This window comes from Pristiophorus japonicus, chromosome 12 (genome assembly GCF_044704955.1).
Source record: "Pristiophorus japonicus isolate sPriJap1 chromosome 12, sPriJap1.hap1, whole genome shotgun sequence".
Classification (NCBI taxonomy): Eukaryota; Metazoa; Chordata; class Chondrichthyes; family Pristiophoridae; genus Pristiophorus; species Pristiophorus japonicus.
Window position 1 is genome coordinate 37,612,973 of NC_091988.1, and position 72,089 is coordinate 37,685,061.

General features: G+C 44.1%; 1 protein-coding gene across 1 annotated transcript; it reads left to right on the plus strand.

Moving 5' to 3' along the window:
• Positions 1 to 25,356: 25,356 nt before the first annotated feature.
• Positions 25,357 to 50,239, plus strand: LOC139276717 (uncharacterized). The gene is made up of 4 exons (XM_070894703.1): positions 25,357 to 25,748; positions 45,532 to 45,679; positions 46,590 to 46,751; positions 49,450 to 50,239. The coding sequence occupies exons 1-4, from the start codon at positions 25,664 to 25,666 to the stop codon at positions 49,673 to 49,675; spliced, it is 621 nt and encodes a 206-aa protein (XP_070750804.1). The 5' UTR covers positions 25,357 to 25,663; the 3' UTR covers positions 49,676 to 50,239.
• Positions 50,240 to 72,089: the final 21,850 nt, after the last annotated feature.

A 72,089-nucleotide genomic window follows, 5' to 3' on the forward strand; every position in this document is an offset into this window, starting at 1 on the left:
AGGCAAATGGCATGTTGGCCTTCATAGCGAGAGGATATGAGTATAGGAGCAAGTATTGTAGTTGTACAGGGCCTTGGTGAGGCCACACCTTGAATATTGTGTACAGTTTTTGTCATGTATCTCACACTACTGTACATAACTGTATCTTACCATGCTATACATGACTGTAACTCGAGATGACCTATAACCACAAGCTTACCTTACCACCATGGTGCACTTGCAGGAGACACTGGATACCTGTCCAAGACAGGTCTCAGGCAAGTGTGGCATTCGAGAGCTGTGTAATAAAGGTGCAGGTCCTGAGTGACCTTGACTTCAGCATATGCCTCGTGTGAGTCTGTACTGCAGGGACAGGACTTTACAGTTTTGATCTCCTAATCTGAGGAAGGACATTCTTGCTATTTGCTATTGAGGGACTGCAGCAAAGTTCACCAGACTGATTCCCGGGATGACAGCACTGATATATGAAGAAAGGCTGGATCGACTAGGCTTATATTCAGTGGAATTTAGAAGAATGAGAGGGGATCTCAAAGAAACATATAAAATTCTGACGGGATTGGACAGGTTAGATGCAGGAAGAATGTTCCAGATGTTGGGGAAGTCCAGAACCAGGGGTCACTGTCTAAGGATAAGAGGTAAGCCATTTAGGACCAAGATGAGGAGAAACTTCTTCACTCAGAGAGTTGTGAGCATGTGGAATTCTCCACCACAGAAAGTTGTTGAGGCCAGTTCATTAGATATATTCAAAAGGGAGTTAGATGTGGCCCTTACGGCTAAAGGGATCAAGTGGTATGGAGAGAAAGCAGGAATGGGGTACTGAAGTGCATGAACAGCCATGCTCATATTGAATGGTGGTGCAGGCTCGAAGGGCCGAATGCCCTACTCCTGCACCTATTTTCTTTGTTTCTATGTCTTGATGCCACTCGCTCCTCAATGTCCATGAGTAGTAGGGTCTGGGGCGGACCGTTGCTTGTCCGCACCTGCTCGTGCCGATTATGAGACTTCTTTGCCTGCAAAGATGAAAATGGGAATGATTACAAGAGGGTCCATCTGCTCTTGTAACATACACCGATCGCCACCAAAGCACTTATACCATACTGTCTGAATGCAATACAGTCTTCTATTTATTGGCCTTGGTAAGTGCCCATGGTTCAACAGGAGGATATTGGAGTGCGGAGACATCTCTGAGATCTCAGAAAGCAACTTAATAATGTGTAAAGATCATTCATGACAAATAGGGTTTCAAACTATACCTACCTATATGTCATGCATTTTAGGAGGCAACTCACAGACTGCTGACATGCACCAAAAGCATGAGAGCAAATGATGTCTGATTTATATGTGAAATAATGAAGGAGTGCATGAATAAAAGTTGTACTCACTCTAACGACCCTCGAAAGATCATTGAACTTTTTTCGGCACTATGTGCCACTCCTGACCACTGTGTCTGAGGCAGAGACCTCCTCAGCGATTTCCCTCTAAATGCAATTGAAAATGGATGGCAGAGGCCGAGATCCACCCTTGCGATGTAACTCCTGCCAGCTTCTCTCCACAGGCCCCACTCGAGGTTTGTTAGCCTGTTGGCTGAATTGCCTGGCACACTGTCTCAACTTCTCATCCTCCATCATCAAAACCCAATTTTAATTGCGGCCAGACAGCAGAACAGAAACGCAGGAAAAAAATAATAATAAATGTGCAGAACGGCCGATTTTTTTTGCGCGGGAACTTTTGGCTCCGGCGCACAAATTGTGTGGTGCAACGCCAGAGTTGGCGCTAAGACTCTTCGTGAACTTTCATTTGATGAAAATTGTGCGCTCTGGCGCTAATGCTAACCTGGTGCTAAATTTTTCATTTCACCGCAAATTGCACCCAAAAATGGCCGAAAACTCAAAAAGCTGAACATTAAAAAAATTAAATTTTTGTTTTAAATATTTAATTAAATGCTATTTTAATTAATTTAAACTATGCAATGTTTTTTTAATTTGGCTAATAATGGGACTTAATGGCAGATAAATCCCCTGGACCTGATGGCTTGCATCCTAGGGTCTTAAGAGAAGTAGCGGCAGGGATTGTGGATGCATTGGTTGTAATTTACCAAAATTCCTTGGATTATGAGAGGTCCCAGCAGATTGGAAAACTGCAAATGTAACGCCCCTATTTAAAAAAGGAGGCAAACGAAAAGCAGGAAACTATAGACCAGTTAGCCTAACATCTGTGGTTGGGAAAATATTGGAGTCCATTATTAAAGAAACAGTAGCAGGACATTTCGAAAAGTAAAATTCGGTCAGGCAGAGTCAGCATGGATTTATGAAGGGGAAGTCATGTTTGACAAATTTTCTGGAATTCTTTGAGGATGCAACGAACAGGATGGATAAAGGGGAACCAGTGGATGTGGTGTATTTGGACTTCCAGAAGGCATTTGACAAGGTGCCACATAAAAGGTTACTGCACAAGATAAAAGTTCCCGGGGTTCGGGGTAATATATTAGCATGGATAGAGGATTGGTTAACGAACAGAGAGTCGGGATAAATGGTTCACTCTTGGGTTGGCAATCAGTAATTAGTGGGGTACCACAGAGATCAATGCTGGAACCCCAACTATTTACAATCTATATTAACGACTTGGAGGAAGGGACTGAGAGTAACGTAGCCAGGTTTGCTGACGATACAAAGATGGGAGGAAATGCAATGCGTGAGGAGGACACAAAAAATCTGCAAAAGGACATTTTCAGGCTTAGTGAGTGGGCAAAAATTTGGCAGATGGAGTATAATGTTGGAAAAATTGAGGTCATACACTTTAGCAGAAAAAAATCAAAGAGCAAGTTATTATTTAAATGGAGAAAGATTGCAAAGTGCTGCGGTACAGCAGGACCTAGGGCTCCTTGTGCATGAAACACACAAGATTAGTATGCAGGTGCAGCAAGTGATCAGGAAGCCAATGGAATCTTGGCCTTTATTGCAAAGGGGATGGAGTATAAAAGCAGGGAAGTCTTGCTACAGTTGTATAGTGTATTGGTGAGGCCACACCTGGAATACTGCGTGCAGTTTTGGTTTTCATATTTTCGTAAGGATATACTTGCTTTGAAGGCAGTTCAGAGAAGGTTCACTGGGTTGATTCCGGGGATGAGGGGGTTGACTTATGAGGAAAGGTTGAGTAGGTTGGGCCTCTACTCATTGGAATTCAGAAGAATGAGAGCTGATCTTATCGAAACGTATAAGATTATGAGGGGGCTTGACAAGGTGGATGCAGAGAGGATGTTTCCACTGATAGGGGAGACTAGAACGAGAGAGCATAATCTTAGAATAAGGGGCTGCCCATTTAAAACTGAGATGAGGAGAAATTTCTTCTGAGGGTTGTGGATCTGTGGAATTCGCTGCCTCAGAGAGCTGTGGAAGCTGGGACATTGAATAAATTTAAGACAGATATAGACAGTTTCTTAAACGATAAGGGATTAAGGGATTATGGAGAGCAGGCGGGGAAGTGGAGCTGAGTCCATGATCGGATCAGCCATGATCGTATTGAATGGCGGAGCAGGCTCGAGGGGCCGTATGGCCTACTCCTGCTCCTATTTCTTATGTTCTTAGATGTATTTTTGGGGGTATTCCCATTCATACTCATGAATGTACGGAATCCCCATAAGCATGAAGGGGGATTCCCTTATTTAATTGGTTGGGTCAGCCCACGTGATCCCAGGGGTGCTTGCAATCCGCCTGCATCCCTACGGTAAGTGGGTCTCTACCCATGGGTACCCGGAGAGGCCCAGGACCACGAGTCTCCGGACCGCCAGGTACATGGCATTTTAGTTGCGGATCAAAGGCATTTCCCTGTCGGAAGCCTCCGACCGCATATTCAGGACCACTAAGGTGCGTTGGCGGTACAAATTTCATTAAATTGCATTATTCCATAATGAGTTACATAGAAAATAGGTGCAGGAGTAGGCCATTCGACCCTCAGAGCCTGCACCACCATTCAATAAGATCATGGCTGATCGTTCCTTCAGTATCCTTTTCCTGCTTTCTCTCCATACCCTTTGATCCCTTTAGCCGTAAGGACCATATCTAACTCCCTCTTGAATATATCCAATGAACTGGCATCAACAACACTCTGCGGCAGGGAATTCCATAGGTTAACAACTCTCTGAGTGAAGAAGTTTCTCCTCATCTCAGTCCTAAATAGCATGCCCCTTATCCTAAGACTGTGTCCCATGGTTCTGGACTTCCCCAACATCGGGAACATTCTTCCCGCATCTAACCTGTCCAGTCCCGTCAGAATTTTATATGTTTCTATGAGATCCCCTCTCATCCTTCTAAACTCCAGTGTATAACGGCCCAGTTGCTCTAGTCTCTCCTCATATGGAATCAGTCTGGTGAACCTTCGCTGCACTCCCTCAATAGCAAGAACGTCCTTCCTCAGGTTAGGAGACCAAAACTGAACACAATATTCCAGGTGGGGCCTCATCAAGGTCCTGTACAACTGCAGTAAGACTTCCCTGCTCCTATACTCAAATCCCCTACCTATGAAGGCCAACATGCCATTTACCTTCTTCACCGCCTGCTGTACCGGCATGCCAACTTTCAAGGACTGATGAACCATGACACCCAGGTCCCGCTGCACCTCCCCTTTTCCTAATCTGCCACCATTCAGATAATATTCTGCTTTCGTGTTTTTGCCCCCAAAGTGGATAACCTCACATTTATCCACATTATACTGCATCTGCCATGTATTTGCCCATTCGCCTAACCTGCCTAAGTCACCCTACAGCCTCTTAGCGTCCTCCTCACAGTTCACACCGCCACCCAGTTTAGTGTCATCTGCAAACTTGGAGATATTACACTCAATTCCATCATCTAATTCATTAATATATATTGTAAAGAGCTGGGGTCCCAGCACCGAGCCCTGCGGCACTCCACTAGTCACTGCCTGCCATTCTGAAAAGGACCCGTTTATCCCGACTCTCTGCTTCCTGTCTGCCAACCAGTTCTCTATCCACGTCAGTATATTACTCCCAATACCATGTTCTTTGATTTTGCACACCAATCTCTTGTGTGGGACCTTGTCAAAAGCCTTTTGAAAGTCCAAATACACGACATCCACTGGTTCTCCCTTGTCCACTCTACTAGTTACGTCCTCAAAAAATTCCAGAAGATTTGTCAAGCATGATTTCCCTTTCATAAATCCATGCTGACTTGGACCGATCCTGTCACTGCTTCACAAATGCGCTGTTATTTCATCCTTAATGATTGATTCCAACATTTTCCCCACTACTGGTGTCAGGCTAACTGGTGTATAATTACCCGTTTTCTCTCTCCCTCCCTTTTTAAAAAGTGGTGTTACATTAGAAACCCTCCAGTCCATGGGAACTGATCCAGAGTCGATAGACAGCTGTAAAATTATCACCAATGCATCCACTATTTCTAGGGTTAATTATTGTAACTTGATCTTGTGTGTCAGCTTTGGCTCAGCGCTCTCGCCTCTGAGTCATAAGGTTGTGGATTCAAGTCCCACTCCAGAGGCTTGAGTATATAATCCAGGCTGACACTCCAGTGTAGTACTGAGGTAGTGGTGCAGTACTGAGGGCGTACTGCATTGTCAGAGATGAGACGTTAAACCGAGGCCCGGTCTGCCCTCTCAAGTGAATGTAAAAGATCTCATGGCACTATTTCGAAGAGCAGAGGAGTGTCCTGGCCAATATTTATCCTTCAACTAAATCTATTTTAAGCAAAAAAAGCAGATTATCTAGTCATTATCACTATGCTGTTTGTGGGAGCTTGCTGTGCACAAATTTCCAACGTTACAACAGTGACCGCACTTCAAAAATACTTCACTGGCTGTAAAGTGCTTTACATGGGATCTTTTATGTTCACCTGAGGATGTGAAAGGCACTATATAAATGCAAGGATTTTTTTTGTTTTATTTAACCTTGTTGAGAAAGTTCTTGCAAAAATGACAAATTGCGGCAGTCTTGATTCAATTCTCAAAGGGAATGAGTGCACAAAGCAAATTTGCTCTATATTTGACACCTTACTCAGCAATGTGCAGGATGTGAATAGAAATATAATGCTGGTAAAGGTTGTGTAGCCTTAACATTGCAAACTGTTTAATATAGTGCGCAATGTCACTGTTATTGCTTGAAAAGTTAATCATTGCTGCCGCCAGCAATTCCATACCTCCAATAGACATCTACCAAAGGAGCTGTTGGGTCAAAATTTGCAGTGGGTATGACTGACTGCGTACTCTGAGTACAATGTCATACTGCCTTTGAAATGGACAGCAAGTTCGGGATTTCCACATGCGCTAAGTCCGAACTTGTGGTCTGACAGATGATCCGCACAGATGGGGAAATCCTCATTGCTGGTGCAGAGTTGGGCTAATTGCCCACCAACTGCCCACCAATTACACATAAAAATTTTACGGCTGATGCAAACAGGCACAGGGCGGGCGGGGCGGTGATGCAACTGGGAAAGGGGCAAGTTAATGTGAAGTCGGGGAGCACTATATACAGTCGGGGAAGCACTCTATATAGTCCATTTAATTAAGAAAGAGGACATTTTCCTCTGCTATTTGTAGGAAAATGCACATTCATCCACAATGCATTTACAATTTTGCGACAAATAGTCTTACTCTCTAGTTATACGGTAGCAGTAAGTTGTAAAAGACCGTAGGAATTTCTTTAATTAATCTTGTGAAAACTCTTAATTTACTCTTTTTCTAATAAATTAGCTTCCCTCTATTTAAAAAAAAAAATTGTCCATTTTATAAACCATTAGGGACACTGGAGATTATACTGTGAAAAATAAGCACCACAAGGGAATATCTACTGAAGTGCTCCAGAAATATTTGTAAAACAAATTAACCACAATAGAAATTAACTAGTATTTGGCCAGGTTTGACAAGTCTCAAATGTTCAAAGTGTATGATAATGGGCCAGGTTTTGCTGCAGCAGGACATCTAACGCCACTTACCATTAGTTAGACTTGCCCCCTGCTCAAAACAAATTTACCCCCAAGCTCCTGAAAGTGCGAGCTGATAACGGTGCAGCGTGGGAAACAGGGCCTCTGGGACTTGAGCGAACAAAACAACCAAAAGGGCATCTCCTTAACTAATGAGAGCTAAAGATTGGGAAATAAACAAGGAAGGATTGAGATGGAAGGTGAATTAAAGGGGGTGAATTCTATGTCTAATCAAGTGCAGAAAGAAAAATAAAGAGAAGGAAAGAATGACTGGATTAAGAGACAAAGTAAGAATTTTTTTAAAATTCTATTTTTTAAATTTCCCTGAAAAATTCAAAACCTGAACGAATGAGACTGCACACTTGTAAGATTAATTGTTGGTGCCAGAGAGGTTTACTGACAATCATTAATACATCACATTGTTAAAAGGGTACTTAGACTACTAATTACTAGCCCTAAATATCTGCGATGGGTTTAGTTTGTATCAGGCGAGTGCCCCTTTAAATCCAACTTCCAGTCATGTCAGTCAGTTTGTGAAGCCTGTCCAGCTGTCCAGGGGGTTTAACCACTTGCGGGTCTTGCGACCCATCCAGTTAGTCACGGGGTCCTAATGACATCATAAGACCTCCGATTTGCATTTATTAAGGAGGCACCATCTGTTTCTGGTGGATGTAGTTAAAGTGGCCATTGGCGGGAACGGGAGGTAAGCCCATTTTAGTGATTTTCACCACACATCCGCCTCATTCCTGCGAGCAGTTTGGGTTAAAAATGGAGCCCTGTACAATGAGGATTATATTGTAAATATCACAGTTATTAGTACAGCTACCCCGGTAGTCATTGTGCAAAAATGGTATCTTTTACATATAAATGACATTGAATTAATTTATCAATATCAATGTCAACAGTTTTTATTTTATTTTGGATTCATAATAACTTAGAGATGACAGCATTCTAATCACGGTGATTAATAAAGCAGAGCTCAATGAATTGTGGTAACACAAAAAACAAGGAATGTTAAATGGCCACTTGGCTCATCAAGCCTGTTTATTTCATAGACTATATACAATCTACTCAATCGAGGACTATATCTAACCTGATTCGTTGCCTGAGGAAAGGTTCCGCAAAGTAATTCTCTGTCCTCTAAGGTAAAAATCCTTGCTAATTTTCTTTGAACTTAATGAATCAATACGCTTCAGTGGATTAGATGCCCAAAATGACAAGCAGTACACCTAATGTGACCTTGCTAATGATCTATATACCAAAATAGTACATTTATCTGCATTAAAATCCACATTACCACTATTTAGTGTATCCATTTAACATGTACCCATCTCTTAGAATTTTATCAAACTTTCTCGTACTTATCCCATGGCCACTGCCACTGACAAATTTTATAAAATTACAAAAGGTGTCCTGCACATTATTCCTGAATGCTGTGAACAGAACAGAACAGATAGCTGCAGAAATAGAAGCAAGATACAGCAGATGCTGGAAATTTGACACAAACGAACAAAAATGCTAGAAGCATTCAGAAGGTCAGGCAACATCTCCAGAGAGAACAGGCAAGGTGATGATTCTGGTATGGGCCCTTCATCTGCAGAAAACTCCAGTCATATAATCCGTTAGCTTTTTATCAGTTTGCATTGTCTCCCTTTGTTAGTATTAGAATTGCTAAATCTTGATCACTTTTCTTAATTTAAAAAAATGAATAGGCCAGATTTTGCTGTAGCAGGGCATCCAATGGCATCTGGTATTAGTTAGACTTGCTCTTGCACACCTTCAGCTCAAAAAATGTTTGCTCACAAAATTACTGAACGTGCAAGCAGATAAAGACACAGTGAGGGAAACGGGCCATTTGGGACCTGAGTGAACAGGACAAGCAACAGGGTATCTCCTTAACCAATCAAATTTAAGAATTGGGAAATAAACACATTGAGAAAGAAGGTGAATTAAATTTCAAATCTGATACAGAAAGAAAAATAAAGGGCCCAAGAAGTTGATTGGTAGTAATTAACAATGATCACGTCATTAAAAAGGTACTTAGGCTACTAATTTCTAGCCCTAAATATCTGCGGTGGGTTTAGTCTGTATCTACTATGCAAATACAGCAACTTCCTGATATTCAATTCCTGTCAATGGTGAGGCAGATAAACAAAATGCCCTTTTTGTAAAGCAAATGACACATCTCGGACAGCAATTTTTGTATATTCTTATTTAACCGCTCCTTGCCTGAAGTTGTACTATTTACACATAAGTGTGGGTGATATGGAGGTCTCGGGGAGATACTTGTGGTCTTGGGGGGGGCAGAATCTAGGCGTTGATACGGGCGATACTGCAGCTGGGGGGATGGGAGACACTGGGGACTCTGGGGTGATATGGGGGTCTGGGGGGAGATACTGCGGGGGTTATATGGGGGTCTGGGGAGATACTTGGGGCCTGGGGGGGGCGGATTCTGGGCATTGATATGGGCGATACTGCAGCTGGGGGGGGGATGGGAGATACAAATAAAAAGAAAAAAAAATGTTGATGCCAGTTCATTGGATATATTCAAAAGAGAGTTAGATATGGCCCTTACGGCTAAGGGGATCAAGGGTATGGAGAGAAAGCAGAAAAGGGGTACTGAGGGAATGATCGGCCATGATCTTATTGAATGGCGGTGCAGGCTCGAAGGGCCGAATGGCCTACTCCTGCACCTCTTTTCTATGTTTCTAAATGACAGCGAACGTCATTAGCCTCACCGTTAGTATGACAGCATATCCTCGCTCAATCTCTCAGCAACTTCTGTTTCAGAGATTCCTCTTAGTGTTGCCCAGACCTGAGAAGGCAGTGTTCATTTACAGTGACAAATACCAGCATGATGTTGCTTTGACAGCCTTTGCAAGAGCTCCTCAACTTTTCTCTTTTGTATGTTAAACTCCTCATGGAACAAGTTTCAGGAAAGAAGCAAGAAATATGAAAATTTATATGAATTGCTTGAAGTGTCATAACTGTTTAGAAATAATTATAATATTTTGGCTAGCAGTTGTATTTAATCAGGTTTGACCCTAAAATATCATGCATTATTCAGTTCGTTTCATTAGCACTATTGTATTGTCAGGTAGTAACATATTTTCTTGCTGCTGAATTCATCATCAGGATTGATGGTAAAGTAATTCCACGTACTGTTTGTCTTGTTCCTTTTCAAACCTAGCAGAGTGGGAGTAGCTGCAATAGTGAAGGTTACAGAGACATCAGTAGCCATCCTGTTTGTGGTTGGCAGCTATTGTCAGACACACAAGCATACAAGGTTAATTTGATGTGTCATGTGACAACTCAGCAGCAGCAACAACAGTAAATTGAATAGAAAGAAGCTGAAAAATCTTTGTAAATATGGAACAACGTCACTGTAAGATAGAACATTTCCATAGGTAAGGCTTTATTGAGCTTGTTACCAAACGGCTTTTATTAGCACACTGAACAAAGTATTTCCAATTTGTCATTGCAAAGAATCTCAATACGATCCCAAGAGTCTTACGACTTAAAATTTAGTTCTTCCTATCTATTACAAGTTTTATGGTAGGGGCATATTTGCTCGTAAACGTATCCTTTATCAGAAGTGACAGAGACTTGCGTTCTTTGAACCCTTAGAAATGGATCAGAAATAACTTGAGAATGTACAACTTATTTTGGTGGCAGAGGGTTTGCTGATCCATAACTACTTTTCCTACTTCTGGTTATCATTTATTTATTGACCTACCATGTTACTTATCTAGTGACAGCCCTTTGGTAGCTAGGTTATAATTATTTTGCAAATGTAAACATCAGATGTGCATTTATTCACCTCGTGCAACAAATGTGATGATGATTTTTGTTTACAACACAAATTTTAGAAATAATTATTGAACAGAACCATTGAATGTGGACTTAGTTAATTCATAACGAGCAATGTTATAACTATTTCTGCCGACAATTTGAATTTTCAGGTTACAATTTGATTTACTTAAATTGAAAAAAAAAATGTCATAAGCTTAAGCCATCACAGATTAACATGATGCGCTTTCAAGATTGACATGGGGAGTGTTGTGTATCTGTAAAGCATGCACTCCCATGTTCTGCCACCAGGGAGCTCATCCCCTGAAGTCCCAAGGGATCCCAGCATCCCTTGGGAGCACTGTATATAAGCCGGCCCCTAAGGCCTGTTCCTCATTCTGGAGTGTCTTATTAAAGACTGAGGTCACTGTTACTTTAACCTCCCTGTGTGCAGCCTCATCTGTGTTAGGAACACAATAACTGGCGACGAGAATACGAATCCAACGCAAAGATGCAGCAAACTGTGGGCATCCTGGAGAAGTTCTCGGAGGATGAGGACTGGGAAGCCTATGTTGAACGGCTAGACCAGTACTTTGTAGCCAAGGAGCTGGACGGAGAAGGAAGCACTGCAAAAACGAGAGCGGTCCTCCTCACAGTCTGCGGGGCACCGACCTACAGCCTCATGAAGAATCTTCTGGCTCCGGTGAAACTCACAGATAAGTCGTATGAGGAGCTGTGTACACTGGTTCCGGAGCATCTTAACCCGAGGGAGAGCATGCTGATGGGGAGGTATCGGTTCTGTACATGCCAGCGATCTGCAGGTCAGGAAGTGGCGAGCTATGTTGCCGAGCTAAGGCGACTTGCAGGACAATGTGAGTTTGATGGCTACCTGGAGCAAATGCTCAGGGACTTTTTTGTACTGGGCATTGGCCACGAGACCATCCTACGAAAACTTTTGACTGTAGAGACACCGACCCTCAGTAAGGCCATTGCGATACCACAGGCGTTTATGTCCACCAATGATAACACCAAACAAATCTCTCAGCACACAAGTGCTAGCAATGTTCACAAATTAACTGGAACTGTGTTTGCGAGCAGAAATGTACAGGGCAGAACCTACAAGTCTACAACTGCCAGCAGGCCTCAGGTGACTCAGAGTCCCCAACAAAGGATCAATGCAAGGCAATTCACACGTTGGCGTTATGGAGGCTTCCATTCAGCCTATTCATGCTGCTTCAAAGGTACGTTTGCAAGAGCTGTGGAACAATGGGGCACCTCCAACGAGCTTGCAAACGAGCTGCAAGCTCTGCAAAACCTGCTAACCACCACATGGTAGAGGAAGATCGGTCCATGGTGGATCAAAGCAATTTCGAGCTTCAGAGAGAGGAGGCAGATGCTGAAGTACACGGGGTGCACGCATTTTCGACGAAATGTCCACCTATAATGCTAAACGTAAAATTGAATGCCTTACCCGTAGCCATGGAACTGGACACTGGCGCTAGCCAATCCATCATGAGTAAAAAGATGTTTGAGAGACTGTGGTGCAACAAGGCATTCAGACCAGCGCTGAGCCCCATCCACACGAAACTGAGAACATACACCAAAAAGCTTATCACTGTCCTGGGCAGCGCCATGGTCAAGGTCACCTGCGAGGGGACAGTGCACGAACTACCACTCTGGATTGTCCCAGGCGATGGCCCCACACTGCTTGGAAGGAGCTGGCTGGGCAAAATCCGCTGGAACTGGGATGACAGCCAAGTGCTATCACATATCGATGAGCCCTCATGTACCCAGGTTCTTAAAAAATTTCCTTCCCTTTTTGAGCCAGGCATTGGAAACTTTTCCGGGGTGAAGGTGCGGATCTACTTGGTCCCAGAGGCATGATCCATTCACCACAAGGCACGAGCGGTACCTCACATGACAAGGGAGAGAGTGGAAATCGAGCTGAACAGGCTGCAACGCGAGGGCATCATCTCCCCAGTGGAATTCAGTGAGTGGGCCAGCCCAATTGTTCCAGTACTCAAAAGTGATGACACAGTCAAGATTTGTGGCGATTATAAAGTGACTATTAATCATTTCTCGCTACAGGACCAATACCCGCTACCTAAGGCAGATGACCTATTTGCGATGCTGGCAGGAGGCAAAACATTCACCAAGCTTGACCTGACTTCGGCCTACATGAAGCAGGAGCTGGAGGAGTCTTCGAAGGGTCTCACCTGCATCAACACGCAAAAGGGACTGTTCATCTACAACAGATGCCTGTTTGGAATTTGGTCGGCTGCAGCGATCTTCCAGAGAAACATGGCGAGCCTACTCAAGTCGGTACCACACACGGTGGTCTTTCAGGACGACATATTGGTCACTGGTCGGGACACTGCTGAGCACCTACAAAACCTGGAGGAGGTCCTCCAGCGACTGGATTGCGTAGGGCTGCAGCTGAAGAGGTCGAAATGTGTCTTCATGGCAACAGAAGTGGAGTTTTTGGGGAGAAAGATCGCGGCGGATGGCATTCGGCCCACAGACACCAAGACAGAGGCTATCAGGAACGTGCCCAGGCCACAGAATGTCACGGAGCTGCGGTCGTTCCTGGGATTCCTCAACTATTTTGGTAACTTCCTACCGGCGTTAAGCACCCTCTTAGAGCCTCTACATGTGTTATTGTGTAAAGGTGAGAACTGGGTATGGGGAAAAAAACCAAGTAATTGCTTTTGAAAAAGCCAGAAACATTTTATGCTCCAACAAGCTGCTTGTATTGTATAACACGTGTAAAAGACTTGTGCTAGCATGTGACGCATCGTCGTACGGAGTCGGGTGTGTATTACACAAGCTAACGTTACGGAGAAGTTGCAACCTGTCGCCTATGCTTCCAGGAGCTTGTCTAAGGCTGAGAGGGCCTACAGAATGATTGAGAAAGAGGCATTAGCGTGTGTGTGTTCAGAGTAAAGAAAATGCATCAGTATCTGTTTGGCCTCAAATTTGAGCTGGAAACCGATCACAAGCCCCTCACGTCCCTGTTTGCTGAAAACAAGGGGATAAATACTAATGCCTCAGCCCGCATACAAAGATGGGCACTCCCGCTATCAGCATATAACTATACCATCCGCCACGGGCCAGGCACCGAGAACTGTGCGGATGCTCTGTTGGCTACCACTGCCCACCACGGGGGTGGAAATGGCGCAGCCTGCAAACTTGTTGATGGTGGCGCCACCCGCGGACTTGTTGATGGTCATGGAAGCGTTTGAAAATGATAAATCACCTGTCATGGTCCGCCAGATTAGGACTTGGACCAGCCAAGATCCTCTGCTGTCCCTAGTAAAAAAAACTGTGTACTGCAGAGGAGCTGGGCCAGCATCTCCGTTGAAATGCAAGAGCCAATCAAGCCGTTCCAGCGGCGAAAGGACGAGCTGTCCATTTAGGCAGACTGCCTGTTGTGGGGTAACCGCGTAGTGCTGCCAAAAAAGGGCAGGGAAACGTTCATCTCGGATCTCCACAGCACACACCTGGGTATAGTAATGATGAAAGCGATAGCCAGATCCCACGCGTGGTGGCCCGGTATCGACTCTGACTTAGAGTCCTGTGTACGGCAATGCAGCGTATGTGCTCAGTTGAGCAACGCGCCAAGAGAGGCACCACTAAGTTTGTGGTCCTGGCCCTCCAGACCATGGTCGAGGATCCATGTCGACTATGCGGGCCCGTTTCTCGGTAAAATGTTCCTGGTGGTGGTGGATGCTTTTTCAAAATGGATTGAATGTGAAATAATGTCGGGAAGCACCGCCACTGCCACCATTGAAAGCCTGAGGGCCATGTTTGCCACCCACGGCCTGCCTGACATACTGGTCAGTGACAACGGACCATGTTTCACCAGTGCCGAATTTAAAGAATTCACGACCCGCAATGGAATCAAACATGTCACCTCAGCCCCGTTTAAACCAGCCTCCAATGGGCAAGCAGAGTGGGCAGTAAAAACCATCAAACAGAGCCTTAAACGAGTCACAGAAGGCTCATTCCAAACCCGCCTGTGCCGATTACTGCTCAGCTACTGCATGAGACCTCACTCGCTCACAGGGGTGCCCCCCGCTGCTCATGAAAAGGACATTTAAAACCAGACTCTCGCTGGTTCACCCCAATCTGCATGATCAGGTAGAGAGCAGGCAGCAGCAACAAAATGTAAACGATGGTCGCGCCACTGTGTCACGGGAAATTGATCTGAATGACCCTGTGTATGTGCTAAACTATGGACATGGTCCCAAGTGGATCACGGGCACGGTGATAGCTAAAGAAGGGAATAGGGTGTTTGTAGTCAAACTAGACAATGGACAAATTTGCAGAAAGCACCTGGACCAAACGAGGCTACGGTTCACAGACTGCCCTGAACAACCCAAAGCAGATACCAGCTTTTTCGAGCTCACAACACACACCCAAAGGATCAATGACACCACGCTGGACCAGGAAATCTAACTCATCACGCCCAACAGCCCAGCACGGCCAGGCTCACCTAGCAGCCCTGCAGGGCCAACAACACACCAGCCCAGCGAGAGCACAGCCAACACACCAGAACAGATATTTGTACCGAGGCGGACCACCAGGGAAAGAAAGGCTCCCGACCACCTCACCTTGTAAATAGTTTTCACTTTGACTTTGCGGGGGGGAGGCAGTGGGGGGGCGGGGAGGGTGATGTTGTGTATCTGTAAAGCATGCACTCCCATGTTCCGCCACCAGGGAGCTCATCCCCTGAAGTCTCAAGGGATCCCAGCATCCCTTGGGAGCACTGTATATAAGCCGGCCCCTAAGGCCTGTTCCTCACTCTGGAGTGTCTTATTAAAGACTGAGGTCACTGTTACTTTAACCTCCCTGTGTGCAGCCTCATCTGTGTTAGGAACACAATTGGGAGAAAGAGAAAATGGTCAAAAATCCACACATTCACCCTAATGTGTAATAACACAACAGCCTTAAAACATGCAACTGGAAGATTGCAAAAAATATATACTTTTTTAGATGGGGAGTTCATTTTGACTGAAGCTGTTACAGTTATTGATTAGTCTTGTTAGTATTAGGATACATCTTAAGGGCAGTTAACTAAGAATTGAAACAATTTAATCTAACCTGGTAAAATAATTGCTGAGACTACACTTAGAATACTGTATGCAATTTTGAACACCTTACTACCAAAAGGAATTTGACGGATTGGATAGCATTCAAAGGAAAGTGACACAGATGATTCTAGAACATGAAACTTCAAGTTATAAGGCGAAGATCATTTCAGAGAAAAAAAATTGAGAAGAATGGATAATGTAAATGAAAATGGGTTATATAACTAGGACTGAGAGTTCAGAACATGTATAAAATTAGTAAGTAACAAGGTATATAGTTGGGAATGAGATTCCCACAGGAGATTATGTAGGTCGGGTGTCATCATGCTGAATATATGTCTCCAAACTGCCTTATGTCACCTCTTTAATCTCTCTTGCACCCTGTGCACCATTGTTTATTCTTGTAAATATGCTCATGTTCACTCCCTTCAAAAACAAAACAGGAATACTGGAAACTACCTTAAAGCAGAAATGAGCACAAATTGTTCAATGTGTCACATGTATTTATCTACTAATTATCCTTAAATGGACACATTAAAGTTTTGGAGCCAGAAATTATACTGTGGGAAATTAATATGTTTGCTTGAAATTCTTCTCTTCATTTTAGTGAAGGTGTTAGTCCATCATGATAAATCGGCATTAATCATTCTATGCTTGTATTCCATAGTATAATTTCAGGGCTTTAGTTTTTATTTGGTAACATAATAACTGGAGGTTATTCGTGATTATTGTGATACCTATGGGCAGCCCAGAGCTTTCCTACGCATGCTTGAACAGCCCTCAATCATTAGGTAATGGTAAGTTCAGAACTTGTACACAAGAAACAAGAATCCAAGCAATGATGATGATTGGGAAAGAGAGATCCAGTAGCATAAATAGAAGTGTACAATGCTTTGCTGATATACCGTGCAGACTGCCACTCAGATGGAACATCATTTGATAGGGTTGGGATCAGTTGAACTAAATGAACAAGGGTAACAGAGTTTTTTTAAGAGCTCAAGGTAATAGACCATTTGGGCCAGTGCTTTTCAAGAGTCAAGTTTTAGAAGGTGTTTAATTTGATGCATGATTTTGATTCAATTAATTGGATTTCTAAAGTTTGGTGGGATTTTTGGTACCTGACTTCAGATCAATTTTCAGCAAATATTTGAATCAATATCTCCTGCCTTACCCTGTGTATATTACTCTGTTTCTTCTCAAGAAGAAGGACACTAGGATCAAGGCTGTTACTGTCTACAAATTTGACTACCTGGTACCAGTCCTTGGAAGCTGTCTGCAAATCATATATTTTGGAGCTGTTCTTGAATTTGTCCCGTTGCCAGGGTAATGAGGTATTTTCATATTGGGACATTATGTGGAGATCCATATTCACAATAGTCTGATCTTTTTCACCTGCCAGAGCACTTCATCCAAACAGAGCAACTGCAAGCCTGCATGTAGCTGCTTAGCTGAGTCTGGTACCCTGCACCACTGAATGCAATGATCTGGGTGATGGTGAGAATAGCAGCACAAGAAGGGACAGAGATATGTGGTTCCTGCAGGATATGGGAATTTCAAATAGCAGATGTTAACTCTGACAAACACATCTGTGGAATTCCAACTGAGATTACTTGAGCTCGGAACTTTAGGCCAAGTTGGAGAGGATCTGAAGCGTCAGGGAGAGAGAGATTTACAGATCAGGAAAATGGATAGGAATAACAAATTGATTGTTCTAGGAGATTTTAATTACGCACTTATTGATTCGGAGAGGAAAGAGTTAAACCAAAAAAAGGAATGGAATTCCTAAAATGTGTACAGGGCTCCTTCCTCAAGCAGTAGGGTTGTGTGATTACAAAGTGAGTGGCATTGCCAGATCTAGTTATAGTGAGTGGCATTGCCAGATCTAGTTACGAGTAATGACAAAGATAATGTAAATGAGTTAAATGTGAGTGAGCAATGAGGGGGTGGTCATATGATAAGATTTAAGATCTAAATAGAAAGGGAAAAAGTTAGTACAAAAACACGGGCACCAGTTTGCAATAGGGCAGATTCTAGAAAGATAAGGGGTTTGGATTTTCAGGGAGGTGTGAGTGCTGGAGGTCTGAGGTAAGCGACAAACTCAAATGCCATCAGCGGTGCAAGACCTGGGCAATTTTAACGACCGGGCCTCATACAATTGGCAGGAGGGCTGGCCAGTCACATCAGCAGCAGACCAGCTGCTCCCCTGCTTTGTGTAATTTCCAGTGAAAAGGGTGAATGCACCTTTGGGAGGTTGGATTTAAGGACTTTCAAAACGTTGCCAAGTTCTAATTTTGAATGTGCTAAACCTTTCCAATGGCTGGAACCCCCCGATTTTTAGACGCCTCCCCACAGGTTCTATTGAGGAGGAACACCTGTCATTGTAGGGGTACTGGAAATAAGTGGCAGAGGAAAAACCCACAGCATTGGAGATGGCAGGGTTGACCGCTCCTCTGAGCAGGGTGACTTGAACCCCTTCATGAACCAGAAGAAATTGCACCTTCAGACAACATCAAAACTTCAACTAGTGTGCTTATGCAAACTTGCATGTGTGAATATCCAGCCTCTCGATGCTATCCTAACTCTTCTTTCCTCTCATTCCTTCAGTTGAAATAACCTATTCAGCAATCTGCTGAAAAATACACCTCCAAGGACGATATCCCTTGTGGGGAAGCACTGTCACATGTTACATCCCTTCCAGGCACCAGCACAGAGATTGGAACCTTAGGTGGGATAGATAGCAAGTTAGAGGGCTCTGCTCCTGATGAAATGCACAGCACAAATGTGTCTTGCATCAGGTACTGGTGGCAGGGACAGCTCAGGAGAGGACTCTCCATCAATCTACATCATCTCCCAGCTCTGCAGAGCAAGACAGAAATGCAGTCATCCCAGTCATGAAAAGAAAAATGCATGAGTTACACCAGAGAGCTGCAATCCTCTCTGGTCAGTAGGTCATAATTATGTGTGAGACTCTGAAGCATAATGCAGGGAGACCCTGGACCTATCAAGGCACTGTTTTAGGACCCCTACAGGGAACTTGATGGTCCTCCTGGTGGCATGGCTGTAGTTATATTTGTCATGGGTTTTTAAATGGGCATTAGCAGGGGGTAACCCTTGTCTCCAAGCAGCCACCCTCCGACGTTCCTGCCAGTGCAGTTTTGGTTTCCATATTTACGAAAGGATATACTTGCCTTGGAGGCAGTTCAGAGAAGGTTCACTAGGTTGATTCTAGAGATGAGGGGGTTAACTTATGGGGAAAGGTTGAATGGGTTGGGCCTTTACTCATTGGAATTCAGAAGAATGAGAGGTGATCTTATCGAAACATATAAGATTATAAGGGGGCTTGACAAGGTGGATGTCGAGAGGATGTTTCCACTGATGGGGGAGACTAGAACTAGGGGGCATGATCTTAGAATAAGGGGCTGCCCATTTAAAACTGAGATGAGGAGGAATTTCTTAGAGGGTTGTGGATCTGTGGAATTCGCTGCCTCAGAGAGCTGTGGAAGCTGGGACACTGAATACATTTTTTTTTAAAATAGACAGTTTCTTAAACGTTAAGGGGTTATGGAGAGTGGGCAGGGAAGTGGACCTGAGTCCATGATCGGATCAGCCATGATCGTATTGAGTGGCGGAGCAGGCTCGAGGGGCCGCATGGCCTGCTCCTGCTCCTATTTCTTATGTTCTTATGGTGCATTCAACTGCCGCTGGTAGATGAAACATGGCAGCTGCCTGGGTACCTGGCACAGACCTGCATGATTCTTCTGCTGTGGTCATGTACTAGCTGGACATTGATCAAATGAAAACTATTGGGATTAACGAAAGCTCCTGGCTGGTCCTGTGTTACCCTGATGACAGCGTGTGCGCAGTCAATAGTGCCATGGTACTTGAGGGAAATCAGCCATTGCTGCAAACCCCAGTTGTTATATATGTGAACTTGTATTTACTCTGTACAGCCACCAGAGGGCTCATCCCCTGAAGTCCCAAGGGATCCCATAATCCCTTGGAAGCAAAGGTATTTAAGGAGGCCTCACAGGTTGAACAGACGCTGGAGACCTGCAATAAAAGACTATGGTCACACTTTAATTTGAGCTCACAGTGTTCAGTCTGACTCTTTCTCCATACATAACAACTGGCGACGAGATACAGATAGCGAACCCAAAGATGCAGAGAACAGTGGGCATCCTGGAGAAATTCTCAGCGGGAGATGATTGGGAAACTTTTGTGGAGCGACTCGATCAATACTTTGTAGCCAACGAGCTAGATGGGGAAGAGAATGCTGCCAAATGAAGGGCGATCCTCCACACCATCTGTGGGACACCAAAGTATGGCCTCATGAAGAATCTGCTCACTCCAGCGAAACCCACGGAGAAATTATACGACAATTTGTGCACACTATTCCGAGAGCATTTGAACCCGAAGGAAAGATTTCTGATGGCGAGGTAATGATTCTACACCAGGAAGGCCAGGAAGTGGCGAGTTATGTCGCCGAGTTAAAACGCCTTGCAGGACATTGCGAATTTGGAGCACATGCTCAGAGACTTTTTCATACTTGACATTGGCTACAAAACCATATTTCGCAAGTTTTTGACTGTAGAGACCCCAACCTTGAGTAAGGCCATAGCGATAGCCCAGGTGTTCATTGCCACCAATGACAATACGAAGCAAATCTCTCAGCACACAAGTGCTGCTACAAGTACAGTGAACAAAATTATATTGTTTTCGAATCGTAACGTACAGAGCAGGTCACACATACCTGCAGCTGCACGTCCGCAGATGTCTGAGTCCACCATCAAGGGTGATGAATGCAAGGCCATTAACACTTTGTAGGCGCTGCGGGGGTGATCATCATTTCCATTCATGCCGATTCAAAGGGTATGTTTGCAAGGGCTGTGGAACAATGGGACACCTCCAACGAGTGTGCAGGTGAGCTGCAAATCCTGTTAAACCTGCAAACCACCACGTTGCAGAGGAGGACAGATCCACCGAGGATCACGACGAACCAGAGCCTCAGACCAAGGAAGCAGAGGTACATGGGGTGCACACATTCACCACAAATTGTCCCCCGATAATGCTGAACGTTGAATTAAATGGACTCCCGGTGTCAATGGAGCTGGACACGGGCACGAGCCAGTCCATCATGGGCAAAAAGACTTTCGAAAGATTGTGGTGCAACAAAGCCTCAAGACCAGTCTTAACTTCAGTTCGCATGAAACTAAGAACTTACACAAAATAACTGATTCCTGTAAAGGTCTCCTACAATGGAGCATTGCACAAGTTACCACTCTGGGTGGTACCGGGTGATGGTCCCACATTGCTCGGCAGGAGCTGGCTGGGAAAGATACACTGGAACTGGGACGACGTCCGAGCGCTATCACCCGCTGACGACACTTCGTGTGCCTAGGTCTTAAACAAATTTCCTTCGCTGTTCGAACCAGGCATCGGGAATTTCCAAGGAGAAAAAGTGCAAATCCACCTAATTCTGGGGGCGCGACCCATCCATCACAAGGCGAGAGCTGTATCATACATGATGAGAGAAAGGGTAGAGATCGAGCTAGACCGGCTGCAAAGAGAGGGCATCATTTCACCGATTGAGTTCAACGAGTGGGCCAGTCTGATCGTTCCTGTCCTCAAGGGAGAAGGCATCGTCAATCTGTGGCGATTACAAAGTAACTATCAATCGCTTCTCCCTGCAGGATCAATACCTACTACCAAAAGCCGACGACCTATTTGCAACGCTGGCAGGAGGAAAGACGTTCACGAAGCTGGATCTGACTTCAGCCTACATGACGCAGGAACTGGAGGAATCATCGAAGGCCCTCTCCTGCATCAACATGGACAAAGGTCTTTTTATTTATAACAGATGCCTGTTTGGAATCCGATCAGTGGCGACGGTATTCCAGAGAAACGTGGAAAGCTTACTGAAATCGGTCCTGCACACCGTGGTCTTCCAGGACGACATCTTGGTCACAGGTCGGAACACAGTCGAGTATCTATAGAACCTGGAGGAGATTCTTAATCGATTCAACCGCGTGGGGCTCAGGTTAAAACGCTCGAAGTGCGTTTTCCTGGCACCTAAAGTGGAGTTCTTGGGAAGGAGGATTGAGGCGGACGGCCTCAGGCCCACCAACGTGAATATGGAGGCAATCGAGAATGCACCGAGGCCACAGAACGTGACGGAGCTGCGGTCGTTTCTGGGACTCCTGAACTACTTTGGTAATTTCTTACCGGGTCTTAGCACACTGTTAGAACCACTGCATGTCTTACTACAAAAAGGGGATGAATGGGTTTGGGACAAAAGCCAAGAAAATGCCTTTGTAAAAGCGAGAAAATTGTTATGCTCAAACAAATTGCTTGTGTTGAATGATTCATTTAAGCATTTGGTACTAGCATGTGATGCGTCGTCATATGGCATCAAGCGTGTATTGCAACAAGCTAATGATTTCGGGAAAGTGCAATTGGTTGCTTATGCATCAAGGAGTCTGTCTAAGACTGAGAGAGCCTACAGCATGATTGAGAAAGAAGCGTTAGCGTGTGTCTATGGGGTAAAGAAAATGCATCAATACCTGTTTGGGCTAAAATTCGAATTGGAAACTGACCATAAGCCACTTATGTCCCTGTTTTCCGAGAGTAAAGGGATAAATACCAATGGTATTTATTTACCATAAATAAATCGGCCCGCATCCAGAGATGGGCGCTCACGTTGTCCACATACAACTACGCCATTCACCACAGGCCAGGCACAGAAAACTGCGTCGATGCTCTCAGTAGGCTACCATTGCCCACCACGGGGGTGAAAATGGTGCAGCCCGCAGATCTAGCCATGGTTATGGAAGCATTTGAGAGTAAGCAATCACCCATCACTGCCCGGCAGATCAAAACTTGGTCAAGCCAGGACCCCTTATTATCTCTAGTCAAAAGCTGTGTGCTTCACGGGAGCTGGTCCAGTGTCCCAGTAGAAATGCAGGAAGAGATTAAGCCATTCCAGCAGCGCAAAGATGAAATGTCTATACAGGCAGACTGCCTTCTATGGGGCAATCGAGTAGTGGTCCCCAAGAAGGGCAGAGACACCTTCATCAATGACCTCCACAGTACCCACCCAGGCATCGTAATGATGAAAGCGATAGCTAGATCCCACGTGTGGTGGCCCGGTATCGATGCGGACTTAGAGTCCTGCATTCACAGATGTAATACATGCTCGCAGTTAAGCAATGTACCCAGGGAGGCACCGCTAAGTTTATGGTCTTGGCCCTCCAAACCGTGGTCTAGGGTACACGTCGACTATGCAGGCCTATTCTTGGGTAAAATGTTCCTTGTGGTTGTAGATGCGTACTCCAGGTGGATTGAATGTGAGATAATGTCGGCTAGCACGTCCGCTGCCACTACTGAAAGCCTGTGGGCCATGTTTGCCACTCACGGCTTACCCGATGTCCTGGTGAGCGACAACGGACCATGTTTTACCAGTGCTGAGTTCAAAGAATTCATGACCCGTAACGGGATCAACCATGTCACATCTGCCCCATTTAAACCAGCATCCAATGGTCAGGCAGAGAGAACACTGCAAACCATCAAGCAAGGCTTGAAAAGGGTAACTGAAGGCTCGCTGCAGACTCGCCTACCCTGAGTCCTGCTTAGCTACCACACGAGACTCCACTCGCTCACTGGGATCGTACCTGCTGAACTGCTCATGAAAAGAGCACTTAAGACAAGGCTCTCATTAGTTCACCCTGATCTACATGACGAGGTAGAGAGCAGGCGGCTTCAACAAAGTGCATACCATGATAGTGCAAATGTGTCATGTGAGATTGAAATCAATGATCCTGTATTTGTATTCAATTATGGACAAGGTCCCAAGTGGCTTCCCAGCACTGTCGTGGCCAAAGAGGGGAGCAAGGTGTTTAGGGTGAATTTTTTAAATGGACGCATTCATCAGAAACACTTGGACCAAATCAAACTCAGATTTACGGACTATCCTGAGCAACCCACCTTGGATCCTACCTTTTTTGATCCCCCAACATACACACCCAGTGGCAACTGGCACCATGGTTGACCACGAAGCAGAACCCATCATCCACAGCTGTTATATATGTGAACTTGTATTTACTCTGTACTGCCACCAGAGGGCTCATCTCCTGGAGTCCCAAGGGATCCCATAATTCCCTTGGGAGCACAGGTATTTAAGGAGGCCTCACAGGTTGGAGAGGCACCTCTGGAGACCTGCAATAACAGACCAAGGTCACACTTTACTTTGAGCTCACAGTGTTCAGTCTGACTCTATCTCCATACATAACCCCAATGATCACTTGTTTTGGCTGTTTTTGGTGATTGGGAATGAGCTGTAGTGGTTCACTCTGGCAACTGGTTTTGCAATGTGATGGAACACATACTTATGTCCAATGCAGATCTTCACACAGCCTTTGGTACAACTCAGTTGGTGATACAACAATGTTAATGTATCCACCTAACTCACATTACAACAGTGACTACACTTCAAAAGTATTGCATTGGCTGTAAAGCGCTTTGAGACGTCCGGTGGACGTGAAAGGCGCTATATAAAGCCAAGTCTTTTTTTAACCATCATACTGCTGTATTTATATTCAAATTTTTTTAAAGTTGAACCGTTATCATTTTAAGTTAGTCATGTGGTTTCTGTTATATAACAAGACATAAACTTACAAAGTATAACCATTATAATTGAGGCAAGTACACAATGGGTACAGAAACACCATTGCCTCAGATTTAAGAGCATTTGGATGCAACTTGCAGAAATGGTCATAAAATGGGGCAGTTTTCAGTCGAAATATAGATTCTAGGCTGTAAACTGATCAGGTACACAATCCTGCACTGAACAGAGAATCTATATAATGGAACAGGGGGCATAAAGAATTGAATTTGCAGGTCTTAGGCTCAAGATAAATTGTTCAATAACTGTTTGCATTGACAGCAAGGATTTAGGTCATGAGTTCTGCTGCAAGGAACCGTAAACTTCACAGATCTTATCTTTTTTTTTTAAGCGTTGTCAAAATGCAGTAATGAAGATTCGTATCTAAAAGTATACCGACAAGACACACCCAACGCCCACGCACCTCGCCGCCCCGTTCCATTATATCGATTCTCTGGTCAATGCAGGATGTGCACTTGACCATTTTTGAGGCTCACAGATGCATTAAAGGTCGGAGTAAATTAACCCCCCACTCCCTACACTTTTGGGGACATTGATATTTGCAAAAAGCAATTGCTTAAGCAGTTCATCATAATCAAATCTAGGGCACCTTTTTTGAAAGGCGAGGCAGCCGGCGATATCATTTGAGATCTGACAAAAAGCATATTTGATCGGTGTTGCAAATTCTCTCCTGAAAGGGATTTTTAAACGCCCAGCGAGAGACCGGAATGTCTGTGAAAGTAAAGCATTGCTTCATTCTGAAACCAGAGCTGTCATAGGCTGAGAACAGGGGGGGGACTAACAAGGAAGTGATACTTGCGATAATGTGTGTGGTGTAACGGCAGTCGCGCAACTTTCCGGATAGCTCGTGAAACTGGTGTAACGGTTCGATCGCCTGGGACCAGTGATTGGGGAAAGGCCACAAATGGATCGGCTGGGACTAAACGTCTCCCTGTGATATTATGCATTACAAACACGGCGGGGATCATTAATTCTCTACAATACAAGGCTCAGAATCCAGTGCAGGGAGAAGCGGCGGAAAGGAAAGGACTTTGAAAGCTCATCAAAAAAAAACGAGTCTTAGATCTCAGGACTCGACCGAAAAGAAGGGCAGAAAAGTGATTATTCCTGAAACTAAAACAAGGACTAATTGAGGCAATTGATTTGCAATCTTGGATATGCAAACAACTACTGAATCGCTCTTTAATAATTCAAGGATAAGTGTATTCTCTGAGGATGCAAACATCGTCCAGAATCATAAAGGTGAGAGGGGGAATTTGCCTTTTTTGAATTGTCTGAATACAGAAACACGACAGCACTTGCTGCATTTCAAGCCATGTCTTCCGTCAGGACGCCATTGCAAATACATAGCCAGAGTCGGTGCATTTGCACAGTACCAACTGGGACAGAAACCTGGTCACTTAAACATTCTGCTACACATTTCCAGCAGAACGATAATCTACCCGCTGTCAGGTGGAATACTGCGGATTCAAACAAGCAGCGCTGTTACAGGGACAGTGTGTGAAATGTTATTTACACGCGCTTAGCATTGCCATTTAAGAGGGTTTTAAAGAGACGTTTGAATGTTATTGCAAGCACATTAATCGTCGTTCTTCTAATTCGTGCGTTGTTAAAACTCTAAGTTTAACTTTTTCACAAGGTAAAATTATGGAGAGGAATTACTAAAAAGGTGGGTTAAAGAATAGATTTGACTGCGAATTGCTGCAGATTAAATTGTTTAAATAGAAAAACAGAGTGCCTAGAAGATTGGTCTCTGAGTACAGTATATGGATGATTCAGTCGGATTGTTTAATCACAGCAGTTGGTTTCAGGAATCCGTTTCTTGCCCAGCGCTGCCTCCCGGGCACATTGGCGGGGGGCCGGCCGAGCGCCCCCTCCCGGTCAGATGGTGCAACTTCCCAAGGCTGGAGTTGCTCAGCCCAGTTCTCGCTACAAGGGACTTGAGAAATGCAGCGATTGCTGCTTATTTTCTTAATTCCAAGTCGTAATTGTGACTGTTACCCATTTTCTCCTGGGAATATTTGCTTTGAAATTTTTTTCCGGGAGATGCACGAGTTTTGTGAGGGAAAAACAGTATTCGTTGTGTAACTAATGTGTTGCTGCTTTAGTTCAATGATTTTGAACGTTTTTTTTGAAGAGAAGTAAACTGCCAGGTTCAAAATGAAACACATTTAGTTCTATCCGCTTGATCTTATTAAAATACTGCAATCATCACCAATAGTTGTTCTTGGTTTCCTTCAACAACTTCATTTTGAGATTAACCAGGTCAGTGGCTGTCGTGTTTGGTTTCTGCGCAAATATTTTCTCAGATTAATCAATTTAAAATTGATAGAGCGTAATGATTAAAATTGCACATTCCTTTGTTCTTTAAATCCAGTGTAGGCATTAGTGCTACCTACAGTACATAGAAAAATCGAAAATATCAATATTTCTCCGCATCCTTTTGTTGCACTTAAAAGCGTGCATTATTTTTTCATTAAGGCTTTGGAGGGGATTTTGGTCGACAAGTAGGCTCCTGTGTTAAAACAATTACAAATAGCCTTGCTTTTAAGGAGCTAACGCCGTGGTTGAGAACCCCAAAACCAACATAGAGAATGCAGGCATTAATGTTCTGTATATATATATACAGTTTTATCCTTATCAACGTTGGCCCACATAGGAGGGCAAAACTCGGCGGTATTCTTTCAATCTTTACACACTTCCAGACCACTTTGTGTTTATTTTGAACAGCTATGAATCCGCAGAGAAGTTCTTGTTCAATGCAGATGCTTCATATGGCTTCAACGTGTGTTTTTAATCTCTGTATTTTCCATCTTGGTATTCTTAACTGATTCATTCATCATGAAGTAAAACATTATTGTGCTAAGCTGTGCATAAGTGCATTTTGGTACAATCCCAGGTGATTCAGGTTTGGAAAGGCGAATTGCCCATTCTGGTGGGTATAAAACTTACTTTAAATCCAATGTACAGTTTGATAGAGTTTGATTTTTCAAAGTCCGCTTTATATTATTTTAAGAAATGTAGAAAATAGCACCAAAAATTGTTTATTTCACTGATATTCTGTTTTTCTATTCATTTATAGTCTGCAGTATATGTATGGTACTCACATAATGTTGCTTACATAGGGTACTGTCAATCAATTTCACGTGGATAATACCATTATAGTGGACTCCGAAACAAATGGCTCTGTTCTGTATGATGTTGATCAAGTGGCTTGTAGAATAAGAATATTGGGCCTAAAATTCCAGCCTTCCCGGGTCCATAGGTAAATCGCCAGGCCCGGATGAAATATATCACAAGCTGTTAAAAGAAGCAAGGGAGGAAATAGTGGAAACTCTAACTATCATTTCCCAATCTTCTTTGGCTACAGGTATGGTGCTGGAGGACTGCTAACATTGTACTGTTGTTTAAAAAGGGAGAAAGGGATAAATCGAATAATTACAGGCCAGTCGGCCTAACCTCAGTGGTGGGAAAAGTATTGGAAAAAAATCTGAGCGACAGTATTAATCATCATTTAGAAAAGCACAGATTAATCAAGGACAGTCAGCATAGATTTGTTAAGGGAAGGCCATGTCTCACTAACTTGATTTAATTTTTTGAGGAGGTAACAAGGAGGGTCAATGAGATTGGCGCATCCTAAGAAGGAGAGTCTACATGGATTTTAGCAAGGCTTTTGAAAAGGTTCCACATGGTAGACTGATTGGAAAAGTAAAAGCCAATGGGATCCAAGGGAGAGTGACAAGTTGGATCCAAAATTGGCTCAGTGGCAGGAAGCAAAGGTTAATAGTCGAAGGGTATTTTTGTAACTGGAAGGCTGTTTCCAGTGGGGTTCTGCAGGGCTCAGTAATAGGTCCCTTGCTTTTTGTGGTATTTATCAATGATTTGGACTTAAATGTAGGGGGTATGATGAAGAAGTTTGCAGATGATACAAACAGTTGGCCATGTGGTTGATAGTGAGGAAGAAAACTGTAGACTGCAGGAAGATATCAATGGACTAGTCAGGACAGCAGAAAAGTGACAAATGGAATTCAATCTGGTGAAGTGTAAGGTAATGCATTTGGGGAAGGCTAACAAGGCAAGGGACTACACAATAAAGGATAGAGGAACAGAGGGACCTTGGAGTGCATGTCCACAGATCCCTGAAGGTAGCAGGACAGGTAGATAATAAGGTGGTTAAAAAGGCATACAGAATACTTTCCTTTATTAGCTGAGATATAGAATATAAGACCAGGGAGGTTATGCTTGAACTATATAAAACACTAGTTAGGCCACAGCTAGAGTACTGCATACAATTCTGGTCGCCACGTTACAGGAAGGATGTGATTGCACTAGAGAGGGGGTAAAGAGGAAATTTATGAGGATGTTGCCTGGACTGGAGAATTTTAGCTATGAGGAGAGATTGGATATGCTGGGATTGTTTCCTTTGGAGCAGAGGAGGTTGAGGGGGGACTGAATTGACGAGTATAAAATTATGAGGGGCCTATATAGAGTGGATAGGATGGACCTATTTCCCTTAGCAGAGGGGCCAATAACCAGGGGGCATTGATTTACAGTAATTGGTAGAAGGATTAGAGGGGAGTTGAAGAGCATCTTTTTCACCCAAATGGTGGTAGGGTTCTGAAACTCACCTGAGTTGGAGGCAGAAACCGTCAACACATTTAAAAAGTACTTGGATTTGCACTTGAAGTGCTATAACCTAAAAGGCTATGGAACAAGAGCTGGAAAGTGAGTTTAGGCTGGATAGCACAGACGCAATGGGTCGAATGGCCTCCTGTGTCGTGAATTTTTATGATACTATGATTCAGCAGCTGAGCATCCACAGCCCTCTGGGGTAGAGAATTCCAAAGATTCACAAGTGAGTGAAGACATTTCTCCTCCTCTCAGTCCAGCATGGCCAACCTCTTATCCTGAGACCATGCCTCCTAGTTCTAGACTCTCCTGCCAGGGAAACAGCCTCTCAGGATCTACCCTGTCAAGCCCTCTCAAAATCATATATGTTTCAATGAGATAACCTCCCATTCTTCTAAACTCTACAGAGGTATCTATAGAGCCCAAACTACTCAATCCCTCCTCATAGGACAACCCTCTCAACCCAGGAATCAATCTTGTGAACCTTTGTTGCACCCCCTTTATGGCAAGTATATCACAAAACAAATTGTTCAATTCATTTTTTTAAAAATTAGTTCATGGGATGTGGGTGTCGCTGGCAAAGCCAGCATTTATTGCCCATCTCTAATTGCCCTTGGGAAGATCATGGTGAGCCACCTTATTGAACTGCTGCAGTCCATGTGGTAAAGGCACTCCCACAGTGCTCTTAGGGAGGGAGTTCCAGCGACGATGAAGAAACGGCGATATACTTCCAGGTCAGGGTGGTGCGTGACTTGGGGGGGAACGTGGAGGTGGTGGTGTTCCTATGCGCGTACTTCTCGGTCGTAGAGGTCGCAGGTTTGGGAGGTGCTGCCGAAGAAGACTTGGTGAGTTGCCTCTGTGCATCTTGTAGATGGTACATACTGCAGCCACGGTATGCTGGTGGTGGTGGGAGTGAATGTTTAAGATGGTGGATGGGGTGCCAATCAAGCGGGCTGCTTTGTCCCGGAGGGTGTCGAACTTCTTGAGTGTTGAGCTGCACTCATCCAGGCAAATGGAGAGTATTCCATCACACTCCTGCCTTGTAGATGGTGAAAAGGCTTTGGGGAGTCAGGAGGTGAGACACTCTCTGCAGAATTCCCAGCCTCTGACCTGCTCCTGTTGCCAGAGTATTTATGTGGCTGGTCCCATTACGTTTCTGGTCAATGGTGACCCCCAGGATGTTGTTGATGGGGGATTTGGTGATGGTAATGCCATTGAATGTCAAGGGGCGGTGGTTAGACTCTCACTTGTTGGAGATAGTCATTGGCTGACATTTGTGTAGCGCGAATGTTACTTGCCACTTATCAGCTCAAGTCTGAATGTCATCCTGGTCATGCTGCATGGGCTGTTTCATTTTCTGAGCAGTTGCGAATGGAACTGAACACTGCAATCATCAGCGAACATCCTGACTTCTGATCTTACGATGGAGGGAAGGTTATTGATGAAGCAGTTGAAGATGGTTGGGTCTAGGACACTGCCCTGAGGAACTCCTGCAGCAATGTCCTGGGACTGTGATGATTGACCTCCAACTACCACAGCCATCTTCCTTTGTATGACTCCAGTCAGTGGAGAGTTTTCCTCCTGATTCCCATTGACTCGGGCTCCTTGATGCCACACTCGGTCAAATGCTCCCTTGATGTTAACCCTAATAGAAGTCGTCTAGGTGGACTTGTTCAAGCTGAAAATAAATAGCTGTAAGCAATAGTTGGCGACTATAGGAGACCTTCCATAACAGTACAGAAATGAGAAAGAAAGTTTCAAATACTAAAAATGTGAACATCATATAAATTATTCCATAACATAGATGAGAAGCATTCTTGGAATGAGTACTCAAGAAGATGGACACCCTCTGATGGAAGGAAGGGGTGAAGTAGAGAAGGGGCAGCAGCTGATCAATAAGGGAAAAGGAGACAGGAAGAGTAGGATAAGTCTGGACTTATCTAAAAAGTATGCAGTGCTGGATGCCTGCAATGATGAGGGTCAATGAAACAGAAGGATAATCACAAACAACATGACGACACATTGAGCAAGTAGTTGCCTACAAGGGGGAAATAGTAAAGATACCCATGTTAAGAGGCAAGTGGTAGTTGCCATGACTTTGATTAGAGGAATAAGCAGCCTTTATTGCAGCTATGACTTTGAATCATGTATTGCCTCCTATGTGCCAGGAATAAGGGACATAACAGCATGGATGGCAAAACTTCTGGAAAGTAAAAGAACTGCCAAAAGTCATTGCTCACATAGGAAAGAGTAGCGTAAGAAGGTATCCCGACAAACACTTGTCAAGGAACCAGACAAATTCTTAATCCCTTCACTATAACTCTTTGCCAAGGAACCGTCTGGAGTTTACCACCTAGGAGTGAATGATACTCCTATTTGGCTTGCGAAACTGTCTTAAATCAGCCAGTTCAGACTGTATTCATGTTGACCTTACAAACCTCCAATTAGGATACCCATCACTACCGCATGAATGATTTAACCCTTTCTTGCCGAGTTATCAAACAAGAAGGCAGGCAAGTCATCCACTAATTGTTTATTAACTTCAAAATCATGATTGGCAATACTGAGTGAGCAAAACAATTAGTGAATAGAGTTAACAAACAAATGAATGAGAGGTTACTATGGCAGTTCAGTTGAACTACAGTAACTCCGCCTTAACTGGTTTGCAGATCGTCTAATTATAGTCGAGATCAATGTCTGAGATTGATATAAATTGGTGATATTAATTTAGGATTAGACTCCTTACGTAGTTAACACCATTAGAAACCAGTCTATTGGATTATATGTGCTGCTGGTTAGCAATGTTCTAGAATTTACACAACCTCGTGTAGTTGAGTGAGTTGCTCACTTTCCCCATGGTCACTGGGACATCAGGGTGATGAACCACCTCCTGTGCAGTTGTTGTCCGTTGCTCTCGGATCCTCTGCCCCTGGGTAAATTCACCTTATGCACTGGTGCCAGTATCCCTTTCAGATAAGTTGACTTAAATCTCACCTTCCCTGATCTGAGGGAAAATTTGCACATTTTAAGTGCCTCTTTTAAGTCTGCCTGCCACAGGTTGGTATTGTCATACAATCTGACTTCTATAATCTATCTCCCCATGCCATAGATAAACTTTGGGTTTTTTTTGCTACACTTCTAGATGCACTAAGTATAGATTACTAAAACGAAAGAAGCCTGAAGGTTTTTCACAATGCCCGCATCTATACCCTTGAATTTCAAAGAAGCCACCTCCATTCCATTGACCAATCTAAGTGACGTGTCAAAAGAGTTCACTTCATTTTTGGTGTCAGTCAACTCAAATAGTCATGTTCGTGTCCCCTAGTGATGTCTGGTTGCTGGCAACTGCAAAACCGAGACATTTCAGGTGGTAATTCACTCCACTAACTCCTCAGTCTCTCAGTTCAAACAACTAGTCTATTGTCAGTTAGGGAGTTACAAGCTTATCTCTCCTTCTAAGCTATCTCTGGTCTTTAATTTTGATGGCAGATGCTTCTGTGAAAATGCCTTGTTCCCACACGCATTCCCAGTTTTTAGCTGTTTAGTATCCCACAGTTCTGTCTAGCCACTGGCTTCACACACATTAGTACAGTAGTACAAGTGCTACAAATGCGGGACTGCTGAACTTACCCTTTTGTCGGAAAATTTTAGTCGAAGAACTGCACAAACCTGCGATTTCTCAAATATACAGCTGTAGGCTCCCTGAATTATTGGAGTGTTTGGGGGGTGGGGGATATATTTTGCAGTGTGGTACCAACCTATACAGTTCTGAATGTCCCAGGTACGATCCTAGGTCTGTGTTCAATGAATTGATAGCCTAGGCAATCACTGGGGATACATCATGGGCAGTCCCTCGGAATTGAGGAAGACCTGCTTCCTCTCTCAACATGAGTTCTTAGGTGGCTGAACAGTCCAATACGAGAACCACAATCTCTGTCACAGGTGGCACAAATAGTCGCTGAGGGAAGGGGTGGGTGGGACTGGTTTGCCGCACGCTCTTTCCGTTGTCTGCGCTTGATTTCTGCATGCTGTCGGCGACGAGACTCGAGGTGCTCAGCGCCCTCCCGGATGCACTTCCTCCACTTAGGGCTGTCTTTGGCCAGGATAGTGCAATTGTTATTAGCCCTGAGGCTGGGGAGGGTGTGGAGGGGATGGGTGGGGAAACAACCAAGGTCTTTGCTCTTGATTATTATCCAAGGACACTTAATGGAACTTGCATGCGTGGAAACTTGGTTAGGAGCAATGAGGCTTGGGTTGACTGTTGACCCCAGTAAAATAGCCTGTCAGCACATTATTGTATAGTCTCATACATGATAAATGAACATTGGCTGAAATACGAGAAGAACCCAATTCCAGGCTGAATCAGCACCTTCAGAAGAGAAGGGACAAATTTGGAAAAGCAAATAAATAATACCTTTGGCCAGAACCCAGGGTGTGGGAAAGAAAATGCATTTAAGGGGAAGCTCGATAAATAGATGAGTGAGAAAGAAATTAAAGGTTATGTTCGGGTTAGATGAAGTTGGATGGGAGGAGGCTCGTGTGAAGCATAAACACCGGAATAAAACAGTTGGGCTGAACGGCTTGTTTCTGTGATGTAAATTCGATGGAAAATGTGTGGTCAAATAAACAACAGAATATCAAAGCAGCTCATTAAAATTCCAGTTGTAAAATTTTGAATATTCAGACAAAAAGCATTTAATTTGGTTGGAGTTGTACTTGATTAGTGTGTTGTGTTGCTGCAGTCTCATTAAGATTGCAGTCTCCAGCACAATATATATAATTACTTAGACAAACAAAAATGAAAATGGTGATCTTCTGCTATTCTGTAAGCACTGTGATTATCTTTCAATTTTCAGCAAAGTGAATTCCATAGATTACTTACCGCGTTATATATTCAGATCACCTAGTCCCGAAAGAGCTCGGTGGGGGGAGTACCATTAATACCACTTAAAACTGCTTGAAAAACATTTACATGTCATGCAGTACTGAAGAATAGATGTAGTGGGAGTAAGGTGGAAATAATTACACCCAGGAAATATTATGGCTCAACGGAAATGTGAGGATAGCACCTCATCTTTCGATTAGGTATCTGACAACCTTCCGGACTCAACATTGAGTTCAACAATTTCTGATCATAAACACACCTGATTTTTCGGACACTGTTGGGAATGATTCTGCTGTTGTCATTTACAGCTCCTCTAGACCCATCTTTCGTTTCTTCTCACATTACCACCTTTTGCCTTGTACCATCGTCCCTTCTGTCATTTAATCACTCCTGCCTTCCACCCTATCACAAATGCTCCCTTTTGTTCTTCCCTCCCTTCCTCTTCCCTTTCCCTGGCTTTGTACTTGCTTAAAACCTGTTGCATCTCTAAATTTTTCCTGTTCTGATAAAAGGTCACCGACCTGAAACGTTAACTTTGTGTCTCTCTCCACAGATGCTGCCTGACCCGCTGAGTGTTTCCAGCATTTTCTGTTTTTATTTATGGCTTCATTATAATTCTCTTAAATAATTCATCCAAAATCTGAGCTGCCGGGAAAAGATTGTGTTAATCAGGCTGATTTTTGTATAATAAAAACAGAAATCAAATTAAATGAGTTTCAGTACTCTGTTTTAGTTGGATTATTTGCGTATATTTCATTTCATAAAGTTAAAATCTTCTATTGTTAAGTGAACTCAATCCATTTAATTGAACATGGTTATTCGCAGAAACATCTTATTTTATGAGTTTTTACTCCAAGGTCGGTTTCCACACATTTATTTATGCCAAGTATCGATGCTGGATCTCCAGATCAAATTCTTTGCTTTAATACTTCCAGTTTTCAAACTGATGTCCGTGGATCATAGATGGTCTACAAGGGGGTCCGTTTTCTGCCTGTTTGAGGCTTGCAATCTGTGAGCTACACAGCGTCTTGAGACTTCTGTAGTTTATTTTTTTTTTCTGCATTTGTTGCCTTTCCATCATTGTTGTTCCTTGCAATGATGGCGCTGGCTTTCTTTGGGTGGCTGACACTGTCCTTCCGAAGTTAGAAAGAGGTCCCCACGAGTGTGGCAATATTTCCAGGGGGCCCACCACACAGAAGTTTGAGAAACATTGTTGTACTGTGAATTGAAATGATGCAAGTTTGCCACGTCAGACTTCAAAAAATGCTGCGAACTTTAATTTAAAATAGATGTGAGTAAACTTTAATATACCTCCCATCCAAAAGGTCCAGTGTTGAGTTTCAGTCTGTCATTTTATTCTGCTTACCTCAGTTGGCTGACTTTTGTCTATTCTTAGTTAGATTATGGTAACATCCAGTCCAGTCGCCCTCTTCACTGCCGTCGTCCTCCTGCACGAGCTCGCGCTGCTCCCTGGAGTGGTAAGCTGCTTTTAAGGCCCCGACCTACCGCAGATGTTTCTTCGCAGGTCAGGGCCGCGCTGTGGTGATTGGAGCGTGGGCATGTTCAGCAGGAAGGGAGGTCGGGGCGAAGGAGCGACAAGAGATCGTGGGGCGACGTGATCGGGGCCCAGGAGAGGAATGAGTTCGGGACCCAGGAGAGGCGAGGACCCAGGGGCAGCATAGGCCAGCCCACACTGCGACATGTGTGCACACTAGGTGGGTGCAGCAGACCTGGTCTCCAGTCGTCTTGTTCAATCCTTGCCACTGGATGAAGACCTAGCTCTGTCAAGCCCATGTGGTGGCTAGTGTGCAACGGCCACCACAGGTTAAAAAAATCCACGCACAGGCATCTTCCACCCTTCAATATGTAGTTCAGGACCTGGAATATCAGGTCTTTCATTGAAACACCTGTGAACTCATCCCTTTTTGGCGTGGAAGCAAGTCATCCTCGATACGAGGGCCCGCCTAAGAAGAAACATTTCTTAGCTGGACCACCAAGTGGGTGTTGTGCAGAAATGAAACACCAGGGAAAGACAAAATAGAAAACAATCATTGCAATCTCAACCTACTTAGATCTTAACCCCGCTGGCTAATATGGAGTAGCATTGGTAGAAGTTATGGAAATGTCTATTGTGTGTAGAAGCTTATTCTTAAAAGTAGTTTGAAGGCACAGCAAAAAAAAATGAAAATGTGCATAAAAGGATACTCCTATCTTTAACTTTAATAATGGAAGGGTAGAATGCATTTCTGTGTCTGTATATCCTTGTATAGTGAATTCCACGTTGTGGTTGGGCAGACAAGGAGAGATGGGGAACAAAGGAAAAATCTTCCCCACAGTGATGAAAAAGGAGAAGTTAAAACCTGCCCTCATGCATTTCGTAGCATCTGGCTATAAAACAGCGTTGGAAGTAAGTCACCTATCCGCTTGAAGAATGCTGCATTATAGGCAGACTGAATAAATGGCCAGGAAAAAGTTTAATTCCAAGTGTGACATTTTCACTTTACATTGTAAAGTCCACCATCTTTTACCAGTGGACTTTCAATGAAGAGAAAAGAATTTGCATTTGTATGGTGCCTTTCATTATCTCAGGATGTTCCACGCACTTTACAGCCAATTGAAGGGTAGTCACCATTGTAAGAAACACAGCAGCCAATTTGCTCACAGCAAGGTCCCACAAACAGCAATAAAATAAATGACCAGATCATCTGCTTTTTTAAGTTCTGTTGAGGGACAAAATGCATTTCTGTGTCTGTATGTCCTTGTATAGTGAATTCCAAGTTGTGGTTGGGCAGACAAGGCGAGATGGGGAACAAAGGAAAAATCTTCCCCACACCGGGAGAACTCTCCAAGTCATGCTTCAGTTACATGTAATCATATATTGATATAGCATTACAGTTTAAATGATTTTCACAGCCAGTCTTTCCAGCACAAGTACATCATATTAAAAGAAAAAAAACAAAAATGCTTTTGTAAACTATAAACTGCAACTGTTGGAAATCTGAAATTAAAACCAAAAATGGTAGAAATACACAGCTCTGTACAGAGGTTAATGATTTGGGTAAAAGGCCATGCCACAGAATTAAAAAAATGAAAGATAATTGAGGTCATTTGTTTAATGATAGAGAAAGAAAAAAGGTAGGGGAAGACAACAGATAGTTCGATCACTGGGAAAAAATTAATGTGAAAAAGGGCCTGAAAACTGAGTAGAAAAGCAGAGCGATAGATCGTTACCGAAGTGATAGATTACAAAGCTTGCAAGATCAATTTTGGGATTTTAATGTGAAAGATTCTTACAGCCAATTCTGAATAGAAATATAGAAAATAGGTGCAGGAGTAGGCCATTCGGCCCTTCGAGCCTGTACCAACATTCAATAAGATCATGGCTGATCATTCACCTCAGTACCCCTTTCCTGCTTTCTCTCCATACCCCTTGATCCCTTTAGCCGTAAGGGCCATATCCAACTCCCTCTTGAATATATCCAATGAACTGACATCAACAACTCTCTGCGGTAGGGAATTCCACAGGTTAACAACTCTCTGAGTGAAGAAGTTTCTCCTCATCTCAGTCCTTAAATGTCTTACCCCTTATCCTAAGACTGTGTCCCCTGGTTCTGGACTTCCCCAACATCGGGAACATTCTTCCCGCATCTAACCTGTCCCATCCCGTCAGAATCTTATACGTTTCTATGAGATCACCTCTCATCCTTCTAAACTCCAGTGTATAAAGGCCCAGTTGATTCAGTCTCTCCTCATACGTCAGTCCAGCCATCCCTGGAATCAGTCTGGTGAACCTTCGCTGCACTCCCTCAATAGCAAGAACGTCCTTCCTCAGATTAGGAGACCAAAACTGAATACAATATTCCAGGTGAGGCCTCACCAAGGCCCTGTACAATTGCAGTAAGACCTCCCTGCTCCTATACTCAAATCCCCTAGCTATGAAGGCCAACATAACATTTGCCTTCTTCACTGCCCGCTGTACCTGCATGTCAACTTTCAATGACTGATGAACCATGACACTCAGGTCTCGTTGCACCTCCCCTTTTCCTAATCTGCCGCCATTCAAATAATATTCTGTCTTCGTGTTTTTGCCACCAAAGTGGATAACCTCACATTTATCCACATTATACTGCATCTGCCATGCATTTGCCCACTCACCTAACCTGTCCAAATCACCCTTCAGCCTCTTAGCATCCTCATCACAGCTCACACTGCCACCCAGTTTAGTGTCATCTGCAAACTTGGAGATATTACACTCAATTCTTCATCCAAATGTTTTGCAAACTGTTGTTAGTACTGTTCAGAAATGCTTCAGTGGGGTAGGATGTTGAGGGAAATAACTTTAAAATGGTTGCTGTGCTTATACTGTCTGGGGAGAACCATGGGAATGTCTGTGAAATTGTCTCCACCACATAATGTTGCCATGCCCCAGTCTTTTTGGAAAGTGTCTTTTGGAACAAACATTGATTTTATTGATTTTTTTTAGTAATTTAGAAATGTTTCAGTATCAAATAATTCGGGACAGGTACTTTAACTTATGCCAATCTCTTTTGATCATAAGGCCAGTGCTCTGTTGCTGTGTTGCCTCTTTTTGGCAGTCTTTGTCTGCAAGCAGGAAATGGGACTAGTGTAGGTATTTCAGTGTTCCTCCAAATCCCAACTGGTTGGAGATAGAAGAATGACATACATTTCTAAATGACACAGTGCTGACTGGAGTGAAACGATCCCAGCATGCAAATGTAAGAATTGCAACTCAATTGTATGTTAGTTAAAGTGAGCACATTTTATTCCCTGATGGCTGAGGTATCAAAGCATTGTTGTGAGCAGCCAGGTTGTTAACATCACTGTAAAATCAATGGGCTAGACTTTCGGCACATCATCGCCCATTTAGCACCTACATAAGCGCTGAGATGCATGCTATCGCCCATATTTGCTAAAAAGTGGAAACTAGCGCCTGATTATCGCCCATTTATCGCCGGCCCAACTTTCATCACTGCTGCATTGCCTGGCCTAAGTTTAAAAAAAAATATATGACATCATCCACGTGCAAGGCCGAGAATAGTGCTGAAAATGGAAACTTGCGCCCGATTATCGCCCAGATTATCGGCAACTGCAACTTTTGGCATTTTGCCCACACTTCGCCAAAATGATCGGCGGCCGAAAAAGTCGCTGAAAAAAAGCTGCACTCACCTGACCTTAAGTCGGCAGTACTCGGCACTACGGACGCCATTTTGAAACTCGGAGGATCTGTACTGAAAGGCTGCTTCAAGGGCTTGAGAGGAGAATCAATTTGTGAGTGATTTTAAGGGCCTTTTTGACTCCTGCCAATCATCTAATCACATCTGTATCTGTTGAGGACAAATTAATGGCATTTATGGCCATTTATAGTGATGGGAGGGGCCTGTAATTTCTCAACTAGAATTATCACTAATCACATACTTCAGAATAGAGATGGGAGAAGGAATATTGAAGAGCACTATGTACCCAATCAAAGAGATGGCAGACTGTTGCGGAGGAGGAGACATTACACCCAACGCATTTACAGGGAGCAGCGATCATACCTGGACTTGTCCGATAACACGTGCGTTAGGAGGCTGCGCTTCCGAAAGGAGGTCATCAGTCAGATATGCCAGCTAATTAAGGGAGATCTGCGGCCTACCAGCACCATCAGGACCGCACTGTCCGTTGAGGTAAAGGTAACTGCGGCACTTTCCTTCTACGCATTGGGCTCCTTTCAGGCCTCAGCTGGTGACATTTGTGGTATCTCTCAGCACGCCATATATTGCTCCATTCGACAGGTGACTGAAGCTCTTTACGCACGCATGATATAAGCTTCCCTATGACCAGGGAGGCACAGACTGAGAGAGCTTTGGGTTTCTTGTGAATAGCAAACTTCCCCAAGGTGCAGGGAGCAATAAACTGTACGCACATCGTCCTGCGAGCACCTTTACAGGATGCCGAGGTGTTTCGGAACCGAAAGGGATTCCACTCCCTGAATATGCAGCTCGTTGTTGACCACAAGCAAATAATCATGGCAGTAAATGCAAATTTTCCAGGCAGCATCCATGATGCGCTCATCTTGTGTGAGAGCACTTTCTCTGACCTGTTTAAGAGTCAGCCACAAGGTCATGGCTGGATGCTGGGGGATAAAGGATATGGCCTTGCCAGCTGGCTCATGACATCCCTGCATAATCCCCAGATAGAAGCTAAGAAGGGCTACAATGAAAGCCATATAGCTACACGCAATGTCGTTGAAAAGACAATTGGAGTGTTTAAGCAGCACTTCAGATGCCTGGACCACTCTGGAGGCAGCCAACAATACCACCCTGACCAGGTCGCTGAGTTTACTGTGGTGTGCTGCATTTTGCATGATCTAGCTATAAGGAGAGGACAACAATTGCCAGCTGGAACCACTGGTCCACCTCCGGAGAGAGAGGAGGTGGAAGAGGAGGATGAAGAGGAGGATGATGAGGATCTCGGGGAGGACAATCAGCCTGGCGATGAGCCCATGACCCCACGCTCCCCCCCCCGCAAGACTGTAAAAGCTGCATGGTAGTTACGCAGCTGTAAAACTCTTGCATCAGCAGCTCATAAATGAAAAATGAACGCTTTGCGTGAACTTACATTGGTAGCAGTTACAGTTGCATTACATTTCATCCTTGCCTCGGCGGGCCTGGCCATGGCCATTGTTTCCAACCATGGTATTTATGTTTTACCTTACGTTATTAGAAGATACTTCAGGACAATTGTAAAGTTAAATAAAAATATTTAATAATGAAACAAAAATTTGAAAATTTTTACAACAAACATATAAAACCTCCCCACCAACCCCGAACATTCAACAATATTTTTAACACAACAATAACATAACACCCTCCCACCATCCCCAATAGTGAACATTTAACAAAAATTTATTTTTAACAAGAACTATATATAGCACCCCACCCTCCCTACCTGGGGCCACACTTCCCTCCTGAACCTTAAGCCCCCCTTGTCAGCCCCTCATTTAAATCCCCCAGTAATGGGACCAGGACATCTTGCAGCAGGGAACCTCAAGGGGAGTGGGCTGTGATGCCGGCAGAATCTCCTCAGTGGCTGGAGGAGAAGACGTTTCCAAAGAAACATCTTCCGAGTCAGAAGAAAATTCTTCCTCCTGACTCGCATCTGTCCTGGTGCTTGGTGGGACGCAGTTTGGAGTGCAGTGCCACCTACCGACACTATCGCAAGCCAGAAGGCATGGGCAGCATCGGTCATTTGCCCCATTGCCACAACTATCCGATCCATGCCCTCCATTATTCATGTGGACATTGTGGCAATGTTTCCGGTTAACCCACCAATTGCCTGGAGGAGCTCTTGATCTATGTCGACGCTCGCCCTTGACAGTGCTACTATGTCCTTGTTAGGATCTGCCCATCGCAGCGCATGCCTACCTCGCCGACTCAAGCTCTGTGGGGTCGGCGTGGGCACTGTACGCCTTGGAGTCGCCTGCTGCAAGCCGCTTGGCCCCGCTACTTCATCTGTCGATGAAGTTATGGCTGCAGGTACTACAGATGTCAAGTGGCCATCTTCCTCCTCCTCAGTAGTCTCCTCCTCTGGACCCGTGGTGATGACCACCTGCAGCGACAAAGGACTTCATGTAGCGGCCTCCCTTTGCGCCTCAGGAGTCTGCGTAGCTGCAAAACATAATTGAGGTTATTAGAAGAGAAGGGTAGACATGCGCTGAGCTGGCATATGTACGAGGAGCAACACTACTGCAACAAATGTGAACAAGAAACTTTACATATGATTAAATCATATGGTTGTACATTTATGGAATTCTCAGCCCCAGTGAGCTGTGGAGGATGGGTCATTGAATATTTTTAAGGTGGAGATAAACTGATTTTTGAGCGATAAGGGAGTAAAGAGTTATGGGGAGCAGGCAGGGAAGTGGAGCTGAGTCCATGATTAGATCAGCCATGATCTTATTGAATAGTGGAGCGGGCTCGAGGGGCCAAATGGCCTACTCCTGCTCCTATTTCTTATGTTCTTATGTTGTTAACCTGAGAGTAGCTGCATGCATAACATGACATCATTCATATATTATAATGAAATGGCGTTAAATTACTTTAGAGTACCACTGGTTTACCATTTCTTTACACATTACTCACATGGCACAACAACAGGATCTGCAGAACAACTGTGGCTACCCACTAGTGCTGCAGCATGTTCCTCTAAATCAGTCAGTGGCTGTATTTCAGCAGGGCCTCTGCTCCGCCCGATTCTTAGCTATCTTCCTCTGCAAATGTGATAAGAGCATGGCATAAACTACTTGACTAGGTACTATTAAGGAAAGATAACAGATTCTAATGTTATATGCTAATACGGTTTGTATCCACAATGGATGCATGGTTATAACATCTACGTTCAGAGAAAATATTTAATAAGATCGTGTTTAGGAACTAATGCTTGACACCAAACATCTCGCGTACAATCTCCAGGAATGGCCCCATCCACGGGCCTTTGCATTCGGCGCCTGAGGGGAGGTAGGCGGTTTATTTGACTCGATGAAGGTCCCCTGGGGTGGGGGGGAAATCAGGACCGCTGGTGAGCTCGGCAATGACAGGAGTGTAATGAGAGGGGGCACCGTGTCCATGGGTTGTGCTCAGAGACTTCTGTGTGGCCGGAGCTAATGTCCCAAAGTGTTCCAGGGCAGACAATGAGCTAGGGCAGCTCTCCCTCAGTCCAGGCTGGATCACGGTGTGAGTGACAGCAGCCGGAGAGACACACAGTCTGGGTAAAGGTGACCGGACCTCTCAGTGCTCAGTTGTGCCCCCATTCACCAACGTGACCAAAAAGGAGACGGTGCCCAAATTAGACTTAAAGGGCGCAGGTTCTGAATCTTAGCAGGGAAGCTATGCAAGGTTACCCAGCTTCATTACAATCTGGCAGATTTATATATTCAGTGGATCATTACAATTTAAAATCTATTTAATACTTACTCTTGCGGAAGCAACCAGGCTGTTCCAGCCCTTGCGGCACGGGGTGGACTCACGCCTATCGTGGGACACCAAGGAAATAATATCGGCGATCTCTCCCCATATTTTTTGATACATCCGGAGTGGAGGTTTCCCACGCCCCACCGAGTATCAACCTCATTTACTAATGCCTCATTCACCTCATTGGAGAAAGCCTTTGCCCTCTTTCTCCCTGAAACCTCCTGCAGACTCTCTCCCAAGTCCTTGTGAGACATTTCCATAATTTTTAACTTTATCAGTTGGTTCAGCACTCCTTCACAACAATCTTTTCACTTTATCACTCCTTCACAACAATCTTTTATCTTGTACCACTGCTTCACAATCCTTAGCACTCCTTCATGGCCCAAAATAAAAAGCTGAAACTAGCGGTCAAAAAAACGGGCAATATTCCAGCGATCCTGAAAAATAAAAAATCACTAAGGCTGGAAATAGCGCCCGGCGATGGTGATCATAGTGGAAAGTCTAGCCCAAATGTGCTGGTGAGCCAGACTAATTGTGTGATAACTAGGCTCTTGAGTTTTCAACTTCTTTGTATGATCTATTCTATCTGGTTACTGGTGTGAATGCCCTTTGATGTATAAATATTTCTGATGCACTGGTGTTTACACTGACGCCTGTATATCAAGTGTGGTTCTTGGTATAGTGACTTCTATGTGCATCAAGTAAACCCAACTAAACCATGAAAATGTTTGGAGCCTTGCATTAAAAAAAATGGCTCAACAAAATGTTTCAATCAAAAAATATTTTAATTCCATTTTTAATGAAAATATAAGTGCTCCCAAACACACATTAGGAATAAATCCTGTGGATGTCAAATGCCATGTCAGTAGTGCCCTCAGTCTAAAGCTAGTACTTAACAGGGTTTGTGACTGTCTAGAAACACACATATTTTAACAAGGTAGCACATTTATGAAGTGTATTTGACATGGTCCTGCTGGTAGATCATTGGCACTGCTCGTGTATATATTTATATATAATCAGTGAGTGGAGCTGGGGTCCTGTGAGCAGCAAGCAGAGCATCCTGTGCAACTTTAGGTATGTTGAAAAAAGCCAAGTAACACTTCAAATCACGTAAGAAACGGGAGCAGGAGTAGGCCCCTCAAGCCTTTTCTGCCATTCGATAAGATCGTGGCTGACCTTTTACCTCAGCTCCACTTTCCCGCCCTTTTCCCCATATCCCTTGATTCCCTTATCACTGATTAGTCATATCCAAATGCAGTGATGTGTCCTGCTGTTTGTTTATATCGCAATGTTTTTTGTTTATCTGGTTTCTTTTTTTATACTGTATTGTAACTTCCTCATCCTCATGCTGCCCCTTGGCGACATCATCCACATCCATGGGATCAGCTTTCACATGTATCTCGACAGCACCCAGCTCGACCTCTTCACCACCTGTCTTGACCTCTCCACTGCCTTTGTGCCATCAGACTGTGCCTTAAGTCACCTAGGCTCTCCTTCTGCCTCTCCACTTCCCTCCCCTCCTTTAAGGCCTCTGTAAAATTGATAAGAATCAGCAGGCACTCACTTCAGAAGAGCTCAAAAGTGGAGTTAGTTCTTGAAAATAAAGAAACAGATTGCAAACGCTTCACCTTATTCTTGCTGTTGATATGATGGCATGTTTATTATAGATAGTGGAGACAGATAAGTACAGTTTCAAACATAATTTTGAATGGGCTAGGCTGTTTGTTCTTCATCTAAGTCACTTATGAAGAGCGATCAGTTAAATTCTTTTACTCTAACAACATGTTGATGGGTGGACAGCAAAATCATATTGGGTGACAAAATTATGCTCATCATTTGGACAGGCAGTTTCTTAGGAATTAGCTGACCAACAAGCCAGAATACCAGGCTTGAGCCAAACTTGAGTGGAACCCAATTGTACTGGTGTTAAATATGGGATCCTCGCCTGATATGTGGGCATAGAAACTGCTTGTCATTTCAAAACTGGAGAGTGCAAATTTCCAATGGTGAAAAACAGCTCAATTGTGTTATTCTATTCAGTTTCTGTAGGGACCACTAGGACAAGTTTGCAAAATCTTGTTCATTGGCCATAGCAAGCCATATTGCATATGAGTCTTTCAATCCTTCTTGGGTTCATGATATGATTTCATCGGAATTGATTTGCGTTTCCCTTCTGAAATTATTGTGTGCTATGAACTGAACTTTTAACTGCAGAAATATTTAGTCATTGTTTCATTAGAATTTGCTAGCGTCTCTAATTCTAACCTTCATACAACTGTGTAAAACAAGAAAATTATTAATTTGTTGAATTCTTCCCCGATTGCTTGCTTACTCCCATCTTGCATAATTCATTCCAGAATGTTCACTATTTTAAAGTTTTTCCTCATATAAAAAGATTTTTCAGAACTTCCAATATAGAAGTAGAAGTGCTTTGTCCTTTTATTTTTAACTCTGCAGAATATTATTCTCTACCTTAAAATGCATATTACACATCTTTTATAAGGTAACTAAATCCAGAAATATTGCTGTTTTATTTCAGCCGTTTCGAGGTATGAAGACTTTGGTTTTAAAGTTGCAGTGATTGCTTCCATTGTCAGCACAGCTATCATTTTATTGATGAGCATGGCATTTTTAACCAGTTGTCTTATCAAATGTGTGAAGAAGAATGAAAGAAGGAAGCACCAGAGGTAAGGAAGGTTTTGATGATGAATGTGCCAAACTGTGATGTTATAAGGATAATTTTTTTTCTCTTCCAATTTTCTCCCATTTTTTTCTCCTCTCTTAAATTCTCTCTGAATTAGTGGCCATAAGCAATGTATGAGCCTAGAGAGTGAGTATCGGCAGACAAGGCAACTGTGAGGGGCACCACAGCCAAGCTTGATCCTGTCCATATCCAAGTACTTCCAGCAGGACTCACTCGATAGGCATCAGTCGCAGGAACCTTACCCCACCCCAATTTTGCCCTCCCAACTCAGGAGTGTTGGCATCAATGACAGCATCTTTACTGTTGCATCAACTGAGATCAACTAACTCAGCCCAGTCTGGAGATGTTTCATATTTTTTTCAGAATATACTTAAGCAATGCCTTGTTATAAGGATCGAGTGGAACAGCATACTGATTTACTGTTGTAGAGCGTCAATACAATAGTTCATATCCGTGGCTTCCTACACAGTCAGTAACCAATTTGAGCTGGGTTGTAAAAAGATGGAACTTAATCTGCTTTCCTGCAGGAAAAGAGGGAGAGGCTGATAATTGGTATATGAGTCAAGCCAGAATACTTTTGTGCAACTTCCAATATCTGGCTACACAGCAGTGTAGGCTGAAGCTTCCTGTTTTTCCTCCATGACAGGAGAATGTGTGAGAGTAGAGGATGAATCGACAAAAATGACAGACAGGAAAAGACCAACTGCTCCATCTAATCTGTCCTGTATTGTTGTGATGCCTTGTGCATCAAAATACAAACACTCCCTACCCACCCAGTGCCATGTCATCTCATGGGAGAGGTCAAAAAACAGATACACATGCAGGCTAATTAGGGGGGGAAATATAATTTTGTTTAAAACATTATTTTAACTAAATCCTGTCATTTTTTCCAGAGAATTTCAAACTTGGTACCAGATTGAATGCAATGTAATGGAAGAGTCGAGAGACCTTTATCAGGGCTATAAAGGCAGAAACAATAACAACAATAAACTCGGGGATAACATATTAACTGAAGAATTCGGAGAGAGTGGACTGGAGAACAAAGGATTCTGCAGGTAAAATCTTTTGAATCTATGATTGCTTAGATACTTGTTGACTGTAAATAGCTACATTGCATTAAGAATAATATGCCTTTCTTTAACATACAATAAAATAGAGGTCCCCGATAGCCTAATTGATAAATTGATAGCCTGGTGTGAAACCGGTCCCCACAGATCTTTGAAAATGTTATGTTTGATCCCACATCTGTGCTGAGCTAATTGATCAAGTGGGAAGGGAAAAAATCAGTTCTTGCTCCTTATGAAGTGGCCTTTGCTAAAAAGGAGCAGGTATGAATGCTGCGTTCAGTTGTGATGTCTGAAAGCAAAGTAGTCTGCCAACACTCAATGACAATGATCACATGTGAATAATAGCTGCTCAAGTGAAGTATTGGAGGGTGAGCAGCACCTGTGGGATCGTAGAGCAGTATGAATCAGTGTTTTTAGTGGATGGTGAACAAAGCATAGTAAAATGACATGCTACTCTGAAAGAATGCATACGAATGTTAATACTCTATTATCATTCACTGCTTTCTTATATTTTCTTACCTGGTTTGCCAGGATTAAAAGTAGAAAAAAATTTTTTGAAGTGAAATGTGAAGTGGCCAATCAGCTCCAATCCAGAAAGCCCTGTGCACTGTGGCTTGGCTCAGGCAGGAAGTTTCATCAGCTGTTGACAGAAGACCATGTGAAAGTGAGGTATTTACAGGGAACAGTGTGACAGCAATTTAGCAATTTTGTCTGTGATGGATTATTTATCGGTGGTCACAGCACAAACGAGTTTAAACGTGGTTACTGCGAGCTATTTCTGCAAGCTGTAAAGGATGTATGTTACAGTCTGGTATGCTGAGGGTCCTGTTAGGCATAGGTCTTTTGCTGCCGTTATCCTTGATGGGGATCCATCTCAAAGATAATTTCAAGTGTTTGGAACAAATAAAAGGGGTTTTCCAGGAAAGGGTCAGGCCATTCCATTCAATCACAAGGATCCTGTGAATGACTGACCATATAATGTAGTTAAGAATAATAGGGGTTGAAACTCCCTAGCGCCCCGGTTGGGGACGGTAACCTCTCTGGGGTCGGACATTCTGCGCCCGCACACAAGTCCCGCCCCGGAAGCGAAATTTGGGTTACTGCCCCTCACTGTCACGTGCTCCACTTCCCCTCTGGGCGGGATCAGAGGCGCTAGACGGGCACATCGCGGAGCACTGACACGTTTCAATTCCCTCCCCTTCCGTTAAAGGAGAGGGACGCTGTGAGTTCTGCAGACCCTTTGATGGCCTCCTCTAGGCCACCAGGGCTAAGGGGTGCCGTGGCTGCAGCCTGGCACTGAAATGGGGTGCTAGACGCTATTTCACGGGAGCTGGTAGCACCCCTCCCACCCGGGCAAAAACAGCTTCGCACACAGCAGAGAAATTTCGGCCCCGTAGTTTTTAATTCCTTTTTTTCTGGAATTTCTTCAGAGAAATTTGGAATTATATCTTGGTCCATACTGCATGACGCCTGTGACCAAGTTAAAGATAAGGGGTGGGTCAGCAAGCCCACCGTTGCGTACAGCGAAGTTGGAAGTACAGGAAACCTAGTTCTAGGTTCACTTTAATGTCGATGGTTAGCATAGAGGAAGCATTTTTATTTTGTCACTTTGAGATTAGTAAAGGGTTTAATTTCTATAACTATGCTACTTGTTCTGAGTACGGTTTACTTACCTGTTTAATGGTCAATGCATTTGTTGCAACAACCCCCTCCTGGACTTAGCTTGCAGCTGTAGCCTTCCACTGTTGCCGCCGATTGCTCTGCTCTCCCACGGTCAGCTGCTGCTTTCTGCCAAAAACGGCTGAGCAGCTGATCCAAGTGCCTTCCACTGTTAAAATCACCACTAAAATCGCACCTATCATTATTATAAGCTCGCAAGAATTTAAGCAACGGTTGAACTTGTAGTGCCTGTGTTAATGGCAGGTATGGCGTATGGCTGAGTCCATGATCGGATGAGTCCATGATCGGATCAGCCATGATCGTATTAAATGGCGGAGCAGGCTCGAGGGGCCGCATGGCCTACTCCTACTATTTCTTATGTTCTTATAAGTGTTGATAGCAAGTGTGAATTGGAGTATCTGTTCTCCCCAATGTGGAAGCCTCACAGTGAACTGGAAAAAACTAAATAATTAAGGGAATTGGAAAACCAATCAAGTTAAACTATAAACAAAATTCTTCTGATGCTGGAGTAACAGGGATGCACGTTGGCCAATAATAATGTTATTGTAGTTAATTATTTGAATCCCACTTGTTTTGAAACAGATTTTCTAGGCTGACTCAGGACATATTGTGTTCTGTGGTAGTGAGCTATATAACTAGCCAGGTTCCAACTTTGATCCCTGAGTTAGATCCTTTCAGCCAGGATGATGTTTGTGGCGCTACACTTGGTTCAAGTGTCCCTGGATTAAAGATAACAAATGTCAGGCAGGATTTGTAATCCTGAGCACTGCCCACTGAACCTTGCAGGAAAGTTCATTTGTTTGTACGTCAGGTGAAGACAAGTTCTGATTTGGCTATAATGCCCTCCCACAGTGGAATCGCTTCCTGACAATCCCAGGCTCACCTCGGAACAATTGTCAATTCAGCTTTCCACAACCAATTATTTTTGTACTTCCAAAAAGTGCTTTTTTGACAAACATTTTATAATTTTGTTTGCTGTGAATACTGTTTGTTTTATTAAATGCAGGTGCCAAGAGCAGATTATAAAGGACTTTGAAATTACGGCGTGTTGCAGGGAAAATGGGCCACAAGTAATTTTTCAGCCATGGAATGCACAGGTTTCCAGAAAATATGGATCCACTGAGTCAGAGATTTTATTGGATTCACTGACTGACAAGCACGCTGTTCAAACACACGAGTCTCATCAATCTCGGCACAAACCTGGCCACTACATTCCGAGACACCATCCTTGACACTGGAACCACTGAACACCTCCTGGTTTCATGTTCAACTGAGCAGAAATGCCACAGAACATCACCTGCTTGGAATTGATATGTGCCTTATGATTAACATATCAGCAGACCTGGTTTTATTAAAGATTTACTAAGGAAATGTTTATATTAAAAAAGAATGTTCATCATTTGCAATCTACTATTTCAAGGGATTCATGTTTTTATAAATCTAATCAAAGATCATGAATAAAACATTGGCTCGGGTATTAATTATTAAGTTGCGATTTACTACTGTACAGTATTTGAAGCATGTAAATTGCAGTTTATTCCACAGTAACTCGCATACAACAATTGTATGTCTGTCTTAAAGGCTGTTTGATGTACTTGATAAACCAATGATAGTTTTCATTATTGTTGGTGTTTCTGATATAAGATAACAATCACAGACTGAGGTGATTAAACCATTATTGCACTAGCCATTTTCAGGTCTGCTGTGCCTTAAGGTCACATGCAGCTGCTTTTTTCCTCAAGATTTCTTCATCCAGTCACTCTACAGCCAAAAGAAGATCAGTGTCGGAGTGAGAGCAGGTAACTTAATATTTCTAATGGAAGCAGTTCGGTGATACAATCCAATCCCCATTGCGTTGAATTAATTTTGTTAATATTGAAATAACTGCAGACATAGTCTGTGTACAGGGTTACTCAAAAGTCAAGATTTGAAAATAACTCCACATACTTGAGCTCACACATGTGCAGTCACTGTCGAGGTATCTTTGTGACTTCAGTTTGGCCATGGGACTTCCCTGATATTAGGAACGATCAGTGCCGGCCAGCTCTGTGAAAGCTGGATTGCTGGCATGTACTGTTTAACATGCCTGAAGCCTGATTAAACTTGATTGTACCAGTATTCACCAGCAGATATACTGTTCCGGGGTCCCCCAAGGATCGATCCTTGGTCCCCTCCTCCTCTTCATCTACATGTTTCCCCTTGGCGACATCATCCACAGACCTGGGATCAGCTTCCATATGTACGGTGATGACACCCAGCTTTACCTCTCCACCACTTCTCTTACCTCGCCAGTGCCTCTGTTTGGTCAGGCTGCTTGTCTGATATCCAATTCTGGATGAGCTTGCAATTTCCTCCAGTTAAGTATTAGTAAGACTGAAGCCATTGTCTTTGATCCCCACCCCACCTCTGTCCCCTTGCTACCGATTCTGCCCCAGCCATTGTCTTGGGCCAGTGTCCTCTTCCGCCCTGAACTAAACTTCTGACTGATTTTGTCTCCCTTGCAAAGGCTACCCTCTTCCCCCTCAATAACATCTCCTGCCTCTGCCTCTACCTCAGCCCTCTTGTGTCACCGATAACTAATCCTTTGTCACCTGCAGACTACTATTCCAAAGCTTTCCTGGCCGGTCTCGCACCCTAATGGTATTTGTAAGAAAGCTCGAGTTCCTTGCTTCAGAACATTGTACAGTACTGTGCATTAAAGTTGAATCCTCTTCTGCAATTTCTCTCTTCATGCTAGGTAAAGATATTTAAATCATAGCTTCAGAGAGTCCTTAATGATCAATGTTTATTCTTGGTTCATAAGGCACCTTTTCTGTCTCTTTATAAATGTTACTGGATTACTGGTCAAAATACTATTAGACTCTAAACTGAATTTACCTCTTGAGTCCAAGCTTTTCCTTCGGCTTCTGTTATTGGGACTTTCTCTTTAGTCTAACTCTCTTCTACACTTTCTTAATCTTACTCTTCTTCCCACTCTAGGAACTTGAGCACATAAACCTAGGCTGACACTCCAGAGCAGTGCTGAGAGAGTGCTGCACTGTTGAAGGTGCCGTCTTTCAGATAAGTTGTTAAACTGAGGCCCCGTCTGCCCCCTCAGGTGGATGTAAAAGATCCCATGGCACTATTTTGAAGAAGAGCAGGGGAGTTATCCCTTGTGTTCTGGCAATATTTATCCCTCAATCAATATAACAAAAAAACAGATTATCTGTTCATTATCACATGCTATTTGTGAGAGTTTGCTGTGCGCAAGTTGGCTGCCATGTTTCCCACATTACAACAGTGACTACACTCCAAAAAGTACTTCATTGGCTGTAAATCGCTTTTGAGACTGGTCGTGAAACGTGCTATATAAATGTAATTCTTTCCTTTTCTTTTCCTTCCTTATCTTTGGGAATCTCTTCAGAGTTAGGATGCCTTAGTGTTTCTGATTAGTCTGAATCTGTTCTTATTGTAATAAAGTAAGACAGAAGCTGTCTCTGATACCTGAACATCAAAGTGATTTAAGGAATGTGGCCGTTCATTTTCTTCTATCAGATTCTGGAATTTGCTTTAATCTTATAACAACCCATTATGGCTTTGATATGTTGTTGACAAGTATTGTGATACTAAAAGATCTGTCTTGAGGCTTTGGCTATCGTCGAGTTATTCTTGGGAACTTTCAAGCTTGGTGCTTGAGATGCTTGAAAAACAGTCAAAAACACAACACAAGTTGCTATTGGCTTCCTTTAATGTCCTGCTCCATCTGGAGTGTAATGTTTCAACCAGAGGAACTCCTGTCTTATTAAGAATTCCAAATATCAAACAAATGTGCATTTTAACCCCCGTCTTGATAATTTCAGTCCTAATTTGTCCAACGTGTGCATTGTATTTGTTTTGGTGTCGTAGCTATTTGGGTGAAGGTTGGATCTGTTTTCCCTAATGATGTTGGTATCCTGTGTAGCCTTTATATTAGACACAGTTCCAGTATTGATTTTCACATTTAAAGATAAAAAGTGGAAACATAAAAACATAGAAAATAGGTGCAGGAGCAGGCCATTTGGCCCTTCGAGCCTGCACCACCATTCAATATGGTCATGGCTGATCATACAACTTCAGTATCCCACTCTTGCCTTCTTTCCATACCCCCTGACCCCTTTAGCCGTAAGGGCCACATCTAACTCTCTTTTGAATATATCCAACGAACTGGACTCAACAACTTTCTGTGGTAGAGAATTCCACAGGTTCACAATTATCTGGTGAAAAAGTTTCTCCTCATCTCGTTCCTAGATGGCTTACCCCTTATCCTTAGACTGTGGACCCTGGTTCTGGACTTCCCCAACATCGGGAGCATTTTTCCTGCATCTAACCTGTCCAATCCCGTCAGAATTGTATATGCTTCTATGAGATCCCCTCTTTCTTCTAAATTCCAGTGAATATAAGCCTAGTCGATCCAGTCTTTCTTCATATGTCAGTCCTGCCATCCCGGGAATCAGTCTGGTAAACCTTCGCTGCACTCCCTCAATAGCAAGAATGTCCTTTCTCAGATTAGGAGACCAAAACGGCACGCAATACACGAGGTGTGGTCTCACCAAGGCCCTGTACAACTGCAGTAAGACCTCCCTGCTCCGATACTCAAATCCTCTCGCTATGAAGGCCAACATGCCATTTGCTTTCTTTACTGCCTGCTGTACCTGCATGCCTACTTTCAATGACTGATGTACCATGACACCCAGGTCTCGCTGCACCTCCCCTTTTACTAATCTGTCACCATTCAAATAATAATCTGCCTTCCTGTTTTTGCTACCAAAGTGGATAACCTCACATTTATCCACATTATACTGCATCTGCCATGTATTTGCCCACTCACTTAACCTGTCCAAGTCATCCTGCAGCCTCTTAGCATTCTCCTCACAGCTCACACTGCCACCCAGCTTAGTATCATCTGCAAACTTGGAGATATTATATTCAATCCTTTGTCTAAATTAAGTTAAGTAATAAAGTTAATCAATACTGAGGCTTTCCCTTTCCATCGTTGCTGGACCGAATACAAAGTACCCCATATGTCATCTTATTTGAAACTAATGTGATGCAGGACCCTTTAAATCATCACTGGCTTCCCAATGCTGGCCGATCTTTTAAAACATAACCAGATTTCTCCAACTGTTCAGATATTGTGCAAGTGATAAGTAATTTTAATATTTCAGATAATCCAAGCAAGACCAGATTTGAGTAAGTCAGCAGTGAGGAACTGTCACGACATCTCGTTCCACCACTGGAGTATTTAATAGGGGACACCATAGAAACATATAAAATACTGACAGGATCTCATAGAAACATATAAAATTCTGACGGGACTGGACAGATTAGATGCAGGAAGAATGTTCCCGATGTTGGGGAAGTCCAGAACCAGGGGACAAAGTCTAAGAATAAGGGGTAAGCCATTTAGGACTGAGATGAGGAGAAACTTCTTCACTCAGAGAGTTGTTAACCTGTGGAATTCCTTACCGCAGAGAGTTGTTGATGCCAGTTCATTGGATATATTCAAGAGGGAGTTAGATGTGGCCCTTATGGCTAAAGGGATCAAGGAGTATGGAGAGAAAGCAGGAAAGGGGTACTGAGGTGAATGATCAGCCATGATCTTATTGAATGGTGGTGCAGGCTCGAAGGGCCGAATGGCCTATTCCTGAACCTATTTTCTATGTTTCAGATGATATTGCCAAGGGGTAGCATTGTAGATGCAAAATAGGAGGGTGCCAAGGTTAGACCCTTGGGGAACATCAGAGGTAATGATGCAGGAGTGAGAAGAGAAACCATTGCAGGTGATTCTCTGGCTACAATTAGATAGATAAGAATGGAACCAGGTGTGTGCAGTCCCACCCAGCTGGACAACGGTGGAGGGGCGTTGGAGGAGGATAGCGTGGTCAACCGTGTCAAATCCTGCAGTCGAGTCAAGAAGGACGAGGAGGGATAGTTTGCCTTTGCCACAGTAATTTGTGACTTTGATGAGAGCCGTTTTGGTACTGTGGCAGGTGTGGAAATCTGATTCGAGGGATTCAAACATGGACTTAGGGGGAAGATAAGCACGGATTTGGGAGGCAACATGTTCAAGGGCTTTGTAGAGGAAAGGGTAGTTTGCAAGGATGGAGGGGTCAAGTGTTTTTTGAGGAGAGGTGATGATGGCCAATGTGAGTGAGAGGAGGACGGTACCTGAGGAGAGAGACCCATTAACAATGTCAGGTAACATGGCAGCCAGAAAAGGAAGTTGGGTGGTCAGCAGTTTGATGGGAATAGGGACGAGGGTGCAGGAAGTGGATCTTCTGGACAAGATGAGCACGGAGAAATCATGAGGGGAGGTCGGGGAGAAATTGGAAGAGGACATTTGACCCAGTGGGCTAGGGGAAGCAAGGGAAGTGGCAGAGGCAGCTGAATGGATGGTCTCAATCATAGAGACAAAGAAGTCCATGAGCTCTTCACACTTGTTGTCGGAGGTGAGCGGTTTCTGAAGATGGTTGGTGTTTAACTTTGCATTCCAGCCAGATCTGGCGGTGAATAGCTAAATCAGTTGTCCGCCATATCCGTTCAATCTACATCCCTTGGACTTAAGGGAGCGAAGATGAGGGTCGTACCAGGGGGAATGGGCAGGGTGAGAGAGAGAGTAATTGTTTTAATGGGGACAGGTGTGTCAAAGGTGGTGGTGAGGGTGTGGTTGAGAAGTTCGGTGGCTGCAGAAATCTCATGATGAACGAAGGGCCAAAGGCTGGACATTTGGAATTTTGTAAGTGCAGTTGTAAGAGACTTGGGCGAGAGTTTTTTCCAGGGGCAGACACAGAAGGATGTAGAGTTTGGGGGGGGGGGGGTGGGTAAGGGGGGTGTGGATGGAGAGTGATACGAGGAAGAGGTTAGAGATGGCCTTATCTGCAATTGACACGATGGGCTGGCAAGTTCGAGGGGGCGGCTGTGTGTATGGGTTGGGGGAAGTTTACAGTTTTAACAGTATGGCAAAAGTATGTAAGTAAGTTAACGTACAGTGAGTAAGTTAATGTTGTAGATGAGGGAGTAAAATCTGAAACTGGATCAGTTTAAATTTACTGTGTGTTAGAGAAAAATGTTTGAAAGAGTTCATAAGCAATCTTAGAATGAGTCGTTCATCATGCAGTGAATTATAATTGTCAAGCAGCATGTGTGGGAATCCAAATGGGAATGCAAATATAGTTACGGAATTCCCAAGCTCACCTGTTTATGGCTTTTCCATGGAAAGTATGAAAAAGGTACGTGATATTCTCTAAGAACCTCGAGAGGCACTTTTATTTTTTTACAGCCTACTTATCCCTGGGTTACAGACTGGGACAGTGGGCTCTGAGTTTTAATAGAGGAGAGGTGTGAGAATTGCTAAGAAGGTAACAGGAAAAGTATTGTCTATGCAATCACAGAAAAAGAAATATAAAAAAAGATGAATTAAAAAAAGAAACCAAGTGAAATGCCACCAATGGAGAGAAGGGGGGAAAGTGGAAGGAGAAAGGAGAAGACACTGAAGGGGAAAAATACAAGAGTAAACGATTAATTGTAAAACAAAATCCTGATGTACAATTTTCTTTGTGTTCTTGCTCAAGTGTATACAAGTTTTATTGCTCTCTACTTGGTGCATTTAATGGGGAAAACTAATACAAATACAAGGAAAAATAATGCAATCTATAGGAAAGCTCTGGTAAGGATAAATGGAGACTGGATTGATTTTTTTTCTCCTAGTGCAAAACAGCTGTAAAGGATTGTGACATTTTTATCATTTCCAGTGAATGCATGATTTGGGATTGATATGTGAAGCTCCCTTTTTTAGGTTACAGCTGTCTCTTGTAATATAAGGCAGACATTACAACTGGTCTGTCAATAGCAAAACTTGTCAAAGAAAAATAATTAGGGTTCCATTGATCATCAGCAAATTGTATGTGCGGGTTGTTGGGCAATATGTTTCTTTACAAAGTTTGTTTTGATCTAATAGACTGTGTATGATAGGAATTTGGAGGCACCATGGTCATCAGCCTTCCATCTCCAATAGCTGGGTGTGGTCAAGGGTATATGCAGGTGTACGGTGTATGCATAGAATCATAGAAATTTGCAGCACGACAGGAGGCCATTTCGGCCCATCGTGTCCGCACCGGCCAACCAAGAGCTTCCAGCCTAGTTCCACTTTCCAGCTCTTGGTCCGTAGCCCTGTAGGTTATGGCACTTTAAGTGTACATCCAAGTATTTTTTAAATGTGGTGAGGCTTTCTGCCTATACCGTCCTTTCAGGCAGTGAGTTCCAGATCCCCACCACTCTCTGGGTGAAGAAATTTTCCCTCATGTCTCCTATAAACATCCCCCTAATTACTTTAAATCCATGCCCCCTGGTTGTTGACCCCTCCGCCAAGGGAAACAGGTCTGTCTTATCCACTCGATCCAGACCCCTCGTAATTTTATACACCTCAATCAGGTCTCCCCTCAGCTTCCTCTGTTCCAAACAAAACAGACTCAGCATCAATCATTCCTCATAGCCAAAATTCTCCAGTCCAGACAACATTCTTGTAAATCTCCTCTGCACCCTTTCCAGTGCAATCGCATCTTTCCTGTAATGTGGTGATCAGAACTACACACAGTACTCCAGCTGCAGCCTAACCAGTGTTTTATACAGTTCAAGCAAAAGGTTCTTGCTCTTGTATCCCATGCCTCGACTAATAAAGGCAAGTATTCCATATGCCTTCTTAACCACCTTATCTACCTGGCTTGCTACCTTCAGGGATATGTGGCCATGCACTCCAAAGTCCCTTCGTTCCTCTACACTTTTCAGTGTCGTATCATTTAATATGTATTCCCTTGCCTTGTTAGACCTCCCCAAATGCATTACAGGTTGAGCATCTGAAAACCGGAGTTCCGAAATTCGGAATGTTCTGTAATCCAGACAGGAAGCTGATCCATGGCAGGGTCATCCAGAATCTGGAAAATGTACTAAAATCGGGACATTTTTTAAACTGATTTGCACTGCGAGTTAGGCCTAGGGAGGGGAAAAAACACCCCCAAAAATTCCAAAAAACAAAAAATAAAAATTCACAAATCACTCACAAAACCCTTACCTACTAAATCGCTGAAAAAGAATTAAAAAATAAAAACTTTAACGTAACTTTTTTGCAGGTCTTCAATGCAGGTTTTTCCCGGCTGCTGACGCTGCCGGACCTGAAACCGCCGACCCCCACTGTTCTGCCAATCTGCTTCACCGTCGGGTCCCCCCTGCTCCGCCGCCGGCCCACTATACCGCTGACCCGTTCCGCCGCCGACCCGATCCACCATTCCCTCACCCCCGCCCGCTCCGCCAGCGACCCGATCCACCACCAACCCCGCTCTGCTCCGCCACCGGCACTGCCGCCCCGATCCACCACACCACCCCCGCCCCCCCCCCCCCCCAGCTCCGCCGGCGATCTGATCCACCACACACCTCCTCTGCCCTGCCCCCCCCCCCCCCACCCTGCTCGGCCACCGATCCGATCCGTCACCGCTCCCCCCACCCCCCCCCCCCTCCCCCGGCTTACCTTGGTCCAGGCATTTTCAGATTCGGGATGTCGGAAAAACGTTCCGAAATCTGGAAATACTCGAAATCCAGAACGGCCTCAGTCCCAAGGTTTCCAGATTTTGGGTACACTACCTGTACTTATCTGGATTGAATTCCATTTGCCACTATTGTGCCCACCTGATCAGTACATTGCTATCTTCCTGCAGTCCGCAGCTTTCTTCTTCATTATCAACCACACAGCTGATTTTAGTGTCATCTGCAAACTTATTAATCATACCCTCAACATTCAAGTCCAAGTCACTGATATATACCACAAAAAACAAGGGACCCAGCACTGAGCTCTGTGGAACCCCACTGGATACAGCCTTACAGTCACAAAAACACCCATCGACCATTACTCTTTGCTTCCTGCTTCTGAGCCAATTTTGAATCCAAATTGCTACTTTGCCCTGGATCCCATGGGCTATACCTACTATAACATTTTGGAGGCAAGCATTTGTTCACTTTTTGGCTACTGTAAACGTCAGCAGACACTTGCCCCAGGCACCTACCAGATGGAATTCCACCCCCCCTCCCCCCCCCCCTCCCACCCCCCATTCCTCCTATAAAAGTTTTGGTGGATTGAGTATTGATCTATGCCTGACAGATGAGTGAATCTGTAAGCATTTCACACCAAAATATATTCTTTGAAACATTCTCCCACTGTGGAAGAGTTTATTTTCCCCATTATCTTGCTGAAGAATCCCTCCAGTGCAGAAGGTGATTTACCTCAATAATCTATGTTGTTGGACCGTTGCAAGGGCATCAAGCTCCTACAGATTGATGGGGCATTTTGATAAGGAATTGCAACCCCTATTATTCTGCAGCAGCTTCTGAACTGTTTGATTATTGGCATTGACTACAAAATTGTAGCTCAAGTCTGGAAAAGTTCTTGTCAAACTTTGTTCACCCAGACTAGTTGCCATAGGGCTGGATGACTCGTGGAACACAATATATATATACATTTAAACGCTGTTACAACATAAAGTGGAAATCTGAAAGTATATCTCAATCTGTGCCGTTACTTGCCTTGGGACATTGGTGGTTGTTTCAGTGGAGCAAAGAGAGTCTGAGATAACTAGATTAGATTGATTTAAACAATGGAAAAAAATGCATTTAAGATCAGTTAATTGTTGAGACGGGCATACAACTCTGAGAGGACCCTTTAATTTTGAAGAATGCAGAAATCTTTAAGATAAATATTTTAATCGTGTTCAATTATCTGTGTTCTTTGATTAGCACAATAAAATCTGTTATTTCAATAAGGTGTGGGGGTAAAAATCCTGCATACGCCAATTTCAGCCATTTAAAATGAACAATTTGGATGATTCAAAATGTCCAACTTACCGAAGTCCATTTGGACATTCCAGTCACAGCCACTCATGATGATCATATTCAAGAGCTGCTGTGCTTTCTTTAACCAGATGGTAAATCAAGGTTTTCACCTATTGGGAGACTCTTCCCTTGAATCTCCACTATTGGACAATCACTTACGGTCTCCTAAAGTCTTTGCAGTAACATTACATGCATTTGGAAACATGCTCTGTAACCTATAGATTATCTTTGATGAAATATAGACTCAGGTCTAGCAATTTGGTATCCCCGGAAACCTGGGATGAATGCTACCTGCTAGTTTACATGATTGTAGCATTCATCCCAGCGCTAAACGCAGTGCTGAGTGGCTGAACGCTCAGCAGGGGGTCCAGGTTCATGCGAGGCTAGCTCCAACTAAAGCTAGCCCGTATTACTTACAGCCAGTCTACACCTCTAAAAGGGAAGGTACATTCTGCCTGCAACAGATGATTGAAGTGGCTGGAAAGACAGTGGACAAAGTTGTAATTATTGCACAAAAAAGAGAGAGCATGCACCTTGGTTCTGTGATGTAGCACTGGAGGCCTTTGCTCAGGAGGTCAACTAAATCAGAGAGGTCCTCTTTCCACAGGAGGCCTTCCAGGCAACAAACCAGAATGCAGTGGGAGCAGGTAGCCACTGTGGTAAATGCCAGCAGTGTAGTCCTACGGACCTGAACTCAGTGCAGGAAGAAGTGTAATGATGTCACACGAGTGGTTAACGTCATGTCAATTTATCTCCAAATGCCATATCACAACACCTGCAACACTAGTCTCACACAAAGCTTAATGCACCACTCCCCCATCACTCACCTACCAACAATCTCTACCAAACATAACTCACCCTCACCTCATCCGCACACACTTACCACTGCTGCAAGCCTCAAATCCACATCTCACAGCTTAAAAACTGTTGGCTATTCAACCATGACAGCCCCATCATCTAAACACATTACGCCAGACTCACTGACACACTTCCCTTTCTCTTGCAGGAAAAGGTAGCGCATAATCGGCATCAGTAAACTTTAACTGGCAGGGGACAGGCTTGTCTGCATGACCTCACCCCAATGGTGGAGATGGTGCTGACCATTCTTGGCAGGGGCATTGCTGAGCCTATGGTTAGCAGTGGCATTGAAAAAAAAACAAGTTGTTGGTATCCTCATACATTATCTTCCTTCTTACATCATACTTCCCCCACATCCCACAATCTCTTCTGATTTACAAGCTGCACATGGTGTAAGTACACGCCTCCCCTCACTGCAACCCTACCCTTGTGCCTTTCTCATTTTAGACACCCAAGAAATCCAGCCTGTCCCACCAGTGGTTGAACAAGAAGAGAGAGGAAAGTGAAAAATAAAAAGAAACACCGCTACCTGATATCACACTCACAGCCATCAGCTCAGATACTGACACTCCATGTACTTTAGAGGATAGGTTCGACGCAGGACCTGCACGGGGTGAGAAACCGGGAAAAAGTAAGGTCCCACATGGAAGGCTGGTCAGAAACGTAAAGGCCCATGGGATCCATGGGAAAGTGGCAAGTTGGATCCAAAATTGGCTGAGTGACAGGAAGCAAAGGGTAATGGTTGACGAGTGTTATGCCACTGGAAGGCTGTTTCCAGAGGGGTTCCGCAGGGCTCTGTACTAGGTCTCTTGCTTTTTGTGGTATATATCAATGATTTAGACTTCAATGCAGGTGACATGATCAAGAAGTTTGCAGATGATATAAAAATTGATCGTGAGAAAGAAAGCTGTAGACTGCAGGAAGATATCAATGGACTGCTCAGGTGTGCAGAAAAGTGGCAAATGGAATTCAATCCAGAGAAGTGTGAGGTCATGCATTTGGGGGAGGGCGAACAAGGCAAGGAATACACAATAAATGGTAGGATACTGAGAAGGGTAGAGGAACAAAGGGTAGAGTATATGTCCCTGAAGGTAGAAGGACAGGTCGATAAGGTGGTTAAAAAAGCATATGGGATACTTTCCTTTATTAGCCGAGGCATAGAATACAAGAGCAGGAAGGTTATGCTTGAACTGTATAAAACACTAGTTGGGCCACAGCTAGAGTACTGTGTACTGTTCTGGTCACCGCATTAAGAGGAAAGATGTTCTTGCACTAGAGAGGGTACAGAAGAGATTTACAAAGATGTTGCCAGAACTGGAGAATTTTAGCTATGAGGAAAGATTGGATAGGCTAGGGTTGTTTTCTTTGGAAGAGAGGAGTCTGAGGAGAGACTTGATTGAGGTTTAGAAAATTTGAGGGGCATAGATATAGTGGATAGGAAGGACCTTTTACCTTTCGCAGAGGGGTGAATAACCAAGTGCCATAAGAACATAAGAAATAGGAACAGGAGTAGGCCATTTGACCCCTACGCCGTAGCTGATCTGATCATGGTGTAAGAATAAAAGTGTTCAGTAATGATAACATTGATTCTGTGTATGTATAAATGAGATTATACGAAGACAGTTTTGAAAGAGACAAAATGGACTTCTAGCATGTTCTGTGTGTATATTGTCTTCTGCCTGGACAGAGCTTCAAGATGTGTATTGGAAAACCATTGACCTAATCAAGGAATGCCACCAACCCTCCAGACAGACACATGTATGAGGAATAGCCAATCAGGAACGGCCCTGGAACCAAGACCCAATCCTGAGGCTTCCTGAGAAACAATGGCCGTAAGAGATATAAAAACTCAAACCAAAGATTGCTCTATCCCTTTTCTTAAGCACACGGCAAGGACAGGACCTCTCTCTACGAACAAAAGAGCAGGCCGTGTGCTTTGCCAAAGGGAAGTGACGAATACCTTTTTATAGCTTTTTATAAATCATTATTGTAACATCATTGTATCTCTGTTGTAACTAAGTAGATCCGTAGAGTAACTGACAACTACTGATAAATGTGCATTTGTGTGTGTTTAATAAACTATTCTGAATTGTTTTAAAAGAATCAGTCTCGCTGTCAATTTAATGCCAGAGATTCAGAAATCTTACAAATTGGGGGCTCGTCCGGGATCTGGCAAGACAGCTTTTTGATGATTCTTTTGAACAATTGGAAATTTCGGGAGTTGCGATTCTAACCTATGTTGCGAAGTATAATTATAAATGATTAAACGGATCGGGAGAGTTGCGTCTTAAGGAGCAGTCATCTCGATAGTTGTAACTGTTTAAGTGGGGATCCACCAGTAGTTATAGTCAAAAGACACAGGATGAAGGGATTGGTCATGAACAGAAAGCTAATAATTAAAAGAAATGTTGAGCTAGTTTATCAGGAGAAGTTGTCCAAAAAGGTACCGATAAAGGACATAGAAGAGTTACAGGCGCAGGCACGGTATGTCCATAAGGGCCAACATGTGTCCTTTGGGGAGCTAGTGCATTTATCCAGCAGAAAGTAGATAAAGGAGAGCTAAGGCTGGAACGGGCAAACGGTCTCGTGGCATTCAGCGCATTTTATTGTGCCCGGAGAGATGAGGAATTAATGAGGCAGGAGGCTAAAGTGATACAGGATTTAAAAGAATTGCAAGTAAAAGAGATTCAACTAAAAGAAAGAGAGATTGAAGGTATAAAACAAACAAAAGAAAGAAGGCCTCCAACTTGTGAAGCAGTTAAAAGAGGGATAAATACAGCATTTAAAACAAGAAATTGGTCAATTAAACCACAGTTTTAGGCGATTAGAAAGAGAGGCTGAACAGGCAGTTTCATTGCTACAACAACAAAGCCCCTCAAATTTAAATGCAGCAGCCGTTGTTGAAGCAAATTAAAACAAATTAAAACAAATTAGAGTTTAAAAAAATATAAATTGGAAAACTTAGGGCTTCAGCAAGAAATAGAAGATGTTGGGGGGGGGGGGGGAGCATTAAGGGAAGTAATTAAGAAGCCACATAGGGAGGCAGATCACTCCCAGTGCCAACTAAAAATAGCGAGGCTAAAAAGTAAGTTAGGGGAGCAGCAGGCCCTGGTATCTGCAGTAACACGGGGAGCCATAACAGAGTCAGCAGAAGGAGACAACGGGGAGACAGATTGGGAAGAGGAAGGCAGTCAGTATAGTCCCCAGGAGGGTGGTGTAGGATGAGATACCTTGGAAACACAAGAGCCAATCGTAGCCGTAGTAACCACATCTTTACGACGTAATACGCACGGCAACATCACCAGTAACCATACCAACTCATGGCCTATATCTGGTGCTGACGCCACTGCGTGTAGCCACGAGTTGGGGCCCATTAATGATGGGGACGACCCACTGGAAGTTAATAGGAGGTGGGAAAATTTCAGGAGGGGTCACCCCGAGTTGGAAGAGAGAGACTTAACACGAGTCCACCTTTGGCCTGTTCCACTTCCCTAAAAGATAATCTGCCAGACGCAGTCCTCCAGCCTGGCACAGTGTCTGATGCACTCATGACCGAGATCCTAAACCATTCATGAATCCAAAACTTGAACTTAGTGGCTCTGCTTAATCAGACCAAGCAGCGTCTAGAAGAGACCCCTCGAGCCTTCAGTAATCGCCTGTACGATATCTATCAATGTATTCAGAACCAGGCACCCGCAAATGCTACAGTAGGAAAGAATCAGGAACAATTTAAATCGATGTTCCTGACCCAACTCTGCTCTTTAGTTAAAACCACCCTGGGCATAGCCATGAGGCCCACCAATCAGTGGACAGATATAGAGACCAGTGCTCAAATAGCCTGGGAGATGGTAAAAGACCAGTTAAAGGTGAAGTCACCACCCACTGCAAATAACCAGTGTCAACGGTGGCGGGATCACGAAACTACCTCTTTAAGGGACAGTGTTTCAATTGTAAGAAGGTAGGCCACCTCGCAAAAGATTGCAGCAGATCCAGACCAGCACCGAACCATGATGCAATGCAGAGATACCTCCCGAGGGACGAATCCAAGCCCTCTGGGACAGATCAACGATTGGACCAGTTGGTAACCCTCATACAAACCCAAATTGCCACGGGGAGGATGCAAAATCATTTACCTGTGCACACAATCGCCGATGCACATTCATTAGAGAGACCCATTCAAGGATCGACTCTATGACAGGATTCGGCCCCCAAAAATTGGTCGGAAGTGGGGTTCCGACGTGTTGGTAGCGGAAGACCAGTAGTCCTTGTTGTCTTAAAAGGGGGCAGGCAGCAGATTATGCTTATCGATACTGGCTCAGTCGTTACCATTATCCACACCCCATACCCTGAATGGCATGCAGTGGCGGGCAAGGGTTGTATGACCCTTAAAGGGTTTTATGGTGATACAACCACCGCATATACAGGGAAGGCCACTGAACTTCAGTTGGAGGCCTCACCTGTAGGGTCCCAGCACCGATGCTGATGACCACCCCCGACGGAAGGGGAACTGTAGGGACTGATCTGTTGGGTCAGTATGGCGCGGTGATAGATTATAATCAGGACCGTGTTTGGATGGAATTGAGAGATAAGGCAGGAGTGATAGAAATTTCAGATGCTCACTCGGTTTTTGTTATTAAAAAGCCATCTGAGTATGACCCTCCGGGGAGCGAAAATGAAGCTGTGGCCAAACTAATTCAGGAACACCTAGCGGTGCTTGCCACATGCAAGCATGATGTGGAAAAATGACAGGCGAGGAATCTATTGAGTACCCCCCCACTCATTCACTAAACAGTACCCCATCCCAAGAGGGAGTTACCCTTACATCCGAGACAACATAAAATCCCTAGTCGAGCAGGGTGTTCTTAGGATAGGCACTTTCATGACCAATTCATCCACATGGCCGGTTAGAAAGCTGGCGACTGACTATTGATTACAGAAAGTTAGGGCTAGACTTTCCACTTCACATTGCCCATCTATGGCCCATCTATCGCCCAAAATGGACCTCTATCACCCATTTTGAGCAAAAAATGGAAACTAGGCCCAAAACATCGCCGGAAAAACAGGTGCCTAATTTTCCACTTTGATCGCCGAGCTGATCGCCCAAATGATCGCCCACACAAGGCCCATCCCAAGTTTCTGCACCTAGCATGCACTTTGCTGGGCTGATGCAAGGCCCAAAAGAGTGCTGAAAAATAGTTGCTTTTTCAGGGCCTAAGAGAAGGAAATGGGCACTAAGGACGCCATTTTGAACTTTGGAGGAAGGGTGGAGAATTAGTTGTGAGTCATTTAGAGAGTAAAATTGAAGAAAATTGTACTCAGAAATTTGGGACAGGGACTATAAATAGGTATTATCAACTTATTTATGCTAAATAGATCTCATATATTGGAATTATTTTGTAAATAGTTTTTACATAGTGAAGTTATGTAATGATGTTGTTGGGGCCTATCAAACTGACTGGTATACAGCTTAGAGTACAGAGAGGGCAGACTACAGTGATTAGAGAGTATAGATTAGGGAGATTATTAAAATTATTGAAAGTAATTATCAATAGTGATGGGGCCCATGCTTTCCCTGCCTTTAATTGCAACTGTTCACACACTGGTTACTGAAAGGATCAATCGAAGAAGTGGCAGAGAAATGCGTAGACGGAGACGAAGACAGAGGAGGAGATCGTATAGCCAATGAAGGGACTTGGAAAAGCAATCCTACCTGAACTTGTCTGAAAGTGCTTGTCTTAGGAGGCTGCGATTCTGGAAGGAGGTCATCGATGAGATATGTCAATTCGTCAAGGATGATCTGCAGCCTTCCAACACCATCAGAACCGCACTGTCCGTTGAGGTAAAGGTTGCTGCTGCCCTAGCCTTCTACGCATTGGGATCTTTTCAGGCTTCAGCTCGTGACATCTGCCATATCTCTCAGCAAGCTACACTGTGCTGCATTCAACAGGTGACTGAAGCCCTTTACGCTCGCGGGATGGACTTCATAAGCTTCTCAATGACCGGGGAGGCACAAACCGAGAGGGCTTTGGATTTCTCGAGAATAGCAGACTTCCCCAAGGTGCAGGGAGCAATAGGCTGCACGCACATTGCCCTGAGAGCACCCTTAAAGAACGCGGAGGTGTTTCATAACAGAAAGGGGTTCCACTCACTAAATGTGCAGCTTGTTGTCGACCACAATCAAACAATTATGACAGTAAATGCTACATTTCCTGGCAGCATCCATGATGCGCGCATCTTACGTGAAAGTGCTATCCCTGACCTGTTTGCTAATCAGTCAGAAGGTCACGGTTGGATGCTGGGCGATAAAGGATACGGCCTTGCCAGTTGGCTCATGACCCCTCTGCGTAATCCTGTCATTGAAAACAGAAACGGTATAATGATAGTCACATAGCAACTCGCAACATCGTTGAAAAGACAATTGGAGTCCTAAAGCAGCGCTTCAGATGTCTGGATATTTCTGGAGGCAGCCTCCAGTACCGCCCTGACCAGGTCGCTGTGTTTATTGTGGTGTGTTGTATGCTGCATAACCTAGCTATAAAGAGAGGACAAATAATGCCAGATCATGCTGCAGGTCCACCTCCAGAAGGAGATGAGACAGAAGAGGCAGCCGGCAAGGAGGAACAGGCGGGAGAGGACGTGGGCGAGGACATAGGGGAACTTAATCAGCATGGTGATCCAGCACCGGTACCACCTCACCTTTCCCTAAGACCAGTACCCAGTGGCAGTTACACGGCCGCTAAGTTTTTGCGTCAGCAGCTCATTAATGAACGCTTCGCATGAGCTATTATTGTTGATATTCAAATGTTCAATTACAGTTACGGTTAATCAAAAGTTTCATTTCCGTGGGGAAACAGAATAAACAAACAAATATGCATGAAAAACTGTACGTTGTAAAACTTATGTAACTAAGAGAGAAAGTACAAAAGTTGGAGAGAAACTTTTTTTTTATTAAGAAACAAAATTTTTAAAGAACTAATGAACACCCTCCCTCCAACCCCCCCACCCCCCGCGCCAACCCACCCTTCCCTCAAAATCCCCAAAATGTTAGAAGAAGAAATTGAAAATTTAAGTATTAATAATAAGTGGCCATTTAAGTAATGATAACAAGTGACCATTTAAGTAAAAATAACAAGTGACCATTTCAGTCATGATAACAAGTGACCATTTAACTGATGATAACAAGTGACCATTTAAGGAAAAATAACAAGTGACCATTGAAGTAAGAATGACAAGTGAACAATGAAGTAATGATAACAAGTGAACATTTAAGTATTGATACAAGTGCCCAATTTAGTAACAATAACAAGAGAATAATAAAGTGATAATAACATAATAACAAGTGAACATTTATGGAACAACGGAACTATTGAAAAGCACTCCCCCCTCCCTACCTGCGGCCACGTTTCCCTCCAGATCCTGTCCCACCCCGTGTTCGCACCCCACCCGCCCGTTTTGGTCTCCGCAGACCGACACCAAGACGTCGTGCAGAGTGGGATGGCAAGACTTCCTGCCATGGTGAAGGTAACAGAGCAGAAGCAGAAGCCTTAGGCTCTACTTCCGAATCAGGAGGAACTGTGTCCTCCGTACTCGCTTGTGTGCTTGGGGTCTCGTTGCAAGTGGACACGACACATTGGGGTGCAGCGCCGTGTCCAGCCAGCAACGCATGCCGTAGGGCATTTGTTGCGGCTGTCTGCTCCCTGATCGCCTCCAACGTCTCCCGAGCAGTCTGTGACTGCTCAGAAGACCAGCTGGAGAAGCGCGAGCAGAACTCGCTCCAGGTTGTGGAAAACTGGCTCCAATGTGATGAGAAACCCGCGAACCCCTGTTTAAGGTTGCGACCGATCGCGACCGTCTCCCTGCACAGGGATAGTAAGCTCTCTGTCTGGTCCTCCATGGCAGGCGAGTGCATATCACGTTGGCCGGACTGCCGTGGGGTCACCGTCTGCAATGTCACGCGCCTTGGCGTCACCACCTGCACACCGCTTGGTCCCGGTGCCTCATCTATCTCAAAAGAAATGGCTGCAGGTTGTTCCCCCCCCACAAAAAAATCTCCTGTTCTTCCTCCTCTTCCTCCACCTCCTCCTCCTCCTCCTCCTCCTCCTGCTCACGCACAGCAGCAGCAGGATTCTGCACTGGCTCCTCCTCTGGCTCTTCCTCCTGGGAGGCTCCTGAATGTTTAATGGACATGTCCGCTGACTCCAGTAATACTTGTTGACCTTTGAAAGACAAATGGAAGTTATAAATAATGTTTAGCAATTCAAATCAATTCATCTCAATTTTTCAAGAACTCAAAACATTACCATTAGCCCATATGCACAAGCGCTCACCAGGCCTAACATGACCTAATTTGAAGATCAATAGTACATCTCAATAGTATAACTCAATTATATATCAAATTAAAGTATCATTGCATAGGATTACCCACGTAACAACTGTTTACTATTGATTCACACATTGCACAGTTCGCATTACTCACGTGACTCTAGGGTGGGTTTGGCCACACCACAGGTTGTGACCGAATGGCTTTCTGGCCCTACCAAGGCCACTGCAAGCTCCTCGTAGGCATTGAGCGACTGCAGCATGGCACAGCTCCTGCCCGTCCTGCGTTGCTCTCGCTGGTTGATAGATATCTTCTTCTGTAATAGATAAGGTAACATTGCACGGCATAAGCAAATGGATTTGGCAATAAACATTTAAGACTGACAGATTTTTAAGTTCAATTACAAGTTTGCACTACATTGAATAGGAATAAGATATTTCATACTGTAACATTCAAATTTATGTTGCGGTTCATAAATGTAATCATAATTGAATCCTAATTTAGTTATTTAGTTATGCTTAAAGATTACGAGACAACATTGCAGATTCTAATTAGAATTTCCATACATCATTAAATAATAAATATGTATGATTTCAAATATAAATTTCAACTTACTCTTGCAGCCGCCAGTAGACTGTTCCATCTTTTGCGGCACTGGTCCGGTGTCCGTGCTTCATTAGATGCCGACGTGACCACATCAGCAATCTCTGCCCAAATCCTCCGATATGCACGGGGTGGAGGTTTCCCATGCCCACCCCGTGTTAGATCCTCCCACCTCGCGCTAACACTGTTAACTAGGGCCTCATTGGCCTCCTCGCTGAAGGGCTTGGCCCTTCGCCTCTCTACAGATCCCTCCATTCTTTAAATTGATATGAATTAAGGCTTTGTCAAAATACCTGCTTCCTATCTCCTATCTCTCTCTCTTGCTCTCTCTCTCCCAGACCCACACAGAGCTTCTGAGCATGTGTGAAGACCCTTGACCTCTCAAAACGCGGGAAAGAGCATCAACCTGAAAAAGAAAATCAGCCTGCACATGTGCAGTAATGCATTGCTAGGGAAGCTTTTTTTTTTCATTCACTTCCGTTTTCTTTGGGCGATCGTGAGATCGCAGAGAAATCACATCGCCCATTTGACATCGCTGGGGTAAGGCCGAGTGGAAAATCGCAAAAAAAAAAAAGGGCCTTGAGCTGGCAACAAGCACAGACGATACGACCCGCATCCCTGGAACAAGGCCCATTTATTTCGGCCTTAGCCACCAAGTGGAAAGTCTAGCCCTTAAATTCTGTAACACCAGCCTGCTCACCAGTAGTAAGAGAAACTCCCACCATATCATATCAAATTCCTGCTGGTTCCAAGTACTTCTCGACCCTTGACATCGCCAATGGATTCTGGAGTATCCCTGTTAAAAGGGAAGACCAGTACAAATTTGCGTTCACATTTGTGGACCAGAGTTAAACCTGAACATGCCTGCCTCAGGGATTCCACAATGCCCCCACGATATTCCACAAAAGAATGGCGCAATTTTAAAAGACTTTTCCCGCCCTCATCATCATCATCATCATAGGCAGTCCCTCGAATCGAGGATGATTTGCTTCCACGTCAAAAAGTTCACAGGTGTTTCAATGAAGGACCTAAAATTCCAGGTCCCAAACTAAATCTTGAAGGGTGGAAGATGCCTGCGTGGATATTTTTAACGTGTGGTGGCCGTTGCACACCAGTCACCACATGGGCTTGACAGAGCTAGGTCTTGGTCCAGTAGCAAGGATTAACCAAGACGACTGGAGACTAGCTTTTCCCGCCCTACCTGCTTGCTGCAATACGTAGACGACCTACTGCTGGCAACCGACAGCATGGAGGAGCATCTGTCCCTTTTGCACAAACTTTTGACTTGTTGTCTCAGGCGAGACTAAAGGTGAATCCCAGTATGGCTCAATTAGTAAAAGAACAGGTCACCTTTCTCGGAGTATCCGGTTCTCCAGAGGGATCATCCCCCGACTCTCACAAGGTGGAGATAATACAGCGACTGCCATTACCCACTTCCAAAACAGCTCTACGATCATTCTTGGGTTTGGTGGGATACCAAAGGAACCTTATCCCAGGCTTTGCAGGGTGATGACATATGCCCGGCATGGACTGATGCCCACACCCAGTCCGTGGCTAAATTAAAAACTGCAGTGATACAGGCATGTCTAAACCCTCTTGATTCCATACAGCCCTTCCATTTGGAGGTCGGGGCCACAGAGCAAAGCCTCACTGCAGTTCTGTGCCAAATGCGAGCTGATCAATCAACTACAGCCCATTGCATATGCGTCTTGAATCCTGCAGGGGGCAAAAAAGACGTATACTGCATGCGAGCGCCACCTACTGTCAACTTCTGGTCGGTACATCACTTTACCTTTATTACTGGGTTACAGGCTACAATCCTGCACAGCGGACACACACCTCTGAAACTACTGATGAAACCTGGAGATTCGTTAGTTTCCTCGCAGCGCCTCAGCAAATGGACATTGGAATTTATGGAAAGAGACATTGATACCATTTCCAAACCCAACACATTGCTGCCACAATTTCTGATCGATGAGGGGGACCCGCATGAATGTCCATTACCTCTGATTAACTTTGAGACCCATCCTGTGCAGAAAGAGCCCATACAGGGTGCCCCAGATATCTATATCGATGGGTCCTCATATCACATTGAGGGATCCTCTCACACTGGGTATGCTGTGGTATTGCCAGAAAGAACCATCCAGCGAAGCTGCAACAGAAAGTCTTCACAATATACAGAAATCGCCGCACTTCTAACTGCTGTGAAGGAAACCTCAGAGAGACCCGTGAATATTTGGTCCGATAGTGCCTATGCTATAAACACCAGGCTCTCCTTGCCCCGATATCACAAAAATGATTATCGTACGATAGACGGTAAGGCCCTGGTCCATGGGCCCTGGTTACGCCTGCTCTGGTCATTCCTTAAACAGCAATCCTGCTTCATAGGAAAGGAAGCAGCCCATAGAAAAGGGGGTCCAAATAGTGAGGAAAATTCCAGAGCAGACAGAGCAAGCAGCCAAGGACGCTGTAATTGATGGGGAAATAGAGGATATAGTTGTTGAGTCCTGCAATGCTGTTAGCAAGGCCTCCCCAACAGATCACCTAGATTTAAAATCCCTGCTGTAACAATACTGGTCATATGCTGTTATAAGCTCATGGCACGAGGAAGGCAGGCCCCTTCCTCAACCAACAGCCTGGGGCTCCCAATACCATACTAGCCACTGCCCCTGACTCAGATGAGCAGTTGCTGATGTTCAAAAGAAAGCCAAACGCCTGCCCGGTGGTGTGTGTTCCACCAGAGGTGGGTCAGGAACTGCTCTCCCTCTTTTACTCCCACCCCACAGCAGGGCACTATTAGGCCCTGGTAACATTCTATAAGCTAGCATCCACAGCTTGGTGGCTTTCCATGAGGGAAACAATTAACCAATACGTGGCACAATGCCAACCGTGCCTGTAACACAATCCTCCCACATGCACTAACCGAGCTTTGCTTCAAAGTGCACCCCCACCTCAAGGGCTTCAGATAGACT

What these genes read in the sequence shown, in the direction of transcription:
- LOC139276717 (XM_070894703.1), top strand. Translation starts at nt 25,664, where the DNA reads ATGCAAACAACTACTGAATCGCTCTTTAATAATTCAAGGATAAGTGTA. An exon ending in CATCGTCCAGAATCATAAAG is followed by an intron (nt 25,749 to 45,531) that starts GTGAGAGGGGGA and finishes GTTTTATTTCAG; the next exon opens with CCGTTTCGAGGTATGAAGAC. An exon ending in GAGAACAAAGGATTCTGCAG is followed by an intron (nt 46,752 to 49,449) that starts GTAAAATCTTTT and finishes TATTAAATGCAG; the next exon opens with GTGCCAAGAGCAGATTATAA.